This window comes from Agelaius tricolor, unplaced genomic scaffold (assembly GCF_023055355.1).
Source record: "Agelaius tricolor isolate 1412-34295 unplaced genomic scaffold, bAgeTri1.0.p SCAF_3, whole genome shotgun sequence".
NCBI classification, from domain to species: domain Eukaryota; kingdom Metazoa; phylum Chordata; class Aves; order Passeriformes; family Icteridae; genus Agelaius; species Agelaius tricolor.
In genome coordinates, this window is record NW_027269263.1 from 48,433,250 (window position 1) to 48,505,338 (window position 72,089).

Sequence of the window (72,089 nt, forward strand, 5' to 3'; positions counted from 1 at the left end):
TCAGGGGACAGCTGCTGAGAAAGGTTACAGGTGCCTTAGTGAGCTGCTCTGCTGAGAGATGAAGTGGCTGGTGCCAAGGAGGTGGCCTTCATCTCAGTGGAATCAGACTGGCAGAAGAGCAGGTGATGTGTGGTGAGAAGTGAAGTGAGATCCCATATCTTCAGATCATTCCCCTGCCTCCCATCACTCCACTCCATGTACCCTCAGCCCTGCAATCCCTTCTGCCAAAATCACAATGTTGATTTTTGCCACTCATTTATAATGGGATTACTTCCTCCATGTTTCATTCTTGGATCAGCTGAGTTCAACCTTTGCTTACACTGCTTGGAAGCTTTCCACCAGCTCAGCCTTTGCACATTTTGCATCCTACTTTTTATTTATAGTGTATTGTGGTATTTGAAGATCTTTACCAGCTTCTCTCAGCTGCGGCTGTTCTATTATTTCATTTTTCCTGCTGCCTCACAGCCAGCAGGAACACTTAATTTGTGTTATATCAAAGTGAAACAGGAGCCACCCAACAGCCATACTCTTATGATTTGAAGGAGCACAGAAATGTTTAGCACCAGGTTATTGGGTTGAATCCAGCCCATTCAGCAGCAACTGGAAATTGTTAATGCCTGCTGACAGGCTGGCAGCTGTGGGGCGTGATACTGGTGGCTCTTCTCCAGTTGCTCATGGACAGATGCCCACCTCATAAAACCCCAACCAAAAACTCACACTGTTGCTGGCAGCCTCAGCAGGGACACATCGAGTGGGCAGTGAGGCTGTTCTTACAACGAGCAGTATCCACAAAGAAAAGCCCAAGAGCACTGGAGTGAACAATTTGCAGGCCACCCTTCTGTGAGACTTGTGGGGATGGGAACCTTCTCTACCAGCAACTCTAAGTCTTGTTTTGAAAGAAATACATTGAATATTTTGATGATAGAAGCCAGGGGGGTGTTGCTGGGCATTGGAGACAAACTGGTAGGTTTTAACGAGGTGTGAAGAGTGGCTTGACTATTGTTCTCTGCACCTCTTTTTGTTTTGTTTCCCATATCTCTGCAGAGCCATTTTTGTAATTCCTCAGGCTCCTTGGCTTTATTCTATTCTGCACCACCACTTCCACCAAGTACAGTAATGATTCAATGTCCCATTCAAAAGTTAAGAATTATTTCCCTGCATTATTTAATACTGCACCCAGCAAGAGATAACTCATTCTGTGAGGAAATGCCTATTTGACTAGGGAAGTGAATGCTAGAGTGGTAAAGATGCTGGGTGGGATTTCTGACTGTAAGAATGCTGTGGAGTGGATCCTGCATCACAAAGATGCAATATTACAGGAGACAAAACCACTGCTACTTGTGAAGTGGTAAAGCCTTGTAGTCCTCAGCTTGGGCTGAAACACCACTGCTACCATGAGTGTCTCTGCAGTAATTTGACCTAAATAGTTTAATTACTGTTTATCTTCTTTTTCTTGTTTTTCTGACACATAAAGATGGCTGCCTAATTTCCATAAAAAAACCGAAGAAAAAGAGCAGGTGGAAGAATTCAATACAGACTAAAACATATTTTAGGACCAAATTTCAAAATTTCAAAACTTTATTTTCATTTCTTTTCTTAACTTTAACCAAACAATATTGATTTAAAGTTGTTATGCAAAATAAGAGCAATGGATATACTAGCATGTTACTGAAGAATGATAATGTTAAAATGTATAATTTGAAAAGTTCTGTCATCTTCTTTCTTCATCATAGCAAACTGCTTTAGAATATATTTTCTCACAATTTTAAAATAATTTCATAAATTAATTTTTTAAACAATTTTTTAAACAAAATAATTAATTAAAATTGTTGTTCTGCAGTTGACCTTTTAAAAAAAGTAGATAGCTGAATATTTTGATTATTTTCTGATTTGGATGATTTATCATTATATAGACTTAAATAGTAAAAAATGCACGAAGAAAACAATGTATGACATCTAAAATGACAAAAACCTTTCAATATAGAAATGACTGCCATGAAACTGAAATTGATTCCCAAGAAAAAATTGTTTCTATGCCAGGCAAGAAGAAAAATAGTTTTTAAATTGCAATATTGAAAGTAAATTGCAGTATTGAAAGTACAGCAGTGGGTCCACAGCTCAAACAACTCTAACATGTGGCACTGCCTGCCATCCCTTTGGTGTGGGAAACCCTCAACCAACCCAAAGTGCAGTGTGAGCACAATCAGAGCAGGGAGTTTAATGACAGACAGTGGTTTGTTGTTTAATTGTACAGCTCCAAGGGTTCTGCCTGGATCCCTGTGAGAGCAGTCAGAGGGTCCAACATGCACTCAGCTCAGTGATCTCCAAGCATGGCAATCTTGGTATCTGTTCTCCAGCACACGATCTCTTCTTGACCTCGTTTCACACTCTGTGTGAATGCATCACCTGGGGGTACTCTAGATTCTGGCAAAGCAGAACACAGTTTTGCTCTCCCCACCCCATTTCTTTTTAACCTCTGTTGGACAAATCCCCGCTACATTGAAAAGCAAAATTAAGGCAAACCATATTTCTTTATTTTGGAAAAAAAAGGAACTATTTCAAAGAGTATGTTCAGTAAACTACAGAAGATGGTGCAAGACTTCTGACAAGTAATGTGTTTTGTACTACTCAACTGCAATCAGCTGTGTCAGGAGACACCTTTCATCAACTACCCTATAATTATGCTAAGGCTTTCACCTAATGACAAATCCCAATTGGCTGGGCCAGAGCCCTGCCTTTCTAGAGAAGGATAATAATTTTGTCCACTCACTGGTTCATTCATTTCAGCAAGTCCTGACCTGTGGATTCACTGAGGTGAGTATTTACTGATTATTTTTATGCTCTTTAAATTTTTACTATTTTAAAATTCAAATCTCACAGAGGGAAGGTAAAATTTGATAGGACTTTCTAGAAAGATTTTCAGGAGTTGTAAGGTGGAACAACCACTTACCTGTGTTACACACACTGAACTGTATCTATCAGCTGAACTGACACTGTCAGCTGTTTTTCTCTCAGTGTATTTTAACTTCCTTTTTTCCATGCCAGTGATTCATTGAACTATTACAACCACAAAAAATATTATTAACTGCACATATATAGCTGTCAGAGGTATTGAGTAAAATCTATGTCTCCAGACAAACAAAATTGCTAAAACAACCTTATTTTAGTTAAGTCTTGTTTCAAGCCTCTTTGGCTAAGTCCTTAGTCTAGGCAATTTTTCTCAGCAGGTGGGAATAGGTTTCCTTTACAGGTGTGAGTGTGCTAATAGGGATTTCTGTTTCTTTAGGAATCTAAAGTTTATTGGTAGAGACTTATGCCTGGGAAAATTCAATATGAAGTTACTTATTCTTAGTGAATGCTTCTAATCAGGGGTGAAAGAAAAGACACCTGCATGTTTTCAGCCTTTCAACTCAGGTAAATGATATGGTGCAGTGTAATAGTTATTTTTTACATGAAGCCACAGGCAGGCAAGACAATCCACAAAATATCTGTGGCAAGAGGTTTGAGTCAGAGTTGCATGTAAGCAATGGAGCACGTGCTGGGTAATCTCACACGGGAGAGGGCTGGCACGGGTATCCACTAGAGCCTCCCAGAGGGAAAGCCTGAGAGAGAGCGAGGGTGTGGGCAGTGAGAGCCAGGCCTGACTGCCACACGCTGTCCCAAGTCCCATGGCAAGTGGTCCAAATTTACTCTCTCAACATGTTAAGGTCTCTTAAAACCAGTAGACCCCGTTGTGTTTCTCAGCTTTGCTGTTTAGTCAGTTTGTGAGGGTTTGCAGGGTGTCTCAGAGGACGATGAGATGGTGGGGTCGGCTGTCCTGGCTGTATGACGATAGAGACAGCACCGACTTTGCCACCCTAAGCAGTGGCAGGCCCAAACAAAAAGAACTCATTTCCTCAGCTCAGAGCCACTGAAAATCCTTTTCCTTAGGCTTTCTCCAAGGGTTATGCTAATGTTCTTGCTCAGGCAGGCCCAACTGTGCTTCTTTCTTCTTTTCAGTTGAACTGTTAATTCTCTGCATACCCATTTCCCAAAACAATGCTCGATAAATGCTAAAGCCTCCTTAATAAATCACCGGTTTTCTGCATAGCTTTGTACTCACTTTTGTTTTGAGACTTTGACATCTGTTTACCCATCTCTCCCACTTATCTCCAGGGATGGGTGGCAATTAGACAGGCTTCTCGGTATTAGTAGGTTTATCAAAATAACAAAAGGCTATGGGAGGGCTGTGAAGGAACAGCAGGTGAAAGAGAACACAGTACGAAAGAGAAATCACTCTTGAGGCAAGGTTAATTTCTTTACTGCAGTTTCATATTTTTGTCAGATTGTATTTATTTATATACAATCGTGGGAGAAAGGAATATGGAATGAGTTACAGTCCCAGGAGAGGAAGATTAAAAAGAGAGAGCATTCAGGTATTACAGAAGAGAACTTGAAATGTCATACTGTGAAGACATATGCTAATGTACAAACTGGTATGAGGTTAATAATACATATTTATTTCCACGAATAATTTGCTTTGAGGACCCCTTCCCCTGCTACTCAAACCTCCTGTTGCTCTAGCAACACACTCTATGGAGTGTGGCTACTGAATATCCAGCAACAATTTCATCCATGCAGGTTTCATTTACCCCAGGGGTGTTTCTGCTCCCTTACGTTTAAAAGGGAACGCCATTATCACCTTTCTCGAAGATTTTATTTTTTTTCTATAAAGGATAGCACAATTTTGTTTGTCAACTGTTTGTGACTCAAACAGTTTCAGATACAGAATTGACTGTTGTGTTAATTTTAATACAGCAATACTTCCCAGGATTATGCAAAAGCCTGTCCTGGTCTCTTCTTCAGAGCAATCTCACCTTTTCCAAAGGCACAGTTACTTTGTACAGTGTAGATTTTTTTTTTTTTTTCTTTAATAAATCCTATATAAGGGTAATAGTTTGTGGAAGGGGAAATATACTTTTAACACAGATGTGAAATGATACCTGCTTTGTAAAGAAATGTACTGCAGTTATCTCTGTGCTGCATGTTGGTTTAGAAGGCAAGGAATATATATTTTTATGTTCAGTTCAGACTTCTGATTTTCAAAATAGTACTCATAAGGGAGATGATGATCATTAAGTGCTTACTAATAGTGGATTATAATCCTCCATATTATGGGCCACCTTTGATACTGCCTGTACACATGTAGGTGTATAACATTGCCTTGTTTGGAAGAGCTCCCTGAGAAGATCTAGGGAAGTGCTTAGGAAAACTGTTCTTGTACTGCAGCATGCACAGTGATCTACACTAGAGCCCTTTGTAAATATTGCTGTCCATAAGAATTTATAATTATGCTGGAACACATGATGCTGCAGAAAATATTACACTGGGCATCTTAAGTAATATCCCTAGTGGATTTTGGACCAGGTGACCTTTAAAGGTCCCTCCTAACTCAAACCCTTCTATGACTATGAAAATTTGACCTCCTACTTTGAGAAGTAGTCAGAACAAAGAATAGGCTGAATATACAAGCCCAAAGAAAATTGGGTTTGGGGCTTTTGTTTGTGATTATTTTTTTTAAGGCTTCTAATTAAAATTATTGAAAAGGTTTCAGTGTAATATCGTGAAAATATATTTGACTAAAAAGAACCCAAAGAAAACTACTAGATGCTTTTAAAAGCTGGGCTGTGATTTACCCAGTATTCTAAGCTGGGATAGCAGTGGTGTAGTTTGAGTGATCCAAATATGCCTCCAGGTTGTTCTTGCCTTCAATTAGCTATATATTAATAATCTATATTAATAGTAAATATACAATTATATTTTTAAATTCTATATTGATGGCTAATGTATTTTTCTTGCTATAGAGAATATGGTTGGGCTTATTTTGCCACAAAATAGTAGAGATTCAGCAGACAGTGAATGTTTTGCAGGGTAATCTTAATGAGATAGTCATGTGTGACTGTAAAGTATTCTGACTCTTTATTTTGTCCTTGATTCCTCTGCAATGGAAACTGTCATTATAAAATCTGGGTTCTGCCAAATCTATTTATACAGAGTACAGCAAAGGAAATTTTTCCAAGTACTCTTGGAAATGTGTTTAGATAGTTTATTTAGCTAACTTGCTAAAAAACAAATCAGAATATCAATTAACAGGCTGTTATGGTATTAAGAATTTTTATAAAATTAAGAATTAGAACTTGCAAGAGAAAAAAGAGAATGAAAAGTATAGAGATTTTACTAAATACATGAAAGAAATCCTGGAACACTGGAGCAGTCATCATAAGAGTAAGAAAATAATTGGGTAAGTTTAGTAAAAATTTATATTTTAACTAATTTCAATAAAACAAGTTAAAACCATATAGTTAACTCATTTAAAACATTAAAAACTTGTTTGACTACTTTTCCATAGGTATTTTTAGGGAGAGTTGTCCACAATGTGGATGCTCAGGTCCTGACATTTATATCACGAGAATAATTTGATTTTTTTTTTCCACAGGCAACAGTCAGGAATGCTGGCAGAAATTTTCAGGTTTTTTTCAGGTCCTCATGCACTCATTGCCCTGTACTCAGTTATGGGAGTAACCAATGATGAAAGAGATGACTTGGCAGCTCTTGATGATAAGGACAGCCACAGCACTGGGGTGTAGTTTGACAAGCATCTCTTAAATCAGACATGCTGACTAAACTAGCCAGTTTTGCTGGTTCATGTACCTAATTAGAAAAACCCCTTCCTCTCCTCTCTATCAGCTGAGGCATTTTCAACCTCAGCAATTCATTACATAGACTCATTAACAGTTGCCTCAGCCCAGCTGAGAAGGATCTACTGAATTGAGGGTGGAGTTTAAAACCACTGTCAAGATCAGTGCTTACCAAATTGACTTTACAGAGATGTTAAGCTTAATGTGCTTGTAACAATGAGGCCACATCCTCTATGCAAATATCACCTTTCACAGGTTGAACCTGCCATCAGCTGTGTACCACAGATGGTTCACACTTCCAGAGGTGGACCTGCTTTCTGCGGAGCTTTCTATTCCTCGCAAATGTTCATCTTTACAACACCCATGTGTGTTTGTGTTAACTGAATGTCGTTGGCTCTTCTTTAAGAAATACCAAAAATGTCACAAATGGGGAATGCAATACAACTACAAGGTTATACTTCTTTTTCTTCTGTGGCTGTTTCCTGACTCTGATACCTGTTTGTAATGAACAAACAGCCTCTAGCCAGAACATGCATCCCTAAAAAGAGGAGGGTTTAATTTGAAGTTGCAACAGTGACACTGTCCCCTTCATGCAGAAGAAAGGCCCCTCCAGAACAGAATGGAAGGGAATGGGGCCATTTCCCACAGTAGCACCACTGGGGCACCCAAGGACAGCAGGACAGATACCAGACACATTGACTGTTTTCCACCGATCTATAAAAAATACATGTGCTGACCTCAGAGAGCTGTTTCAGCATTGTGGGCTGATTTGATCCTATCTAGAGAGACTCTGTATGGCTGCATCAGTATTGTTGGTAATGTTAAAAAATGTTTTGGATTCTCCTTCAGGTTTCTTCCAAGTTTAAATACCTTAACATTTAATATATACTTAGTCTGCTCCTCAGAAGTTTATTCTATCTCTCCTTAGGACTTAATCAGTGCTGACATCTTCACAGAAGCTAGAATTGAGTCCTTATGCATCTGTACAACTTTATATTTTTGTAACCTTCAGATAAAGGAAAATACAATGCAACTTTTCCCAAGAACTTAAGTTACACTGTCTAATACCTTATTTTGTCTGTAACATCAAGAGTTATTTCTACACTGAAGTAGCTAGTGTTTATATGAAAACAAAAGACTAAGGAATAAATCCTTAAATATTATGGTCCTATCTGCATTCTTGACCATATACCTTACATCACAGCCTCAGGCATTTAAAGACTTAACTGCAAAGAGATTCTTCTGTCCCATAAAAGCCTGCAGTTCTACATGCAACTTTTATATCCATATTTTCTTTGGCATAGGGAAAAGACCAGCCAATTTTCACATCTGTATTTTTTTTTGTTATTATGCCATTAATTAATAAGCAATATCATACTGCTGGTGATGAAAGGAACAGTTAATAAACACACGAGAAGTATGTAATCTGTACTCTAAAACAACAACACTGGCACTACAAGTGTTCTTACATGCTGTTGTTCAACAAGATAGCACAGTTCAGTGACACCCACCTTCTGCCTCAGAAATCATGAAGAGCACGCCTGCTTTCGTGTGTTCAAACTAAAACAGTGGAAGTGCAAGATTTTACAGACTCCTGTTTGAAATTCTGTAAGTGTAATTAACACTATTAACATAACAGATAACATGAGATACTCTTTTTGTTTATTGGCTTAAGTTTAATGTTAGCAGATCTGACTTGACTAAGCAATGTCTAATTATATCAAGGCTGAATGTGGACTCTCATGTCTTATTTTCATAAAAAGCCTCAAAGCTGAATTCCTCTAATGTTTAGTGGCAAGCTTTGAACATAAGCCAAATGGTATGACCACTGCTTTTTGATGCACTCCACCATCCATTTTGGTGGATTGTGTGAAGTCCAAGGGTATGTATAATACTTCTTTCCCTTTTGTTTTCAGACTCTCTTTGGTCTAGTGGAGCCTTTTCAGAGTCCACTTTTTCAGGGACATGTGGCATGGCCCAAATCCATGATTGTGTAGTTTCCAAAACACAAGAGCACACTTGCACTTTCAACCATGTGTGTTTCTGCAGTCCAGTTTATGCCGTGAAAAATTATGCAATAATTAAGCCAAGAAAATTAATATGATTTCCTGTAATGCTTAACCTTTACAAATGCCAGATTTGGGAAAATCTAAAGTCAAAGCTTTTTCCCTAGACAAAAGGCACTTAGCTCCATCAACACGTACTTCCAGTCAGGTATCCCATGAACAATTAGTGTTAATAGATTGTAAAGTAAATGACTTTTTGACAAGGAGAAGGGCAGCTTTCTGACTCAGCTCACTTAGACCACCATCAAGGAGACTGAAGAGAGTAACATTTATCAGAGCTGTCATTGTTAGGCTGGGATGAAGGCAATCCTTTTAACTGGAAACTATCACATAAAATAATCTGTTAACTCATACTCAGTAGAGTACATCACAGTAAGATTTGGGGGAAAATCATTTCCCAACAAACTGTTACATTTAACTTTGCAAAATTAGGCAATAATAAATGAGTTCTAGCAAAACCAGTAAATGTAACATTCCAAACAATGTTTTCCTCTTTTACTTTACATCAAGTCAGCCTATTACTGAAATCCACTCATAAAAACAACCTTACAGGAACAAATAATAAAATTTGTGTTCTGTAGTTTTCTGACTTCAATGGGGGCAAGAAATATCTTATAATCAAAGCCAGAGGAACAGAAAAAGCCAAACTACTCCTACAGCTTCTTTCTGAGGTCTTCCCACTTATGATCAAACCAATCACATAAAAGATCACCATCCTGGCAAATGCTGGTGTGCATCAGCTGGTTATGTGTGAAAATTTATTTAATTTGAATAAGCTGTATTTGCATAAGTGGAAAAAGTATTTCTGCAGAATTTTAGTACAGAATTCTTTAAGTTTGTCCTGGAAGTCTCCATCTGCATTCTCTCAGGAAGTGTCACTTAGGATAATGCAGGAGCCAGGAAGAGAGATGCTCTGGTGTACCTCATAGTTACAAACAGGAAATGTGAAGGCTGGGTCTTGGCTGTAGTGATTATGAGATGGTGGAGTTCAGGATCTTGAAAAGAGGTAACAAAGGAAATAGCAAGATCATAACAACTGCCTTCAGGAAAGCACATTTTGGCATCTAGAGATCTAGAGGCATCAGCTTGGAAGAATTCCTTGGGAGACAGCCCTGGAGAGAAGGGTCCAGGAGCTGACTGATTTTGAAGAATCACCTTTTCCACGCTCAAATCTCCACGTTCAGGAAATCAAGAAATGGCAGGATGAGCTCTTGGCAAAGCTCAGACATAGAAAGAAAGCACACATGAGGTACTAGCAGGGACAAGTGAACAAGAAACACTATTTGAGCTTTTGGGATCTGGTTAAGAAACCCAGAGCCCACCTGGAGCTGAATCTGGCAAGATGTGTGAAGGGCTTCTAGAGGTATAGAAGCAGCAGAAGACAAGAAAAATGTGGGCATAGTGCTGGCTGGAGATCCAGTAGCAAAGGACAAGCAAGGTCAGGAACATTTATGCAGACTGGACGCACACAAGTTTATGGCACATAATGGCATGTGCCTGCAAGGAGTGGTATGTGCTGAAGAAGCTGCTGATGTCATTATAAAGTCACTCTTGATAATCTTTGAATAGTCACAGTGACTGGGGGAGGTTCCAAGGTCTAGAAGAAAGCAAATGTAACTCCTTTCTTAAAAAGGTTAAAAAAAGAACATCCAAAGAATTACAAGCTGCTCTGACCAGCCTCACCCCAAACCCTGGGAGGCTGAGAGAGCAAATAATCCTGGAAAACATTTACATTAGGAATGAGAATGTGATTGCAAGTAGTCAGCATGGATTAACAAAGAGAAAATTAGGCCTGCCCAACCTGGGAGCCTTCTCTAAAGAGATGACTGGCTTGGTGGACAAGGGGAGACATGGGATACTGTTGATTTTAGCAAGACTTTCAACAGAGTCTCCTGTAACGTTCTCACTGATTAAGTACAAGATAGATAACTGGATAGTGAAACTGAAAACTGGCTGAACTGTCAGGCTCACAGGGTTGAGATCAGTCCAGGATGTACAGCTGGAGGCCTATCAAAGTCCAGCTGGAAGCCTGTTTCTAGAAATGTACACTAAGGCTTCATACTAGGTCCAATACTATATAACATCCTGATTAATTCCTGGGGAAGAGTGTTCATGTGGCAAGTTTACAGATAATCCAGACTTGGGAGGGGTTGATATGCCACAGGATCATGCTGCCATTTAGAGGGACCTCCACAGACTGGAGAAAGAGGCTGACAGGAACCTCATGAAGTCCAATGTATGAAAACACTGAGCCTTACACCTGAAGAGGAATAACCCCATGTACCAGTACAGGCTTGTGAGCTGAATGGCTGGAATGAAGTTGTAGAGTAGGCTCTACAAAGTTGACTGGATTGAGTAATGAATCTTTGCAGCAATGAAGACCAACAGCCTTTTGAGTGGCATTAACAAGAGTATACACCACCACCATGTCAAGCACTGTGTTTATTCCTTCTCTTTAGCACTGATGATGCCACATCTGGAGTGTTGTGTCCACAGCTGAGCTTCCCAGTACAACAAAGCAATGGGCATACTGGAGCAAATCTAGCAAATTGCTCCAAAGATGAATAAGGGATTATAGCATTTGTCATATGAGGAGACATGAGAGAGCCAAAATTGTTTAGCTTGGAGGAGAAATGACTTTTTCCTGCTGTCACCTCTGGGCAGCTGTGGGAAATGCATGCAGACAGCTTTTCTACAAGTTTCATCAAGCAGATGTCATGCAAATGAGGTTCTGCTCTTGAAGCAATTTAAGTGAACAGAGCTACCTTCCTTCCTGGTAATTGGATCTATGATCCAAGTTTGGTTTATAAAACTGATTCTTGGCAGGGTTTCTTTACTTTTCACATCAGCAGCTGTGGAATGATGAAATATCTGCATGAATGTTTAGATTTCAATCCATCTGCTGATTCTATACAAAAATTTGTAGATTCCACTCCTGGCTGAATTCAATAAATACAAACTAAAATATTATTTGCTTTTTTTCTTGAATCTGTCCTTAGAGATTTTACATTGCCAGCCACTCCATGGCCCACTTCATGGTGACTGCTATATTTTTGTGTACACTCTTGTATAATCCTTACATACTCTATTGCCTCATCACAAGATCTCTACTACAGAAAGTGTCAAATTGAGGTTTGAACCATTTCAAAATCAGAAGGAATGTAGATTTAGGAGTTACTGCACAGAGAATGCTTCAGCTAGTGGGATTCTATGTAAAAGCTGATGCCTGCACTGAGGCTGTCACCACTAAATGTGACTGCTCATTCTGGGTGTATGGACAGCCTCAGCTTTCCTATTGACCTACACCCCTGGGCAGACTTTGACTCAGGGCCACTTAATCTGTACATCTCAAATGGCCTGAAATAACATACAGCCAGTCATATACCATAGTGATTCACAGGTTTTTGAACCTGTTTAAAAGAGGCCTGGACAGAAGATAGAGTGCCTAGAATATTTCAGATACCTCACTGGGTTAAATGAGTATCCATCGATTGGTTTTTCGCAAGTGTAAAACAGCCCAGGTTTGTTTTATATTATCTTGTATCTTCCCTTAAGGACTCTGTAAATTTAACAAATGAAGGATCAGAACTTTATTTTGATGTAGGTGAGAAATAATATATTGCTGTTGATTAAAAGAAGTCACTGTGAAACTGCTCATTTTTACAGACATTTAACTGACAGTCTGGAGTATTTCTGAGCACACTTACTCTGATCTATGAGCCACTGAATACTGTTCCACTGCCTGTTTTAAATCTAGGGTTTTTTTTTAAATCTATTTTTTAGGCATAAAAATGACAGTGGAATAGTACAGTTTATTTCTCTATGGTTGTACATTGTTCTTTTTCTTCAAAGGGTAATTGTATTCAAGCATTACAATATATTCAATATTAGAAATGGTACTTGTTTCAAGGTTAGAAATTAAATAGTTATAATTTCTTACTTCACATTTGCTTCTTTTTCTGCATTAGGTCTGAGAAGTTGTTGGAAAGTTTCCTGGAGCCTGAAATGACAGAGAGCCTTGTAAAAAGGACACCCCTATTTCACATCCAAGGAATATTGCTTAATAGGTATTAATCTGAAGAAGTATATTTTACAATAAAGTTTTTGACAGACTACCAACCTTCTGAACACCCAGAGAGCATTTAATTTTTGTCTGATCAGAAGCACCTAATGTCACTGCACATACTACAATGGAAACTGTGAGACAAAGTTTTGGCATCTGTGTTACCTGTACATACCCTGTAGCAACTGGTGTGGTGTTTGCCACTCTTCTAGTTTCTTGCTGCTCATCTCTGAACATAAGAGCTCGTCCACTTGTTTCTAATTCACCTTTCCTTTCTATCTGGAATGCTCCTACAGAACTTTGTACTGAAAGGATTGGAGTGCAGCTGGACATGAATTTTTTTCCTTTAATTGGAAGTACACTAAAGACATCCATTGGGCAAAACATCACTCTCTTCTATCCAGACAGGCTTGGATACTACCCTTACAAAAATGAAGTCACAGGAGAGGCATTCAATGGAGGACTCCCTCAACTCTCACTGCTGGAAAATCATTTAAAAAAAGCCAAAGAGGACATCCAGTTCTACATTCCTTCAGATGAACAGCTTGGATTGGCTGTCATTGACTGGGAAAACTGGAGACCTGTGTGGATAAGGAACTGGGGATCAAAAGATATTTATAGACAGGAATCCATTGAGTTAGTTCAGCAGAGAGACCTCAGTCTATCCGAAGCCGAAGCCAGAGCTATAGCTAAAATGGAATTTGAGTTTGCAGCAAAATCATTTATGTTGGAAACTTTGGAGCTGGGCATAGAAACGAAACCAAATCGTCTGTGGGGATATTACCTTTATCCAGACTGTTATAACTATGATTACAAACAAAACCCCCACAATTATACAGGAGCCTGTTTAGATATTGAAATAGAACGAAATAATGAGCTTAACTGGTTGTGGGAGAAAAGCACAGCACTTTATCCATCTATCTATCTAGAGACAGCCTTAAAATCTTCCAGAAATGCTCAACTCTTTGTTCGCAACAGAGTTCAGGAAGCCATTAGAAATTCCTATGTCTCTAACTCTAGTCATCCCCTTCCAGTTTTTGTATATACACGTCCAGTATTCACAGATGTCTATGAGGAATATCTCTCTGAGGTGAGTGAAGCTAGACCTTAAAGAGTTCAAATTTATATGGCAAAAAATCACCAGGTGACACTTATTTAGCAAATATACTAACTTGCATCAGAAAGAAGTGTGCAATTTTGTCTAAAAAATTAAATTAATCCATCAAAAAAATTTAACCAAACGAAACACTAAGAGGTCTATTTTCAAACTGTACTCATTATATTTATCAAATAGGGTTTTATTCTCTGAGTTGTTCTCACATGTAACAAAATATCACAAAACTAGAAAACATATTTAGCACACCTGGTCAGAGGAAAGAAATATGAGTAAAGTTTTGCAGAGAATTAGTAATACTGGGCTCACCTACTGCCTGCTTTTTAAGTTATAAGAAAAAAATACAAAACAATGGAGTCTTTCTTTCCTTAAAACATGTTTAAAGCTGGTGAAAAAAATCTGTCCTTAGTTGTACTCAAGTACAAAAATGGTATTTCAGCATGTCATGGGTTAGTTAAGGTTAGGCTGTGATTAAAATCCAATCATCTTATTGCAGTTCTGGCTATATTTCCCATCACATTTTTATAGACACCCACCCTATAGGAGATGCCACCACTCTGGAGAATCTCTTGTTGTTGTTCCAGCCCATGAAGAAGGGGAAGTTAGAGTCCTGGTGATGGCATTCTACCTGGTGTCCTCCCACATTCTGGACAGAGCATTAGCAAGGGTTGCCCCCAGTTCTGTGGATACTTTCAGGGAGCAAGGGGTGCTTCAGGGGCCCTGCTGGGATCCCAATTAATAATTGAAACCCTATAATCTTTACATTAATTTTGTGTGTGCATGTGTTGTGCCCTACGGTAACTTTCTTTTTTATTGTTTTGTCTTTATCATAGTCCTCTCCATTCCCATATACGCCTTAACATTTTCTAGGGCTGGTCTAAGAGCTGACCCTAAAAGGATAAATGAAGAGAAACAAATTTTCCAAATCAATCTCTATAAAAGACCAGAGACATTCTCTGGAAAAGGGAGATTCCTACTGTTGAAAGCTCCTTCTCTTGCATCTTTTCTGTTGTAGCAGTTTGTGGTAACAGAAATTAAATTTAAAAAAAAAAAAAAGCAAGCTATGCTTTCCAGTATTTCTATCCCACAGCATTACTGAAACCAGTTGCTACCAACTCTGAGCAGCCAGGAGGCAATGCAGCAAAATAAGCTGTAACATGGCTGGAGGAGTGTATGTCATATGCCTAAGCACTGGCTCAGTTTTACAGCCTTGTTTTTTTAACCAGATGACATTTATAAATTGGATATTGTTGGCATCATTTCTGGTGTCACCTGTGCAATCCAATTCCAGGATAAAATTGTGCAATTGCGAGTAGGACATTTGTATTGTGTATCATTGCTTGCTGTCTTAAAGTAGTTATTGTGGATATGTCATTTACTATATGCATTTTTTCATTTGCCCTTATGTTATAAGTTACTTACATTTATATGATTCTTTGCATATTTTCCTTCAGGATGACCTGGTAAATACCATTGGAGAATCTGCTGCACTGGGTGCTTCTGGAATTGTGATTTGGGGTGATATGAATTTAACACAAAATAAGGTATGCTACACCAATTATTATATGAAATTTTTAAGGAGAAATAAAGTAAAAAGGATGTAAAACATTTTGATCACTTACATCTACTTTTAAAATGATGACTCCATATTGCCAGCAGTTTCTTGTAGTCAAAACCCAAGCATATCTGAGGCTTATTAAGGTCATCATTGGCTACACAGAACAAGAGTTCAATCTTTCAATGTCTCAGTTCTGTTGACTCTGGGTAACTGGACAAATTACTATGATAACCACAGGCAAGTTAGCACTTGTTTAATTAGTATACAAAAGAATTACTATCTCTTCACTTCATTTTAGTCATGAAGTAAAAAGAAAATTACGTGGGCTTGCCTGCAACAATTTTTAGAAGACTCTTCTGCTTTTTGGAGTGGTGAACTTGGCAACAATAGAAGTCAGTCTGTAAAAGTACAGCCCTAGCCTGTTCTGTGTGTTGCAAATACTACTTTGATTAATTTCATTGTATGAAACATCTGAGTCAAAGAAAAAAGCTCTAGTTTGTTTTAGGAAGGGGAAATACATAGTTTGAGAACTGTTACAAGGATGTTCTCATAATTCTTTCCAGGTAGTTCATTCATAACCAGGTAAGTTAGATTTAACAAACTATTGTATGGAAAGAGTCTTCTGAGGGCAATAGTGCAATGAACCAAAATTCTCCATCTCTGACAGACCACCTGTCACAGAAAGCATGGCAAAATACACCTCCACAGCTCTGTAAGGTTGTTATTCCCCAAAGCATGATACCTTGACTTTTTTGTATGTGCCTGCCTTTGAGAAAGGATATCAGTTACACCTGGAACTTTTCTGCCCATTATCTCAATATCAGAATATAGATGAGCAGCAACTTTTATTGTCTTAATTTTGAGATTCCTGTGAGGAAAAAAAGAACTCTCCACAGACCAGTCAGACTATGTATTTTTAACACTAATTGCACCTGATTTTTTACAGCTTTCACAGTCACTAGCATTTCAGCAATTAAATATTCCTCTAAGCCTCACTTCTGCATCAACCAAAATTTCTTGGAAGTATTTATATATATACCTAGAAGAAAACTAAAAAACCTACATACATCTTAGATTCACCAAAGTGATCTCCATGGGTATAAATATTAGGCACATCCACATGCAGTATTGGGCAAAGGCCCATAATGTCAGAAACAAAGAGAGAGCTCCCAAACCTTCTGGTTATTAAACTGTGCCATGAATGCACAGAACATAGGCCAATTTCATGATCAATTAGAACAATCAATTGTCCTAGCATACCTTCAAATTGACCATTCAACCACAATTCTTTTCATTTAAAAATGCCATGAAAGGTCCCTACCCTGTAGCCAAGCTATTCAGGTCAGGGGAAAGCTGGAAAGGTTCAGAGACTACTTGATAGAAAAAGTATTTTTTTAGACTGAAGTAGTGTGAGTTTTTTTCCCAGACTCATTCAAACTATTTAGGACTTAAAAAAGAACTTCAAGTCTTCATGAAATATCATTAAATACATCTGATTCAAAAAGCTACATGAAATATAGAGATAAAATGAAAGCTTAAAGACAATTGTTTTCTGATCTAACTGCTTTTTGTAACATCTCCATCAACTATACAACATGAATTTGCTAAGATCCTTGAATTTTATAACAGCTTCTCAGATAAATTTGCTTCCAACAACAACTTATAGCTATTATCATATCCTCAGGGGAAACATTTATAGATATGTACTGTGGTACTGTTATGAGAATGATAGCATTTTAATGGTTTCCATACTAAACTGTGGAGGTATAATGCTCTTTTCACAGAACACCTGTAGAACTCTGGACAACTACCTCAGGAGGACTTTGACCCCATACCTCATCAACGTCACAATGGCAGCCAGAATATGTAGCCAAGTGCTTTGCCAAGACTCTGGTGCTTGTGCACGGAAAAAATGGAATTCCAGTGACTATCTTCACTTGAACCCTGAGAATATTGCAATTCAAATGACAAAGGATGGAAAATACACTTTACAAGGGCAACCATCATATCAGGATCTGCAAACATTCATAGAAAAATTTGATTGCCATTGTTATGCAGGGCACAGCTGTGAACCTAGAGCTGACATAAATGACATCCATTACCTCCATGCTTGCATTTCAGAAGATATTTGCATTCAGATATCCTCAAATTCACTTTCTAACATAGAAGACTCTGAAGAAAAGATCCTGTCTAACAGAACTGCATTTTCATTAACCTCTGAGAGTAAGGTGACATTATCTACACATCCTGAAGTAGAAGATTTCCAATCTACCTTTGGAAATAATATACTTAATATAACAACTGGAGAATATAATAACACTGTTACAGCTGCCAGTAGCTATGATTTAGAAGAAAATGATACTCGTACTTTCATTAGTTCTTCATCCTATAAGATAAGGATGTTTAGTCTGTTTCACTTAATTCTCCTTTTGAGAAACTTAATACAAATGATCCATGAAAGTGAGAATATCCTTTTCCTTGACTATATTTGAAATTCTCAAGGGTTTTTTTACAAAACAAACAAACTAAATAATTCCTGAAAGGCTTATGGTCTTATCAGGTAACCTTTTCTAATCCATAGGTACCACTTCAGCTTGAATGTATTTCCTCAGTTTAGTTCTATAAACTACTATCTGTGCCAAAGAGATATTGGTCTATATATACTGACTATGCTATATGAGAGGATAATCCAGAATAAGAAACATTTTTTTACAGTTTACATTTTTAACTGTTATATTTGGAAAAAAGTAATGGTTGACAATGCGCTTTTGTCTACTTCAAGTTAAGACAGATAAATATATAATATGTAAAATAAGTCATCAGACTTGATGTTCTATGCAAAAATTAATTTCATTCCATATGAATGGAATTATCTCTTAAAATATTTGGCTTAACTTTAGATCTGTGGAGCTTTTCAGCATAAAATTTATCTTATTAATGTAATGTTCCTCCACTTTCCACAAAACCTTTAGGGATGCTGTAGCTTTTATTTTAATTAAATATATTTGTAACTCTTCAAAAGGTTCTAATTTCAGTGTCAATGTTGACTTTGAATATTACAGCTTCATTATTTAAAAATTGAGCTGTAGCAGTTTATCCTTTCTTCTCACAAACCCTCTCCCTTATTTCAGATATCCCTTTCTTGGTTTCCAGTTGTTTTGTCTTGCCAGTACTCACAACTCATCTGCTCTGCCTGTGCATTCCCTGCAGCACAGGTCACCAGTCCTAGTTTCTCCATCCAGCCATCCCTAGGAAGTGCATAGGGCTGTATGTGCCATGTTAATAAAAGTCTGTGCATGGGACTGTGTGCCTTGTTATTCCTGAGGAGTCTCTTTGGTGAAAACCATTTTGCTCCTTAGGAAAACCCAGCAGTGGAGGCAGAAAGATAAGTGTCACTGGAGACCTGAGACAATCTCAGGACCACCTTTCTGATTCAGTTTGCTGACAGAACTGAAAGTATTTGCTTAATACTATTCCATTGCCAAAAGCAGTGAGAAAGTAGCAGAGATACCTGAGAAGAAAACTACTCTCAGTATCACATCAGGAGTCTAGTTATGATAAACATATAGTCAGTTGAAGCATTTAGAAGCAATTAGCTGCAGTTTAGTTGATAAAATAACCTTTTCAAATTATTATGTCAGATGCTTAATAGACAGTTAGCCTTCCGATGGGTGAAGAGTGGCTGCTGGCATGGATACATTAAAAATCTCCCTAGAGCCAGGCATGATCTGCATAAATAATTCACCACCTCTTACAGATATAGCCTGCCTCACTAATGAAAATAACCAGGACTTCAATATAGTGGCCATTTACTTATAAAAAGTTCATTCCTTAATCTAGCAGAAAACATATATTATTATATCAATTTTCTTTGAATTTTCAGGTTGTTGGTCATAACAGAGATGCAGAAAAAATAGATGAAGCCTTTAGACTTAACATGGAGAAATAATGTTTTATGGCTTTTGAAGATCATGTTATCAAGAGGAAGTAACAATTTTCTCATCCCAGTTACAGTGATAAGTCCACGAATCAAAGGTGTTTCTGCCATTACAGTTCCAAGTGGAATCATGAATAAAAAGATATATGTGCAGCAGACTGTTCAGCACAAAAGAGTCCATCTGGTTTTGATCACCTGTGCAAAAGCATGCTTTTTTCCACTGCAGCTTTGATATTGGTTATTTCATCTTGGGCAAAGAAAAGGCTTGGTATCATAACTCCTGTGCCTGAACTCCCTTCACACTGCATTTGTGGTAACTATCAAACAGTTTCTAAAAACTGGAAACATCACTGGTAATGCCTTAACAAAACCTGTAAGACTTATATGAAATTCTATTTTTTTCACAACACTTTGACATGGCTAAACTGAAAGATACTGGATCTGAGCACTTTATGGTAAGACAGCTTGCAGGTTGTTCAAAAAGTCTGCAGGTCTTGCCATGAACAATTTTGACTATCAGCCAGCTAATATCAAGCAGAAAATTTGTGATGATTCAAGCAGGAAATCACCAAAAAAGGAGGAATGAGAAGAAAAAAATCACAGAAGAGTTGAAACAGAGCACCCAGGACCTCCCAATGGATGCAGAGGAAATGAACTGCAGAAATGAAAGAGTGAAGCAGTAGGGAATGTGGACAGACCAGTCTCTTCCCATTCAGCATTTTTATCTACCTGTTACTTAATATTGAAAACCTTTCCCCAAGGCTCACTGTAAAGATAAAGGAACACACTAACTGATATATTAGACCTATTCATCCAATCCCATACCTTTTTGTTTCTTGAGAACAGCCAGGACCAGGAAAGTAAAGGGAAGATGAGAGGAAAGCAGTCTATTGCAATGAACTGTGCCTTCCTAAGCTGTATGTGTAGCTACCTGCCTTGTGCTCTGATGCACAGTGCTTTGCCAGCCACCTTTCAAATGTTCATTCAGAATTATTTATGTTACCTACATGTATCTGCAATTCACGCTTTAAATCCTACAGACTTCAGGATTTAGGTCTGCTATGTGTTAAATTACAGTATTTTCCAAATATATTATTTTTCTCTTTTTCTCTTATTATATTTGTCTTACCTATTTTCTATGGTAAAGAGTCACCATGGAGTCAGTGAGTCTCCACGGAGTAAAAGGAAAAAAGGAAAGGGGTGCTATGGCTTGCATTGCCAGTGACTGTCATATGTTCAAAGCCAAATTTATTTTCTCCTAAATTGGACCCTTTTCCAATGAGATTTTCTTCTATTCACTGTATTGCCTGTAATCATAAGTTAGCCTTTTAGTTTTAATTTCTTGCATTCTTGTAATTTTGAAAAGATTAAACACTAGAGGAACAGTTCACTTTGATTGCCATTCATTATTTTTGTATTTCTCCTTTCTAGAGAAACCTCAGGCTGGCAATACTTAGGGACAGGGAAATGCAAAGTGGGTTTGATGAAAGGGTCTGTTTAAGTGAAAGCTGTTAAATACCCTCCTTCGATGTTTTGACATTATGCTAAAATTTTAATTGAAATTCTTCTTCTCTATCTGAAAAATGTGGATCTAGTTTCTTGTGTTGCTTATTCTGGGACATACAAAGATATTAGTACTTCAAAGGGGGATGGCAATTGGCACTTAAAGAATCTGAACAGAATAAAAACATAGTCTAATCATCACCTAACAGGGGTTTTTTGGGTAAAAATGACAATATGGAGAGATGTTTTGAGAGGCCAGCAAGATCACTTTGTAGACAGCTTAGGATGTGATAAGAATCCTGAAGAGTTCAGCAAAATTTGCTTTATTCCCTGCATCACACTGGGATACCCTGTTGTAAATATATATATCAGCAAAGAATTGTACAGAAGATTTCAGACCTGTGCAATAAGTTCTAGACAACTTCCAGACAGATTAGATTTCTACATGTACCTATCCATCACTTTTCAGTACAAACAACAAGACAGCAGAGACAGTTACATAATTGTAAAACACATTCAGTTATGGAGCACTGATGACCTTTTTAAGATGACAACTAAATTCCATCCTTTAAGCAGATGCACTTAAAACTTACTTGAAAGATTTTTTCACACTGTGCTTGTGCCAGTTTTTTTTTTGTTTTTGCACTGGCAGATAGCCAGCAAAATAGGGCCTGAGACTTCAAGTTGGAGTAATGAGTTTCATTTAAAAAAAAACCATTGATACAAAAAAATGTTTATTGTGTGTATTAAAAAAATAGTGCTTTGTTTAATGATTTCATCTTTCCTAAAGACTTTTTTTGTTGCTAGTTCTTGTAATTTTTTTACTTGTGCTACTGAAAGCCATTGTATAGATAGCTGGAAACAGATTCAAAAAGCTTACTAGACTAACTTTATCCCTTACCACTTCTAAATGATTCCCAAAGTGTGGCTATCCCAGACCTTCCTGTCTGTTTTTCCAGAAGTGCTCCATTGGATACTAATTCTGCTTCACAATATTTTTCATGATGATGATCATCATGTAAACATGCTGTATTCAAGATGAATTCTAAGCTTTTGTGTATGCCAGTCAAGGATTAGGCTCTTTAGAGAATAGTTCTTTCATGCAGTTGTTCCAATACTCTTGCAGCTCTTCACTGTCATCCTCTCTTCTTTGTTACTGACACTCAGGACTGCAAAGCTTCCCACATTTGTTGTCCCTTTGTTAAATATAAGAAAGTAAAGGGCAAGAATGTAAAGGCACCTATCAATATTAACATCCTTAAGGGAATAAATTTGGATTTAATTATGTTCACTACTGTGTTACCACCATCATGGTATATTGATTATGGTTCTCCTTAGTAGTAATTAGATGACTTTTTTAGTATATACTTATATAAGCCTTAGTTTGTAACTGATAAGGTATTTTACTGATTAGTAATTAGACACAGACAGCATGAAAATTAACGTGGATCATTATATATTCAATTGACATTTTGGCTCTGTGCACACAATTCCAGAGGGTGGTGTTCAGCACAATATTTATGTGGGCTCTAGACAATATGCAATCACCTGTCTCTGCCTTTGTTTTCATATCAGGAAATATATTTATTCAACAGAACTCTTCAGGATCCTGCAGAAGAAATATACCATATGTTAGCAGTCTCATGGACCACACTGCTCCCTCAGGCTACCAGCAGGTTGAGACAAGAGACAGCTTGCCTGTGTCAAGTGATGATTTCCTGAGGCAGGGACAAAACAACCACCCGTTTAAAGGGAGGCTAAGGGCACCCTGCAGCCCCACAACAATAATATGGTTAATGTCACAACAGAGTACAAAGTACCTTGTTGCTGGGGCAGGCAGTAATTAAGGGCACTGGGCTAATAAGAGACTTAGGCTGCCTGTAAATCCTATCTACTATTTCAGCACAAACTGCATATACCAAGTTTAGGCATCCAAATCACAGAGGTTTTGAGTTAAAACCTTAATCTGCCACTTTAGCAGTCCTAACAGAAATCCTTCTTCACCTTTTCCCTCACCAGAGCATGACAAGAATTTAGGGCACATACTAGAGCCTCAGGGGCTGCAGCCAGCAGAGGGCACAGATGACACATGCAGACACTGGTGGGTATCTCACTAAAAAGTTCAACACGGTTTTCTGTTCCCTTCAGCAATGCAGCAGCTTGACTCTGGCCTACAAAAAGAGAAGTTGACTAGTCATTCCCTAATGTAGTGCCTCACTAGTAGAAGTAACTGATTCTACAGGTTTTTTTTCCCCAAACATCTGGTATATCAGGACAAACCTGAATATACCAGTGAGACATTACTTCTTCTCATGCTCTCTTCTCTGGAGATTTCATTCAGCTGAAAGCTTCTTCTCCTTAAGACCTGCCCAGGGAGGAGGCTGAATCACCATCCCTGGAAGCATTCAAGAAATAACTAAATGTGGCACTTAGTGCTATGGTCTAGTTTACAAGGTGGTGATCACTCAAAGGTTGGACTTGATGATCTTGGGTGTCTTTTCCAATCATAATCATTCTATGATCTTCAGCTGTTTAGTGAATTTTCAGGCATTTTAGTGAATGAATGCTTAAAATACAGATTTGGGGTTCAATCTCTTTGGTAGTGCTCCGAACTACAAATCTGAGTCTCAAACACGTCGTTTCTCCCCAAATGTGAAAGATCTGGATATGCAGTGTTGGTTGAAGTCATTTTGCTGACCATGTGTTTATTGCATCCCCACCATTGTTACCTGAAATGTAGCATACACTTTTATAAATTTTTATAGCACAAATAAGTCTCTGCAACGAGTAAGCTGCTTTGCTATCCCTTCAGAGCACTTGGAAGACTCAACAAGCTGGGTGCTGCATGGTCCCATAACACTGCTAAAATGGTCCTGCAGTGTGTAAAACTCAGTAGAAAAGACAGAAAACTAAAATACTTTATCAATGGTTAAATGTTTCCCAGAAAGGTTAAGTGGCTTGTCTGTCTCCAGCAACACAGGATAACAAAATAGCTTTTAGCTATGAAAACAAATGTCCTCTGAGCTGCTAATTCTAGCAAGGCAGCAATATGCTTATGTACAATATTATATTACCAAAGAGTCTGTAAAATAAAGAATTACTTTTATAATCATGCAGTTTTGCAAAAGATATAACAGATAGAACAATATAATAGGACTTTAAACTTGGACAAACCCCTGAGACATTATAGAAAACTTCAATCATTGTACAACTGAATTAATGTTTTAGAATTTATCTGTGCATCTTCTGCCAGCCTGTTATGAGGATATGCCTGTAATATCTTTTTTCAGTGTTACTATATCTACAATTCATTGTTAAGTAAACTTCCAGCACTACTTTTAAGTAAACTTCGAACACTGAGTCAAGCAGTAAAAATTTAATATTTCTTGCAAAAATAGGGACTGCTGAATTTTATGTGAGTTGTCTTCCATGTTGTAATCAGAGCCACTTCATTCCCAGAAATCACTCTCACAAATGGACTGTCTTTATTTTACACATCACCAGATAAGGAGAGATGGGGGAAATTCTTATATTTATCAGTTTTAAGGCAACTAGAAACATTTCACCTATTCACCCAAAATTCAGTAACTGCTTTGGCCAAAACAAGTTTTTAAAATTGCAAGATACATAGCAGAAAAATGAAAGTTTAGTGATTTGCCTTTGAGTTATTTCCCAGTCCAACCAGAATAAATCACTTCACCAACTTTTCCACTCATTTCCCCAGTGAATTCCCCATTTAGTTGTAGCGTAAATGGTAAACTGGCCAAAACATTTGTGACTGCTGCTGAGGATGCACCTACGTGTGGAGCAGCCATCTGGCTGCTGCTCAGAGACAAGTAAACCAGCAGAGTTCTGCTACACTCTCCCTCTGTGCAGGATCTGACCTGGTTCCTTTTACTCTGTCACCAATTTTCAAGCAACTTCAAGAGCTATATCATGCTTTGAAACTGTCGAAGACATGATCAGTGTCACAGTTTTTAGAAGAGGGGCATTCAAAATTCTGACTCCACCCAAAATACCAATGCTAGGTAACAGCATTAGGAGAAATGGACTACCTGAAGCCAGAACAAAACCTGATGCTACTGGGGAAAAAAAAAAAAAAAAAAAAGTGCCCTCTTTTGTTTATTTGAGACTTGCCACTGAATAGAAAATCTGGACTAAAGTAATCAGACTTAAGAGAAGCAATGAAAAATTATTCCCCAATATTACCATTGGGTGGCAGGGCCAGCTCCAGTGCCCAATTTAATTTTGGAAATGTGCAATTAAATTTATAAGACTAATAACTCAGTGCTTTAAGAATTACACTACTAGTAATTTTGACTGTATCTCAAACCAAGGCATGAAAAATCATGAAGTTTTTCACCTCTACAGCTAGCCCACAACCAACTGCTCTGGGGAGCTTCATGATTTTGTGGTCCAACTGACATAACCAGTGAAGTTTTGTCACCAACTGCATCCTCTAGATTGCTGAATTATGTCTCTAAAAAACCAAGAAAACCAAATTTCAAAATGCTTTGATGATTGTGCCATGTTTCAATAGAAAAGGTATCCACAGTAAAGGTGTATGTGCCTTTATACCTGTCCTACATCAACCAACACCACCACAACTGTGACCTTTCCAGAGCACCAGATTTCAGTTTCAAGTTCTGAGACTGACAAATGGATCCAGAAGCGTTAGCTCTGTGTGTATGGGAAAAACAAGCCTTTCTCTAATGCTCTATGGCAAGACGATACTGAATGTTGCTTACTCGGTGCAGGCAGAAGATTCTCGGTGAAGTGGCATGTCTTATCATTGATTACAACGCAAAACCACCATCACAAGCATCTCTTGAGCCAAGGAGTCATACTACGGGTGATTTTCCAAAAATTATCACAGGAGAAACCAAATAAAACCATGGTAGGTCCTGGATCTAGAAGCGTGTCACTACACAATGAAGAATTCAAGCAGATTTTCCTGGGAACGGTGGAGGTCCTAGCCTAGGGGTGTGAGAACTGCCACCACCAAACGTGATGAACCTACAAAACCGATGCTGTCACGCAGCCCAAGCCCAGCAACTCTCGTAAGGCCTCGGCCCACCTTCGCTGGGTGGTGGATGCTGTGAAGCCCGCCCATGGCAGCAGGACTGTGCCGGGCCGTGCCACCCTTCCACAGCCCAGGGACCAGCTGTTCCCGCACAGCATCCGCGCGGAGTCCGGAGCCGCCCTGCCCTGCCCTGCCCTGCCCCTCCCGCTCCCGCCCCGCGGCTGCATCCCCTCGCTGGGCGCTCAGGGCCGCCCGGCCCCGGCCAGCGCCAGCTCCTCGCAGGGCGCGGCTGCCGCTCTCCGCCCCGGCCCGGCCCGGCCCGGCTCGGCCCAGCTCGGCCCGGCTCGGCTCAGCTCAGCCCGGTCCGGCCCGGCCCAGCCCCGCCCGGCCCCTCCCCTGTCTGCAGCGGGTGGCGGCGGGAGAAGGGCGGCGGCGGCGCCGTCACGTGAGGCCCTGCCTGGCGCTCGGCTCCCCGCCCAGCCCCGCCGCCGCTGCCGCCGCCAGCCCGGCCCGAGTCCCGCCGCCGCCTCGCCTCGCCTCGCCTCGCCTCGCCTCATCTCGCCTCGGCTCCTCCGGCGCTCCCATGCCCAGCAGCGAAGCGGTGCCGCTGGGGCTGGGCGCCTGCCGCAGGTCGGGGGCGCTGGGCGGGATGCTGTCGCTGGTGGCGCGGCTGCTGGAGTGGCTGCGCTCGCTGTTCTGGAAGGAGGAGATGGAGCTCACGCTGGTGGGGCTGCAGTACTCGGGCAAGACCACGCTGCTCACCGTGCTGGCGGTACGCGGCCCCCGGCCCGGGGCAGGGCGGTGCGGAGCGGAGCGGTGCCCACCGGCGGGGCAGGGCCGCGGGGTGCGGCGGGCGCGGCCGCCCGGCGGGGCTGGAGGGGCCGCCCGCCAGCCCGGGGCCGCCGCCCCGCGGCCTTTCCCCGGCAACAAGTGCGGGCTTTGCTGCTGCGGTGATGCCACCGCCTGCCATGAGGTCCCGCGGCGATGTGGTGGGATGCGGAGGGAGACAAGGAAGAAGGGGGGCCGGGCGGGAGAGATCATGAGGCAGCTTTTGCATCGTTGCAACCTCGAGAATTTCACAGCAGGAGGCTAAGATGTGTGTGAAAGTGTTTTCAGAGGGAGGAGGAAGATGTCTTCTGGGTCTGGCTGCAAAGCGTGCCCATCTTGGAGCAGATTCGTGGGCATGGGCTCTTGCCGTGGTTCAGGTTGCCTTTCCATGATCAGTGTATCCCGGAATAATACACCGTGCATCCCTCAAGGCCGCGAGTTGTCCGTTACTGAATTCTCTCCTCCCGGCAGCTGCAGCAATACTAATGCCTCCCACAATTCCTCCATAGCTCTTCCCCAGCATTCAAGTCCGATTCCAGCATTCCGTTCCCCGTCTGGTGATGGCCTTGCAGCCTCTCTAGTGCTGACACCTACCATGACATTTTCTCTTCTGTCACCATGCTGAAATACATTTCTTGTCTTTGTTTGCTGTGCCCTCCAAACTGAATTTGGGTCTATCCCAAAGATTTGCTTTCCATCAAAGGATGGAAATATATACATATTTATGTTATATTTGCTTACTACTAATCATGAAGCTTAGTGAAGCATTTCTGCAAGGTGATATCTCTTATTAGGTGTATCGCAGCTCCAGCTGCTAGAAGATGAAAATTTCTATATGTTCTTCAGTCCTTATTGTGAAAAGCTAAAAACTAAACTGGGAGGTGTATGGGTTAAAGTCAGAGATTGAGGCAATGAGAACCTGAGATATGATATTTGGTACTTGCATTTGTATATGATTATAGAATAAGGGAAAAATAAGAGAGTGTGCATTAATGTGAATGAAGAAGTGGAGAGAGAGTAGGAGAAAAAGGAATGGCAAGTGTCCAGTGAAAATATGTTTTGGGTGCAATCAGCAATCAATGGAATACACCTGTAGCTGGTATTTTAGTTGGTTTGTCAGGCATGCAGGTACTCTTGCTGAGATAGGCCTCGGTGCATTTTATGCCCATTGGAAGTGTTCATTTCCCAAGGGAGGGCCTTGCTGAGGAATGGGGAAAAGGCATGACAAATTACATTGCTTCTTGCATTGTTTTCATGAACAGAGCAGAGAAGAGCACAGCAGCTCAGAGGCCTCAGTAGCTTGTGGTGCCAGACGTTGTGTGTGTCCACTCCCTTGTACTGTACCACCAGTGGAATGGCACCGTAGGTGTTTGGGATGTTATCTTCAACACGAGTGCTCCTATTACTGCAGGTCTGATTTTCCCTGCAGATGTTATTTCTTAAGAGTATTCTACAAGGCATTCATGTTTTGTGACTTAGGGAGGGTCACACATTGCAGGTTTTACAGATTTTGGATCTTCCCATCTGGAGATGACATGCCATGATAATCACCAAAGAAAGGTAGTTGGAGATTAAAAAAAAAAAAAAAAAATTAGGACAAGGCTAACTAATATTATACATAATAACTGTATATTTAATAACAACAAAATATTCATATTAGAATATTAATAATATTTTTCTGTTGAATACCGTTGATATGGCAAACAGATTTAAAACTTTATGTATGTTTGTGAATACATATCCAGAGTGTGACAATGAAAATAGCTGTTGCAAAATAGCGGCTACTTAAAATGCATGCTGCAGAGGATCAAGAAAAAACATTGGAAATGACAATTTTTTCACTTTGCAAGAGCACTCAGAGATCCTGTCATGCTAAGACTGAATGAATGTATACCCTTTGAGACAGTCTCTGCTCTTCAGAGTTTGAGCCATATTTAGTCCTTAGCTACCAGTGGAAACCTTGGATAAAGTCACTGCCTTGTACTGTGGATATGCATTGATAAAATGGAGTAGAATCTGGTCCATGATTGTTTATATGGCAGGGGGTAATGACACTGTTCATTATCAGCTCAATATTCAAAAACTTTTGGAGGACATTACAAACTTCTTAGCGTCAGTTATTTTTCATTTGTGTCAGGAGGTAATCTGTTTTTATTGAAATATGACAATAAAGTTTTTTGCACTTCTTAAATATTCACAAAAATAGCCAATTTTAGGTCATGTAACCTTCCTTAGCAAGCACAGTAGTACAGATTTTTTACTTTATGGCAGTCAGGTCATTACAACACAGTAAACAGCTCTTGAACTAACTTGAGCAAACAATTGAACCTATTCCTGTCTTTTCTTCACTATGTGGAAAAATAAAAATCTGTAGACATATTACTTTCTTTGTATCTGATTCCCTTCAACCAGAATGGGGAATTTTTAGAGCAAAAGACTGAAGACCAATGAAGAGCATGTTAATTCTTTACATTCTATCCCCAATACTAGAGGAGTTATGGTGGTTTGGTTTTTTTATTTATTTTTTGTCTTCCAGTTTAGTATATTACAGATGATGTATAATTTGCTGACAAAAGTAGAATTTTGACTTTCTAAAGCCTCCTGAATTAACTCAGATTTTTCAGGCATTCCTGTCCTTGAGTAATGATGCTACATTTCCAGTGTTTATGTGTTCACATGTGTTTATACATCAGTCCTCCACAAATACAGGTACTACATATTTGTAAAAAATTATATAATTACAGAATCATTAAGATTGGAAAAGAACTGAAACAGCATCAAATCCAACATTTGACCAAACACCACCCTGTCAACTAAGCCATAGCACAAAGTGCCACATCCAGTCCATTCTTGAACGCTTCCGGGGATGGTGACTCCACCATTTTCCTGGACAGACCAGTACCTGATACACAAGAGGGTTTACTGGTTGGCTTTGTCTTACTACATCCAGCTAAAAACTTCTGTCAGTGCTGGGTATGTGCATCTGTATGAAACTGCATGGGCTTTTATTTTCACTTTATTTTTCCTACTGCTGTTGACAAGTTACTGATGCAGGGAGGAAAAAGCAAAAGATGATGAAGATGTATAGTACAGAATTTAGCAAGAAGATTCCCATAAGTAAGGTTGAACAAACAACTGATGGGAGTTGTTTCTTTCCTCAAGGATCTAATTCCAAAATCTTGTGAGACAATCATGTAATTGTCAAAAGTTACACAGGTTTTAAAGCCCCAGATTAAAAATTGTTAAGCTTTAATTGTAAATGCAAACTGGAGGCTGAGCGTATTCTCACTCCACAAACAGGAAAGAAAAGTTTCAGAACTTGTACAGATCCCAGGAATAGCTCTGGAGGGGTAGACTGAGAGATACATTGCTGTTCCAGTGCTCCTTCAAGCTCTGATACTCCATTTCTCAGATGACAGGGAACTGATAGAACATGGCTGCATCCTGCTTTGTCCATATACCCATATTTTCTTCAAAAAAAACCCCCCAAAACAACTAACAACCTAGGGCACAAGGGTTGATAGGTAAATATGGGCTGATGTGGGAGGGCAGTGGCAGGCCCAGAAGGTGCTGCTTTCCTTGCTGGATGATTGGAAAACCAGGATTGCTGTGTCTGTTTCAGAGAGCACCTGGGCCTCTGTATGGACATAAGTAACATTCTGCCTGTTGCTGTGTTGTGTCCAGGAGACACAATAGCTTGTTAATGCTGCATTTTGAAAAGGAAGAATGAGTGATGAGTTTCCTACTCAGATCTGAATTCTGTCTTAATCCTCAAAAGGTGTCTTCTGTAGTGTGTAGAAGTCTGTAAGATTTACATTAGTTTGATGAGAAGTGTCTCTGTTGTGAAAATATTTCTCAAACTGGGGGAGAAGGCAGCATTTTTGTGTTGGGGGTGTATGTTTGGGGTTTATGGCACACTGAGTTGGCACCTTGTACTTTTCTGTCTTAATGGCATTCTCTTAGCTCTGCAGCAGGATTCCTTTGCTGTCACCTACGCAGAAGGAACAAGTCTGCACATAGTACTCTCAGAATGGGTAGTTCTTCACTATTTTTAAATTTGGAGTTAAACTACTGGTAACAGTAGTAAGAAACTACAGGAAAAATCATGGTGTAGCCAGTTTTATAATATTTTATCATACTGGGGGTAGGACTAGGTGACCTTTGAAGGTTTCTTTCAACTCAAATCATCCTACAATTCTGTATTTTGGCTGTGCTGCCAAAGGATCAGATAAAGAATTATCTGAAGTCTCGTGGTTTCTGGGGTGATCTTTGTGCTGAAGAGAATAAAAGATCATTTAAAGGGACTGAGATGAACAGTCTTCCATGATGCGACAATGCAGTAATTGAAGTGCTGGCCAGTGCTCTTGCTGAAAATGAATGTGATAATTTACAGTATTGTAAAATAACATTTTTTAGATTGCAAATGAGAACCTTTCTTGTACATATCAACTGTTTTATAACAAATACAATTTTGATTTTATATTCCAGTCGGGGCAGTTCACAGAAGATATGATTCCTACAGTAGGCTTCAATATGAGAAAAATAACAAAAGGCAATGTTACCATAAAGGTAGGTGTGCATGTTTGAATTGATACAGAGTGAATAAATAATAGAGTAATTTCAACTGGAAATATGAAAGACAGGAAATTTATTTTAAGATTATAGGGTCTCTTATCTGTTTTTCTTGCTCCAGACTAACTTTTTTTAAAGCAATAGTAATATATATCTCTGTTATATTAATCTGTGTGATTTCATTGTATTCCATGCCAGTCAGAAGCTTTGTTGCACTTTTTTGACTTAGGAAGGTCATAAAATGTGGAGATACTGAGTTAGCTGAGTTGACTCCTGGGGATATATCTATCTTCTCTCTTCCCCTTCCCCCCTCCTCCCAACTGTAAGTAAAATCTGGAGCAACTTGACTCCTAACTTAGGTATCTCAGTGGAGAGTGTGGTTTAGCTCACATGCTAGCTATGCTGAAATAGAATATCTAGCTTAAATCAGTTATCAGAGAACCATCTCTGACAGCTCTAGAGACACATAGGCATCAAAATAGAGATAAATCACTCCGGTAGCATTAAGACACTGCTGTTGTTTGATTAGGAAGGGAGCCTGGTTGATTAATCTTGATGAAATTCACAACTTCTAGCTAAATTAGATCAAGGGAATCTGGATTTTTGTCTTTACCTTGACTTTTCCCTCCTTTTCCATAATATGTAAGTTCTTGTCTCCCTCAGTTCTAGAGTTACTCTTCCTCTGGTCTGGCATGATTCCTAAACCACTGATCAAATTCCAGAGGTGCCATGGTCAATAAAAAAGTTACTGCATTCAGCCATAGTTGATAAATAATCCACAGGAATAGGAGTTTCCTTTGTTTTTTTTCTTTTGCACAGAAGCAATGAGGCCATGATTAATAGAGAGAAAACATAAGGCGTAGTTGGAGGGGTGGTGTACCAATGCTGCTGCAGAATTGTCAGATGTAGAAGAAAACAGAAAAGTTGTTGATTGTTCATTAAACTAGGCAAAAATCTTTTACTAGTAAGCAGTTGTCAAGGTAAAGTATTTTTTGAGCCAGGATAGTTCAGAAGGAACTGACTAATAGTTTATACCAGGGTATAAATGAGCAAATGATGTTGCAAGATTAAGTTATGCAGAGAGGGTGTGGGTGAGTTTCTGTGGAACTGTGCCTTGTTTTACTCTTTGATCTCAACAGTAATTTTATATATAGTTGCTATTATAGGTATTTTAAGAATAAGGAGATAATGCTAACATAATTAATATGTTTATTAGTTTCAAAAAACATATTTAATTTGGAAGCCAGTCTCCATAGGACGATATCTTGACTCATTCTCACAGTCTCTCTGCTACAACAGCATTCAGTGCAAGGAGGGGGTGTAGGGCAATATGACTCTTAGGCATAGATGCTTATTTCCTGAAGAGTCTGTCAGGATAAACTACTTGTATGTCACTATTCCTGTATCTAGGTTAGAATCTTACAGGTTATTGCTAGATAAGGTTTCTAAAATTATTTTACTTAGAGAAAAATGACATAATCATCTGATAAGTTGGTGACTCAAGAATGATGGGGCAGTGCCTCTTGCTAGAACCCTTTTATGAACAATTTGCAGCCCTGTAGCAAGAATTCACAGTAAATTTTTCTTTAGCCTTTTTATCCCAACAAAACAGGTAACCCTTCTCACAGAAATATTATGATATTCAACTGTCAGCTATTAAAATTAATGGATGAATTATTATTTTACTAAACCCATGAAGCTCTTTAAACATGACAGAAATGTTGTTTATGCTAAGCAAAGACCTGACATTGTGTCTGACCTTTTTTGAAGGTTTCATGGGACACTGCAAAACAGAATCAATTAAACTTACTATAAAGTTCAGGCTGAGAAGTCAGCTGGGTCAAAAAGTCATCAGGTTAAAAATTGGCATTCTAGAAGTATTAAGATTGATCACTTTTGGAAAAGTAAGTTGCAAACCCAGCAATTAGCTGATACTAATCCTTTATCTGTTTTTTGCTCTACCTTGGGGTAGGCCACTAAGAAGGAAGTACTATGCTAGTGCAGTGTCACTGCCTGGTTTCTTTACTTCAGTTCTATCTGCAGATTCCACACAATTTCATAAGGCAGAAAGAACTGAAACCCATGGTTTGGCAGTCATTTCCAAAAGCTGGTAGATTTATTCTCATTTTTAGTCTCTAATCTTAATGTGTAAATGTATGGTCACTGGCGTGTGTGTATGTGTATTTATCTGAACCACACTAAAAGAAAAACACTGATTATTTACTTGAGACAAAACATTTTGTAGGAAGATGCCAGTTTCAGATGTTCTCGAATTGAAGCTAAACCTGTTTAGAAATGTAAGGCTGTCAGTTTTAACCATGAATTGTCAAATTTTGACTTATCAATATGTTTAATAACCTGTCACCTGTTACTTCCAAGAAGAGAAGCCAATAAAGGAAGGATTTTGCCACATGGTGTTTGAAATCTAAGCAGGGAGCTTTACATTTTGAGGTTGTGGTTGAGGTATTGAGGTACAGGATGATTTCTAGCATCAAAGTATTTAATATACTGCAATGTAGGGATCTGCTAGAACTATTCTATTGAAGTTCATTACAGGACTGATGGCTATATTTTTTTCCCTGAGAAAAATATCTGACTGAAGTGCTTTGAGATTTTAACTCCAAACAAGTTTTTCTGTTTGGTGAGTGATTTGATTTGATTTTGATGTTTTTTCTGGATCTGCTTGGTAGCAGTCCTTTTGCTTAGGTGAGATTTACTGTTCAACGAGCTAGACAGCAATTAAAAAATTTACTTTAGCAAGCCAAGATTTAAGAACCTCAGAAGACTTGAATTGTGAACTGCTGTTTAAAGTGATTGGGAATCTCCAGCCTAGCAGTCTTTGGTTTTTGCAGCAATGGTCTTAGAGCAGTCTCGGTTAAAAGGAAATAGAGCACCACAGACATGTGTATGCACAGATAATGCCACAGATTCAATTCCCTTGCTCTTGCATTGGCTTTTCTTAAAACAGCATGGCCAGGCAGATTCTGCGCTTCCCGGCCCTAGTGGTCCGGAGGGAGTGGAGAGCAGGTGCTCAGGGCGCTGGGGCTGGCAGGCTGGGCTGTGGTCACCCCGGCTGTCACCGCTAGGTGCCGGTGTCCCTCCACCGCAGCCTGCACAGCCTGCCTGCCGGAGAGCAAGGCTGCGCTTCCTGCTGCTTGCACTTGGCTCTGGAGAGGCAGAGAGGCAGGAGAAGGATACCGGCTCTGTGCATTCCTCTGCCAGCTTCCTTTGTTGCAGCACTCCTGCTCTGGACAGAGGTGTTTTCAGGTCTCTATGCATCCTCACAGAAGCAGAATCCTCCTGCTTTGTAATGCTTCCTCCTACTAGTTAGGATTTCTTACCTGTCACATTGTCATTTCAAATGCCATGCAGTAATACAAGCTTAGGTGTGTACTCTGAGTGTAGCTCCAGCAGTGTTTCAGCACATACTGGCTATTCTGTATGACTTGGATCACTCTGAAGAAGCTGTGCTGTGTCTGGCCTGATTTCAAGACAAAGTGATTATTTCTGTAAAAAAAGAATTTTTGCTGGATGTCCCAGTGTTTAATGGTAGTTGTCTGTAAGGAAGAGCTGTATTGGTGGTTCAAAAGGGCTGTGATCCACAGCAGGAGGCCCAGTTACTGGTGCTAAATCCTAGGGATTGTTTAGTGTGTTCATTAGTGACCTGGCTGGTGGGACAGGGTGCACCTTCCACAAGTTTGCTGGTAGTACAAAACTGGCAGGAGTGGCTGGTGCAGCAGAGGGTTCTGCTGCCATCCAGAAGGACCTTGACAGGCGAGAGAAATAGACTGGTAGGACCCTTAGGAGGTTATGGAAGCACAAGGACTTTGCTTTTGTGTTCTGTTGATCCTCCTGGAGTTGTGTTTTGTGTCTTATAAAATGGCAAATAGCCCCTGATCACTTAGAAAAAATCCCTCCCATTAAAATGCCTCTGTGCTTGTTGTCAAGAGTTGAAGACACTTTGTGAACATTTTCTCTTGCAATTCTATTTCCAGTTCTTCAGTGAAAATATTATGATTAAATTATGAACATTGAAACATGCATATAGTTTTTTTTCTTTTATTTGATGTGATTAAAATGCCTAAATGCTGTGTTTAAAAGTTGGACTTTATCACCAGGGAGGAGGGAGAACAGAGTTCTTTAAAGGGCCAAGACTGATTTCAAAGAACATACTGCTCCGAGAAATATTGCCTGCAGAAAATGTAACCACATTGCACATTTTTTTGACTCTTAAGGGCGACTATGAAGGCATTTCCAATATCTAGGATAACAATTAGTAAGTATTCTAAAGTAGTAAGATATTCTAACTTCCATATTAAGTTACATGGCTGGTAGGTACTACAGGTCAGGCTGTGTAGATTTGTATATACAGGGCAATTTATTAAAAAAAATAAGCTTATTAGGTTTTTTATTCTTCTGTTTATTAGGCAAAAAAAAAGATATTTTTGGTTGAAGATTCCAGTCTAGAATAGGTGATTGTTCAGGATTTGTCCCTCATGAGCTTAGCCAGGCACTGAGTAACCCAGCCTGAGCCAGTTGTCTGAACTTGCTGGGGAGCAGTGGGTGCTTCACCAGGTAGCTAAGGTGGGTGCAACAAAAAAAAATTTCCTGCTATTGGTGCCTTCTGAGCACTTCAGTAGTCAAAGAGAAATTTTGGTCACCTGGATTAAATGCCTAAATTTTAGGTGATTGAAGTTGTCCCATGCTTTCCAGTTGCTCCCGATTACACACTGAGTTGGCCGTGAGTGCAATGACTGCTGTGTATGTGTGAGCTCACTGGTCACATCTTAGGCTTCTCTGTGTACATTGTGGTAGTGGATGTTACTGGTGCTGCCTTATTCTTTCCAAATACTCCTCTCTGCTTAACAAATTCCTCACCTGTTTGTTTAGGTTAGGTTTTATGGCTTATACTTTTTGCATACTTCCAAGAGGAAAGATACATTTCCAAGTTCAAATATTTGCAGTGTTGGATTCATCTTGCAGGTTGAGATGTCTGCATGTAAACAGCTATATGTCTGCAGTGAGGCTTAAGCTCTTTTAATAATAGTCAGAGGAGCTGTCATCAGTGCTGTCAAGCCTAGAGCATAATTCTGTCATCCTAAACAAGATGTTATATCTGATCAGCTGAAAGGCTGTCTAGACTTTGCTGACTACTGTGAGATTGTAGGTACTGAACCCACACACTGACATCAAGATAGAAATTTGTCATTGTAATCTCTGTCCACAAGAAATCTCCTACCCAGCATATCTGAAAAAAGCCATGCAACATGACATCTAGAAAACGCTTTTCCTGCAACTTCCTCATGAACCATCAAGCCTTCCCACAATATGAGCTAATTTGAAGAAACACAGCTAGAGTGTTAATGAACCTTCCGGTAACGGAAAGCTCTCAAAAATCTTTGAACCTATTCATGTGCATTTTTGCTCAACTGCCATGATAGAGCTCTATGCAAAAGAAAAGGATCTGCTCCTTAAACACAGCTAATAGCTACAGTCTTAAGATGGAGCCTTTGATCCTTCTGAAAGAATTGGAAAGAGATAAATCCAAAGTTTCCTCTTTTAGAAGAATTCAGTGTATCTCAGGTAAGTACATGGTAAACAGTGGTTCCATCCTGGTGATCTAGTTTACAGATTAAAACATTGCACTAATTTATGACACTCTAGACCTGCAAGTACAATTAGAATTACTACACTACAGAAGTAGATGGGAATGAATAAAACAGATTAAGATGCAGTACCAACAAGATATGTGCCTTTGAGATTGAGCCTGAGCAACAAATCCTTGAGATTTTAATCTCCTGTGAGGCAATGGTACTGTGTATCAAAAGAAACTTTCTCTCAATTTGGTCATTCTGTAATCTTTGCTGATTCTTAAAATCACAATTTTATCAATCGGAGTAAAATTACCTTTAAATATTATGAAACTTTTATTCCTGAGGGGCCAGTAAAAGCCATGGGAGGAATTTGAAGACCAGCGTCTTTTAAAAAGCAACCAGACAAAGTAAAGTTCTTGTTATAGCTAGCTGTAGGTTCAGCTGTTAAGGTTTAGTCTCTTGCCTATCCCCATTCATACCCAGAACATACTTTTTACCTGTGTATTAAATTCTGGGATGCAAAAATAGTTGATACACAAAACATGCAAGGCTCCTGCAAGAAAACTTCTTTAACACTAAGACCTCTCCCCTTTCCTTCCTGGATATCTCTTGTATTCTCACAGTTCTCTCTGTTCAGCCGTGTACTACGAAAATGGTTTGGTGCAGCAATTTGTGTTTTGAATTAAGTAGTTAACTCTTTCTATGGCTATTCAATATAATAAAGAGTATTAGAAAGTTACTATTAAAACCATTTTGATTTCAAAGAGAAAGAAGGATTTTTTTTAATTTAATGCATTTTTTTCATATATCACATAATTATTACTATGTTGATGTAAATTTGGTTCTAAAGCTCTGTTAAAGACACCTAGTCTATATTGTGTCCTTCATGTTGTACTTTAATGAATAGTTGTAAGCCTGATTAGGGAAACTGACTGGAAATGACTTATCTTTCCATTGTTTCAAGGTGACTTTTTCTCCTAATGAGAGTAATCTTGTTCTGCAGTGCAATTTAATACTGCAAGATATGTCATCAAGCAAGGACAAACCCAGGATTTTTTATCTTGTATTATTTATTTTGTGATTAGTCCATGCTACATCATCTTGTAGATTTTCATGGCTATCAGAATTCCAAAAATCTAATCTGACTACTAGTCTGCCTTATCATCTTTCCCTTTTTTTTTTTTTCCTCTGCTCTACCAAGAAAATAATGTAGTTTCTTTTTCAAGACATGCAGATGTGCACCAGATGGCTTTGGATAGTTTCAAGGTCTTGATGAGTTATTGGAGTAATTAGTGTTGGTGTAAGTTTTGTCACCTAACCATAATGCTGAATACTCATTACATTCAAGCTTTTAAAGTATAAAGGTTTATTTTACTAAGACCTTTGGTACAGTGCTTCAAATGTCAGTACAGATATTAATTGATACCCACTTCATGATTAGAAGCTCTTTCATGTGTAAAATTTTTTGATCTTATTCAGGGGATCAAAAAGCACTCTACATTTAGGTGATACAATAATTTTATGTTGGAAGGACTGTTAAGATATCAATCAGGGAATTATTTTTATTGGTTAATTGGGAAATACTTCTTTCTAAAATAAGAATATAAGATATTGAAAATGATATAGAAATTTATACATAAAAATTATTTACAGGCTGTGAAATTAAAAAATAGTGGACATTAATTGAAAAAGGGCTTACCCCATGGCTCTGTGAAGCCTTGCTCTTTTGTGAAAAGCTTTGTTGCCACAGAAGGCATAATTTGGATTTATAGGGTAAATGTGAGGACAACTCTTTAAAAAATTTGTTCTTTATATATTACTTCCAAATTCAGTTGCTTCTGTAATATATATGCCTCCTAGATCTGGTATACAGTATATATTGTTTTGATAGCTAAATCTGCTTAAAATAAGAAATAATTACTTCTCTTTGTCCTTGGCAGAGGAACAAATCCATTACTTTTATTTTTCAGTGTTCATCACTGTCTTAATCTGTGTGTCACTTGTAACAGGACTGTCTTTGGATGTAGCTGTAACAGATATGTTACCATGTAGCCCTGACCTGTGTGATGTGTATATGGTATCTGGTACTTTGATCTGAGAAACAGTTTTGAAACAACATACTGTCATCCACCAAAAATACCAATTGTTTTGCAAGTAAAGCAAAATACGTAATTCCTGTACAGAAAAATAGTGTGTTAATGTTTTAACAAATTTAGGAATTCCATGGGGTTGCTGGGCACTAATAGCATGTGTAAGTATTTATAGGATTTGAGCTTTTGTAATAGGATAAGCAGAATTTGAGCTTTCTTTCTTTAAGAAACATTGCTTAATCACTTCAGGCCTACCTATACTACTGTTTCCTTTTTGGTTCTGATTAATTAATCCTAAATGTGTCTGTTAAAGCACATTTGTTGAACCAGTGGGAGAACTGTGGAGGTAGTGGAGCTCCTTGGAGTGGGGAGCATCATCCCTTATGTGGATTCAGTCTGCTCTCTGACCAACTCTTTGTTTATTTACTATCTGTCTTTATTCTTTTAAAAATCTGATACCTTCTTAACTCAGGTCTCCCTAGCCACATTAAATATTAACCTGCATAACTGTTTCATACAATGATGATAGTCTTTTTTGTTTTGAGACTGTGCATTTGCAATAATTCACTTCAGTATCTAAGTAAGACTTTTCTTTCAGTGAGGGGGAAAGGGTAACATTCTCCAAAAAACATTTGGAGCTTTTAGTGTCACAGGCCTGACATACTTACTCTGTGAATGTGCATGTCCTCTTCCATTAGCTAGAAGGCGCCAAGAAGACCTTTTAATAAAATTTTGGAATTGGAAATGCAACCTGCATGCTGCATGTAAGAGTTAATTTGTTCTGTTGGATTAGGGCTATGTAGTTAAAAAGTGTTTTGAGGCTGGAGTGTTTGTACCTTTTCAGGTGTGGGACATTGGAGGACAGCCAAGGTTTCGAAGCATGTGGGAGCGTTACTGCAGAGGAGTCAATGCAGTTGTGTAAGTTTTCTTTTGTATGTCCATAGAAAATGTTCTTTGTAATATATATCATTGTAAAATTAGGTATTACATTATATCACACATAAAGAAAATAGATTTTTTTTTTCTGTCCACCTCCATCACATAAGAAGACCCAGTATAATAAAAGTAGTGTGTTTTGCACGTGCAGCAACCCAGACACGTAAGTAATTGCATATTCCAGGCCATTTTCCCCCCACAGGCTGTATTTAACAGCCTAAATCTGTTATCTTCCTGTATGAATATCTTCCTGTATCAATAAATGCAGGACTTACACAACTTTGGACTTTTCTAATGCTCTTGTCAATATCAACACGTTTGTCACATTTCAGATGTTTTAATGCAAATTCATGCAGTTAATGGTCAATACCATAAATAACTATATTTTGTTGCAGTTACATGGTGGATGCAGCAGACTTAGAAAAAGTAGAAGCTTCAAAGAATGAGCTTCACAGTTTGATAGATAAGCCACAATTGCATGGAATTCCAGTAAGTATTTTCCTTATTATTCTTACCTGAATGTTGACAGTGGCCTAAATCCTCCTGTGTTGGTTTCTCTGGTCTCTTAAAAATACTAGGTTATACATTGATGCAGCCTTGATACATTGAGCACTCTTAGAAAAATTACTGTGATTTTTTTCTCATAGTACTCAACAACTTAGGAGTGCTGCTTTGTGTTTGTACATTTTCTTGTCTAAAGATGAGAATAGATTTCAAAAATTTGTGTTTTCACGTGTTGCATTATCAGACAGTAATTACTTCCAGTCAGTCCCTTGTTGGCTGGGTTTCAGCAGTGACCCAGGTATGTTTCTTGCAGTTATCTTATGGCATATGAGATCAATATTTCTGCAGGTTGGCAGACAGTAACATCAACTAGTGTCCTCTGCCTCCAGAGATTGTGAAGGAGCTTTTTTTTATTTGTCCTTACTTTTTCTTGACTTAGTATTTCAAACTAAATTGTGTGGAAAAAATGCAAATATGCATCTGTTCTCCAGTTGGAAGTGTCAAAGAATAGTGTATTCAGCTGAAATTCTAATGAGGAATACAAAGGTGGAGACTAATGTTGTTTACTTAAATGTAATCTACCAATTTAGGAATCCATCAGGTTGTCATTGGTCTATGTTGACATCACCAAACAAGAGTTCACACCTTGATTATTAAGAAAGAAAACAGTCCCACATACAAATGAGGAAGAAATAACTCACAACTTGATGGCTATTCCTTGGCTCCTTTTTTTGTAAGCAGTAATTTGGACACTTGGCCACTACAAGTAATCAAAGTTACCTGAGGGTGAGTGGACAGTGTAAGGACTTAAAGAATGCACATGAAGTGTGTCAAAACACTGTCAAAGCCACAGAAGAAACTTCCCATAAGATAAGCCACCACAGCAGGAGCATGAGATAAGCACAGATGCCACAGCAGGCAGGAGCTAATTCCAGCCTAATGGAGCTGAAGGTTTAGTTAGCATCTAAACATGCTGCCTGTCTGGATGTTGCCACCATGGCAAACCATGGGAAAGGAAGTGTTTTACACATGCCATCAGGTATGGGAATGGCATCTACACCCATGGATACCTGAGACTTGGTCTGTATAAAAATGGTACCTTCAGCATGCAGTCAGCCTCCCTCTCTCTCTCTCTCCTTTCCTCCCACTATTCTCAAATGAGAGTTTTTCAAGTGATTCACCATCTTTTTTATAAGGTTTGCTCTTTTTGTTGTGATTTTGTATGTTAATTATCTATTGAAAAAATCCTTCAGAAATCTACAGTTATGCTGCTCATGGGGAGTGACATTGCCTGTCCTTTGCACTCTCTTTGCTTGCTCTTTTGCTTCTCACTTTTCCTTACTGAAATGATTGGTCTCTTATATCTTCAGTAGTATTTAATTAAGTTCCTTGCCTCTTATATGTTATCACATTCCAAATCCCCAGCCTGACCCACAAAGTAATTTCCAAGATGCAGTGATGTATTTTTTACTTACTTTTATTTCATATGTAGTAATTAGTATTGAACTTCCTTCAATTTATTGTGCTCAGGATCTGGCACTGTAGATTTTAGAGCAACTTTATTAATCTGGACTCTAAATTACTGCAAGTAATGACTTTAATATGTTCCAGATTCATGGGATATAATGGGACAGTCTTAGAATTGTAGCACATCTGGAAAATAATAAAATGCAACCATAACTAGAAATACCTTCCATTGCTTACTTTATCTTAGAATGTGCTCAACCCATTTATCTGACCTTCATTTATACTTGAAGCCTTAAACAGGAACTCTGAAGTTCCAGCATCTATTCAGTAAATTTTCTGTATTTCATGGACTTAATTCCCAGTGTCTGCCTTCAGATTTCAACCATGGATGCTCAAATTGGACAGAGGGGTGGCTGGTGCCCAGGTGATACTTGGCTTGTAGGCTGAGCTGTTCAGTGCATCAGTGTTAAGAGACAAGAGAGGAAAAAAACATAGAAAGAATTTTTTCTGGGTCTTTAGGACCAGCCTCTGCTGCTGAGGCCCTACTTTTGATTAACATCAGTCTGTCCTCTGAATTAAATATCCTTTGGTGGCTTGAGTGCACCTGATGCATGCTGGCTTCCAAATTTCTTTGCATTTAATCTGATACCATCCTGTAATGCCACCCAGTATGGAGTGATTCACTTCCAGAGAGACTTTTGATACTAACACACCCAGAAATAATTCAATCCAGTTTTCAGAGGGTATACATCCAGCATCTGGTCCTGACTAGGTGCAGGATTTCCATGATGTTCCCACAGTCATTGATAATTTTGAATATATCCTCCATTTTAAATAGCTGCAAGATCCAGAATAATGCCAACAAAAAGTTACAGACCAAAATAAACTTTTGTTGCTCCTGGATTTAATAGGTATATGAATTATTTCTTTCAGGTGTTAGTTCTTGGAAATAAACGAGACCTCCCAGGTGCACTGGATGAGAAGCAGTTAATTGAGAAATTGTAAGTAGCTGGCTTTTGTAAAAAGCTGAGACACTTTGAAGTTTGATATGTAAGTCAAAATTATTGGTAGTCTGTGACAATAGCTGGCTATAAAAGACGCTATTTTGCATGCTCAGATATTCCACTTTGAGCTCTGCTGGCGCCTGATGTAGTGATCTAGGCTGATAACTGACCACAGTAGATTTGAATCTCTCTTGATTGTTGTTTGGTTGTGTGAAGTTATTTCAGATAATCCTGTGTTCCCATCACTGAGGAAAGAACTGCTAGGGATACTGAAAGGGTCATTTTGACTTCTTGCAGTACAATGCAGTGTCAGTTTAATGCCTGAATGGCATTAGAACAGAGCCATATCAATCTTGTTATGGTAAATTTAAGCAAGTCAGGTATTTTTGCCAAATATCCAAAGCATAACTTAGGGATTACTGAAAGTAACAAATTGATGCATAGTAAATGTAATTGTAAAGAAAATATACTATTTTGTAAAAATGACCAGTATAGTACTAATTCTGTAAAATTGGATTCCCACGTCACATAATTTTAATTAGTGTGAAAGTGAAGTTTTGCTGTAGTAAGGATGGTCCAAAGACTGGGCTACTAAACTGGGGCTCTTAGAATGGCTGAGGTTGGAAGGAACCTTGAAGTCATCTACCTCTGTTCAAGCAGAGACTTTTGCCCATTGGAGCTGCTTGCTCTGGACCATGTCCAGACAGCTTTTGAACATCTCCAAGGATGGAGACTTTGCAGCCTCTCTGGGCAGCCTTTGCTAGTGCTTGGTCACTCTCAGAGCTAAAAAGTGTTTCTGTGCATTCAGAGAGAGCTTCCTGTGTTTCAATTTGTGGCCATTGCCTCTTGTCACATCACTGGGCTCCATCTTCTTTACAGGCTCCCTTCAGATTTTTGTACACATTAATAAGAAGTTCCCTAAGCCTTTTTTTCTCTAGGCTAAACAGTCCCAGCTCTTCAGTCTTTCTCTTAGTATGTGAGTTGCTCATTAGTTTAGTTGTCCTTTGCTGGGCCCTATTCCATAGATTCATATCCCTCTTGTACTGATGGTCCACAGCTGGTCAGGTACAGCCTTCCTGGTGCTGAGTAAAAGGGAAGGTTCACCTCCCTTCAGCCTGCTGGCAGCACTCCTAGTGCACCCCAGAATACCATTAGCATTTTTACCACACTGCTTGATGGTGTTCAACCTGGGGACCCACCAAGGCTCCCAGGTCCTTTCCTGCAAAGCTGCTTTTCCAGACAGTTGGCATCTGACCTGTCCTGGTGCCTGGGGTTGTTTCTCCCCAGGTGCAGGACTTTGCAGTTTCCTTTGTTGCACTGCATGAGGTCCCCTACCAGCTCTTTTCTCCAGCTTGTGGAGGTCCCTCTGGGCGGCAACACGACCCTCTGGTGTATCAGCCACTCCTCCCAGTTATCTGTCATCAGCAAGTTTGTCCTTTGCCCCATCATTTGCAACAAATGAAGTTGTAGAACAGGATTGGACCAGTATTGGTTCTGGTGTACACCGGTAGTCACTGGGTTCCACCTTGCCTTCATGCCACTGATCACCCCAGTGTTCAGCCAGTCTTCAGTCTACCTCACCATCTGTGCATTCAACCCATACTTCCTCACCTTGTCTGTGGGGATATTATGGAAGGCACTGTCAAAGCCTTAATCAAGCCAAGGTGCACAATATCTGTTGCTCTCCTGTCATCTACCAAACTGTAGATTTCATTGTAGAAGGTTATTGAGTGGATCAAACGTTATTTCCCTTGTGTGAATTCCTGGTCACCTTCTTGTCTGTCACATGCCTGGGAACAGTTTGGATTATTTGCATTATCACCTTCCCAGAATCAAGGTGGGGCTGACTGTCATGTACTTCTCTGGGTCCCCCTTTTTCTGAAGAGTGGCATTTGCCTTCCTGTGCTCTTAGGCACCTTTCCCAGGTGACATGGTTGTTCAAAGTGGCCTCACAATGACATCAGCCAGTTCCTTTATCACTTGCAGGTGCTTCCCACCAGGGCTGATGGACTTCTCCATGTCAAGTCTGCTTATTTATTCCCTGGTTAGATCATTTTCCATCAGGGGTACAACTTGTTTGCTCTGACTCGTGATCTCTGGGGTTTCTGAAGGCTAATCTTGTTAGCAAAGACAGCGTTTTCATGTCCTCTGTAACCAGGTCCCCTGTCTCATTGAGCAGTGGGTGCACTTTTTCTCCTGTCTTCCACTTGTCACTCTCTAGTTTTCTTTGATATCCCTCATGAGATCCAACTTCAGCTGGGCTTTGGCTGACCTGCTGGTGTCTCTGCATTCTTGGACAATGTTGCTGTATTCCTCCCAGGTTACCTGTCTCCGCTCCGACCTTCTCTCTGCTTCCTTTTAATTACCACGTTTAGGAACTTATTGTTCATCCACTTGATGTCTTTTGGCTTTTTTCCCAGGCTAGTTAGGATAGGTTATTCTTAAATTTGGAGAGGAACTTTGGATATTAGCTGGCTTTCTTTAGCCCTTCCTTGCTACAGGGCCTAACTGCATGGGACTTTCCCAAGCAGATCCCTGAAGAGGCCAGGTCTGCTCTCCTGAAATCCAGGGAGGTCCCTCTTTAGTTCTCTTCTTTGCTACTCTTGTGTGGTCTTCAGACTTCTCAGTGCCTTCACTTCCCACCTGTTCAGGAAAATTTTTTGTGCATGTCTGTGTCACTTGTGTGAGGATAAATAAATGAAAAAATAAGAAAGTGTTCAGAAGCTCTGAGGGGAGTTGGAGAATTCCCAGAAAGAAGTTGATTAAGAATCAGTTTCTTCCTAAATGCAGAGGCATCCTTTCAGTAGGAGTCAGATGTGATATATTAAGTATCATATAGTAAACATCCTAAAGATAAATGGTGTGATCATTTGAGCACTAATACTTTATTATGATTTACTGGAGAAAAAAACTCTGAATTCTTAGTGAAAGATGAATGATAAGACACGGGTAATACTTGGTTGCATAACAAGATATAAAAATGAAAATAATAAAATGTTATTTTTGGCTTATGAATTTCTGTGGTTTTATTTCTCACTATTACACTGACCTAATGAGAAATTCAAATTTTTGTGAAATGACTTTATAAACTTTTAATCCTTATAGTTTAAGAAATGTGTAGTTTTCTATGTTCAGTGGCATATTTTAAGAATTTAACATCTGAGAATAGAATTGAATCCACTGATTAAAAAGCAGAAAACATATAATTTAATGGAAATATCTGTTCTCAGTGTTTATGGGGTTATAACAGCACTTACTGTTTTTGTTTCTGTAGAAACCTTTCAGCTATTCAAGACAGAGAAATCTGTTGCTATTCTATTTCCTGTAAAGAGAAGGATAACATAGGTAAGCTTCTTCTAGTGTCATCAGTGTATGATGGGTTTGTACTTTGGATCAGATCAGGTTTGAACATCTACCTCCATTATATTATTGGAGGTCTCAATAGATCTCAATTTACATTGAAAGATATTTGGCAAATATTGTAGGCCACTGTATTTGTTTCAACATAGAATTATGTTTAATTAAGAAAAACCTTGTAGAAATATTTAGGTCCATGAGAAGTTAATTTGACAGAGACCATGGAAAAGTGTATTTAAAGCCTGGAGTAATTAAATCCTTTACAAGAAACCTGTGTTACTTTTGAAGAAACAGTAGCTTTCTATGAAGGCCTTCCAATTATTAGGTGATCCTCAAAAAACTGTTGGGGATTTACTCCACACATGGTTTTATTTGGTAAGCAGGTTTTAGCAGGTTTGGTGAGCATGTCGCTGTTCCTCAAACTGAGGGATGGGTGCTTTTTCCAAGAGGAAATGCAATGAGTGTTTCCTGTCATCAGTGAAGATCTATCTCCCCGTCTTCCATCTGCCTTTGCTTTTTGCCTTTTCCTCTCTCCCCTATCTTCCATTTTCCTGTTCCTTTGCTCTGTCATTTTCTCCCATTCCCTTCCCTCCACAGGGCAGGAGGAAGGGATGAAGCACAGGCTGAGCTAGCAGCAGCAATTGTCTGGGGCTGTGCTACCTCTGTGCCACCCCTCTCTGCATGCTGCTGAAACAAGTGGTGCTGGGTGGGATGGGATCCAGCCTGGCTGGATATTTATAGCTGCTATGTGAGGAAACCAGACTTGATAGAAGAGCTGGGCAGCTCTGTAGGGCTCAGCTGAGTGAGGAACTGTGAGAGTGGGAATGGGAAGAAAGCCACTTTCTCTCAGCTGCAGGGGAAATTTCCATCCTCCACAGAGAGAACCAGGTAATGGAGATGGTGAGGAGACTGTACTGTGGCACCTGGACTTCACTGAGCTGGGGGAGAGTTCAGCTGTGTGCAGAGATGTGTTAGGCAGGAGGGCCTCTCCTGCAGCTGGTGTAGATGACTTGGGTGTGTTAGTTAGAAGGAGAGCAGACACATGTTGGCTGCAGCTTGGGGAGCAGCTGTTATCTCTGAGTGAGGAAGATTAGAGTTCAGGAGATAAGGACTGTAGAAGACAACACAGGATAATCTCAGTAGCTGAAGTACAGTGAATTTGATAGAGGTTTTTGAAATGCTGTGCTTGATCCTTATCAAATTGGCAGGGCTGCAATGGAGGTTCTTAAAAGTGGGATTGTGACTGGAAACTAGTAAAACCAGCTTAATTTCTGAAATACTAATGGAGAAAATAGATTTTGATCCTAGTCTGTTTATCTGGATGTCCTGGAGGAGAAAAGCACGCAACAAAAAGCATCCTAAAATTTGCATGAAAGAATGATCATTAATGCAGAACAGTATAGATCCCTTACTTGTGGAAGTTCTGGGAGTAGTGATGAAAAAATCCTGAGACTTGGTCAGGTATCTTCCAGTGTAATATTGTGCCTAGAAAGACTAGATAGGTTCTTGAATATTTGCAAAAAAACAAAATAAAGAATGGGAGCACACTGCGTGTACCATTTCAGATTGTGGGCATTGCTGGAGCACCATATGCCATATTTTGAGGAAGACCTTGAAAAAAGAGGTTGGGTGAGAAGCTAGGGACACCAAAGGGCTGGAAAGTACCATTTATAAAGAAAGACTGTTATGGTAGCTCATTAAAGTGATGAAACTACTAGTCTGTTAAGGAGAAGACTGGCAGCTGTCTTCTTCCTCTGTGTCCTTGGCTGATGCCAGCACAGTTGAATGAGATGATACTGGTTTTTCAGCATGAACTGCAGCCTAGTTAACTGGTCTCATCAGGAGGTGTAGGTGTAAGGCTGCTAGTTACTGTGTCCTGAGAGACTGTGGAAGATAATTATATAGTTATTAGCTTTGATATAAGTGCAGTGGGTTGCTTTTTTCTGCAGTCTCAGAGCCTAAGCTGGTTTGCAAGGATATTCATGGAGTGCTGTCTTGAACTTAAGACAAATATGGCAACAAATTTCAATTTGAGGGCTAGAGCTGCTGCTGCCTCCTGACATCCTTCCTGCCTTCCTGACAGATGTTACTGCCTTGAGGCAAAAAAATCTAATCTGCTCATGAATCAGTTTGTGAACTGCTGCAGTTTTCAGCTCAATGCCTTGGATTGCATCAGGAGGGGTGCCAATTTCAGCTATCAAATTTTAGTCCAATGTTGCATGTCTTTCAGAGACCTTGGACTCCTACAACCTATCTAAATAGCTTCTTAATATATTGTCAGATGTTTGCCCTTCTCATTCCTCCTGTTTGTGTATTTGCCTTTGTTCTCACTTAGCATTCCATTCTAGTCTGGATTTTACAGTTTGTTTTATGGTCATCTTAAATCTTTGCTTTTTCAACAGTTCCTTATTTATCTATGGCTTAGAGAACTTGATGTCAGTCATTGTATTTCAAGAATACAAAATGCACGTGATTTAAAAACATACAAAAATAACCAGAAAAGGACCACCTGGAGGTTGATGTTCTGAACTTCAATTATGTGTGAATGAGAACCTGTGGGTTTCTGGGTTTTGTTTGGTTGGAGTTTTTGTATTTGTATTAACCTGCTGGTGTTCTGTTATGCTTCTACAGTCTGCAAACAGGCTGTTGAGTTTTTAATTTTGTTTCATCTATCCTGACAGACATAACATTACAATGGCTTATTCAGCACTCCAAATCAAGAAACTGTTGAAGAAACTTTTGCTGAAGATAACTCTTCCCCAATCACTTTGATTCCTATCACCTATACACACTGAAAAGATAAGGAATGCAACTGTCTACTACCAGGACTCACTGTGGTCATATTTGTTAACAGAAGTAATCTGACTTGCTGACTTGTAACTTGTCTGTCTGGTTTCATATTTTTTTTTTTTTTTTGAATCCAGATATTTGTCTGCCTAGGTGAAATTCCTGAACGCCTTAATACAAGACTGGAAGAAATCAATAATTTTTTGAGCTGAAATGTTTTGAGTTTATGCATGCAAATTGTCAAATACATAGTACTTTTTTTCTAATTTGAAACTTAATAAATTGTGCAGTGGAAACAAATGACTGGTTTTTTTTTCACACAGAATTTCTTCCCTCTGAACACATGTAGTTAAGTACATTCAATCAATTAAATCAATTAATCAATTAGAACTATAATTAAGAGCGTCTTATTTGAACAAAATGCTGATATTCAGAACACTTTCACATACTCTGGAGAAAAGTTATTTACAAAGTTATGTATCTGTAGTTAATTAGTTTTTCCAGTCACTAATGTGAATTATTCATATGAATATTCTTTTGGAATTGAAAAATAAAATATTCTAGACAATCTTGTCCTTCTTTATTGGGAAAGGAAAGAGTCTGGAATTGTAGTGGGTATTTTTCTTTTTTAAACAGAGAGGGAAATAGCTGGTGAGATCATGTACATCTTCTCTGACGTTAATAACCCCCAAAATTCATGGGTTTCCTAAGCATTGTTACTGTAAATGAAATGGTGTTTATGGACTACTCTGTCCATTCCTCAATCTTTAGAATTTTTGAGTATACAACATAAAATAGCTGGGATCTGAAGTAGGATTAGTCCTTTGGAAACAGATTAAAGAAGCAATTAACTTTTTAAATTTTGATGCTTCACAAGCATCTTACAGATACCTTCTTCCAAGTACTTCACTTAAAATGCACTCTGATGGGAACTTTTCTGTGAATATGGAAATTCTATTTACATATGGAAATTTCATCTCAAGAAACAGTAGACACACTCAGTGGCCAAGTGTTTCAAGGACACTTGCAGATCTAAGAGGGAGAAGTTCAGGCATGGTTTTCTAAAGATGCTGTAAATCAATCGATTGCTGTAGTATTGAAAGGGCTATAAGTTATGTATGCAGTTCTTGCACTTAAGTACATGAACTATAGAAATAGCAACTTTTTTCTCACTTCTATTTGAGAATGCTTTTAGGCTAGTGGCTCTGATAAGCTGCTAAGAACTTACAGCACAGACTTGATAAAATCTTTCTTGAGTGTTACAGGAATGCTACTACAGACATGGTAAATGTTACGGCACTTGCTGATAATATCTGCAGTCTCACCTGTAGGACTGTGGCTACAGGGGCTCATTGTTCTGTGGTAACATGAAAATAATGTGGCCAAGTGCTGAGTGCTCAGTACATAAATAAGTGGTGGATGCTTCTGAAGGGATGGTGCATATGACCTTCCAAAACCTGACATGTAATCCATCTAGTGATAATTTGCATGATGAAAAAACAGCACTCGGTGGCAAAGGTGGTGAATTTCAAATGCTCTTGTTGCTCATGGACTTTTGAAGGAGTAGAGCCATTGTAAAATGCAATGGAATTGTACTCACTATGCTTACAACACATGAGAAGAGCTACTTCTGCACCAGTGGTCTCAATATCATCCCTTTATCATTAATTTTGGCAGTAGTGCCTCATCCTTCAGAACAATCATCCTGGCATGGAAAGTCATGCTTGTGGCATAAGAGCTCCCCCTCACTGAATCACTCTTTATTCTGAACTTCTCTCACCCCTTGCTGCAGAAGGCTTGTGGGAGTGGACACAATTTCTTTGCAAGTTTATTGCAGTTGGTATAAAAGCAGTGCTGGCTCCTATCCTTCCCTTGCTTTGCTCAGTGTAATATTTCCTTGGGAGGTGACCAGTGAAGTAACCTTCCTCTGTGTGGTGCCATCAAGTACCAGTGCAGCCTAAGAACAGCCCGTGGAGGGAGGAGGTCAGGTTCCAGATTAGCCAAATGAATCTTTGGAAAAAGAGGTGAAAATTAGCAATTTTTAAATTAAAATTATCCCATTATGCATCATATGCTGATTTTTTTCCTCATTTCTCCTACTGTGTGACCTTGTATCCATACCTTAGGCAAATCAGGACAGGCACTGGTCTCACTGTTCCCGTTTCCAACAGCCTGTCTGTTTTTCAACAATTTGTCTTCAAGTAATTTTTCAGAATGAGCTTAGCTGAATGTGTGTTTACTGTCATATCCAATAGCTTTGTGGGAAAGATGAATTGTCAATGACTGACAGCTTTGGCATCTTATTTCTGAGACTGTACTGCTGGGAAGGGTTACAGAGATCGAAACCACCAGAGAGATCATTGCACCAAAATTGTTTGGAGAGGTCACAAACATGCCAGCCAGGGAGCCTCTGTGCAGGCAGTGTCCCCTTGCTCAGGCAGCAATACATAATGTGGTGCATGGATCCACACTTGGTGTTTCAGAAGCAGAGACAAGGAGTGAGCACACTGCTTCCTGCTTCTCAGCACTCTGAGAAGGTGACTGACTGAGAGACAGAGCATCAGAAGCTGCTCTGGTTCTGCCTAGGAGGTGGTGAGTACCCTACTGTGCCCACTCAGCATGTGTGGTGCTGGTACTCTGATCTACATGCACAAAATCCTCCAGGCTCTGGGAAAAGAGCAGCGCTGGGGGATGTGGACAGCTGAGGAGCAGCGTTGGGGGATGTGGACTGACCTTCAGTTTAGGCACAGCTAGAAATCCCTCACCCTACAACGTCAAGAACCCTAAAGTATTACAAATGTAACAGTGATACAGACGAGTTCCACTTCCTTTTTTTCCTTCTCCAAGTGTAGGAACAGTTCTAACTGTCACCCAGGGTTATAAAGGACCACCAGGTGCCAACCATCTGTTTAACTTCCAGCATATTTTTTTTTTATTTATGAATTTTTTTTCCTGCTAGCGATGTAATTTCCCCCATATTTTTTCTCCACTTGCATTGTGTATTGTAGGAGGCAATCATGAACATAAAATTTTAGTTAAATGATATTAAAAAAACCCCAAAGTCAAGTTTTTAAAAAATGCACTATAAAACTTCTACATTTATTGCAGGGAGCAGTGACACATACATAATTTGTTCCTGAATAAGCTATTTTGTAAGATGCTGTTTTTTCAGTCACCTGAGCAGCATGTTAAATTGAATGCCTCTGTTCTTGCTTTAGGACAGGGTGTACGTGGCAGCTGTCACAAGACTTTTGAGCAGGTGATGGAAAAAATACAAGAATTGTGTATAGTGACCTCAAAATTTTCAAGTTTGTGAAACAGAACAGGCTGTAGTTTTGGCTCGTGTCTTATCTGCCTCTGGCTGTGCCCCAGCCTGGTCAGTGTCATGCACACTGTGATCCTGCAAGGGCCAGCACAGCAAACCCTGCCTAACCCAGACCACAATGTCTTCACTTGAAGCCTGTAAGGGAGTGGGGTTTGGGAGAAGGGCTGGCTTCTGGTTGTTTTCTGCACTTGGTTTCCAGGCCAGTTCATGCCTTGGAGTCAGTAAGTACCCATCTATAGAGTACACCTGTGCAGCATTTGTTCCTATGGATTTCTCTTACTCAAATGCCCTCAAAGAGCAGGACACATTTGCACATTTCCCTTCAAAGATCCCAGGGTACACTGACCAGAGCCTTAGTATGTCTTCATTATAGGCTTATGCTTGGGACCTAAGAAACAAACATACTCTTTTGTGGGGAGTGCTTGTGAATCCAGTCTAGAGCCAGAGGTCAACAGCACAGAGTGTTTGATAGGGGACAAGGTATTGAAATCAAGTAAGTGTGAGGTGTCCTTACATCCTCCTTACTTCTGGAGAAGGATGGTTTTAAGATCTGTGGGGCAATGAATAATATCAATCATCATGTGACATCAAATAGGATATTACCAAATTTTATCCCTGGCAAGAGATGGTGTTGCACTATGCAAATCAAATTATTCATGTCATCATGGACTACCCATCACTAGTAAATTAAAAGAACACAGTATTCCAGGTTCTCAGAAAATATGGTCATCTAAAAGCCTCAGGGCATGGAACAGGGTAAGCTACTTTTGGTTTCCTCCACTGCAGAAGAAATGGGAGGTCTGTGAGGAGTCATACTCTGTTCCCTCAGCAGATACAGGGACTCCACAACAGACTGCAGACTGGATGCTTTAAGCAGAAGACTTTCCAGATTACTTGTAACACACTGGCAATGGTGTCACTCTCCAAAGCAGCAAGCTCTGCCTTTCTCAGTTGGCCCCCTGCCACGACAGGCATTTTCTCCTGCAATTCAGACAAGTGACCTGGCAGTTGTCCATCCTGGCTTTAAACCTTTTCAGGAGCTGCTGTTTATTTCCATTCTCCCTACACTTTGCTTCCTGGGAAAATGGGCATAATTCAAAGAGTCTTCTCAGTGCTAAAATCATCTTGAAAGAAAACATCATATCCCATTTCTTGAGGACACTGTCTTCATTGCAGCATCACATCCCCAAGGACCCCAAGAAGAAAAGGGAATCTGGAACTGGGCTAACAAGAAAAGCTGAGGAGGAAATGCAATCCAAGTTGTATGGGCAATGTGAGAAAGCATGAATTTGTGGTGTGCTACCATCAGGGATAGTCCCTTCACCAGGCCCCAGTTCTGCAAAGAACTGCAGCAGAGCCAAGCAGCAGACAGTGGCAGCCCTTCAGTGCTGCATGCTTGGACAGTGTCCAAGCCCCTCACTTATCCCAACCTTTTCTCTACCTGTGTGGTTATATTTTTCTGGCCCTGGAATACTGCCTCTCTTGCCTTTTCAGGTGTGGCTGCTGAGCAGGTCTTCACCAACTCCTGGGGAAGGGCAGAAAGCTGATGCTGCCATAGTCCTGTGGCAGCTGAGGGGGTTGGCCAGCCCCCTCCTCAAGGCTCAATGCTTCTTGAGCCTTGCAGGCCTGATGGCTTGGAAATGAAAAAGGACAGGAAATGTACAGCTCATGGCAGCCATCTGTGAGTCTCTGCTTTCCACTTGGAAAGGAGGGAGCAGGATAAGGAAGACTACTGCCCTGCTGTACAGTTTCTCCTTGATCAGTTGGGTGCCAGACTCTTTGTGACATGATTAGGTAATCCTCCTTGCAGGCACCTGGAATGCACTCATTCTGATGAAGGATGGGATCATTTATTGTGTCTGAGAAATTTTGAAGAAGCACAGCTTTTAATAGAGTGGGCAGGCAGTCCTGTGACCTCCCATGGAACAGACTTTGTCCAGCTGCTGCTAGGATGCACTGGTGGCCATGGTCCCTCTGGAGGTGACTGTCAGCCAGCGCAAGCATTTGGATTTGCACTGAAATAAAATATTGAGAAAGGTTAGCCATCTCTGTATAGATTTTCCCAATATCTCTCCAAGGCCATGATAGTGTGGACAAGGTGTGCAGCCTTTTAATATTTTGGTTTGAGAGAGCTGCTGCACTGGATGGGTCTATTTTTCATGAGCTTTTCATGTTTCCAGCACATCCTGTGATGGAGTCAAAGCTCCACTGAGTTGAAGAAATAGGCAAGTGATTTCTCTGTAATCTTTGAACACCTAATCCGTGCTAATAGAGGCAATTTGTTCCTCGGAATCAAAGGTAGTCATTTAGAAAATGCTTTTGTTTTTTGTCTGAGTTGGACCAGATTGCACCTAGTGGGTATAATTTTGCAAAATGGTCCCCAAGGAGCGTAGCTTGTCTACCTTTGAGTTTCAAAAACTGAAGGACCATGATGCATCTATGTAGGCAGTATACTTTGTCAGGGTAAGTTATTTGCAGATAAGTGCACTTGAAGTGAGTAGATTTGTTAAGCAGCATTGTCTGACTCTTTGCTTATTGTTATCTATAGATTTCAGGGAAAGTATTTTCACTCTAGTGGAAAGCAAGTCAATATATTTCCCTAATCCATCCCTCAATGTAGAACCAGGCATGTGCACTGCTGGTATTTAAAGTTATTTGCCAATTAAAGGACAAGAAATCCAAATTTGCAGCATGTCACTTGATTTGGAGGTAACATGGTACAGCTATATTGGACCAAGAACTGTGTTGCAAAGATCCAAGAATAAAAGATCTCCCATGTTTTCAAACAGCCTGTTCCTTGTAATGTTGATAACATTACCTAAGCAAGGTTATCCTCCCTATATGCTATGGTGAAGTTGTCCTCTACTCTGAAAAAGAGACTGGAGTAGATCCTAAAGTAGTCAAGACCATTTATGCAGCATCTTGTACCTTTCTTCATCTTTTTTTTTATTCCCAAAGTTTTTAGCAGTAGGACTTGAATAGAGTATTTTAAAACACCCAAATAGCTGTACTTTTTTATTTTTGGCAGGTGTTATGAAGTCTGGTGGTGAGATACACTTTGTCAGCTTCCCCTTTCTGCTCACATAGGGACACAGAAACTCTATGGATGAGTAGATCTCACAGAGTAAACTGTTGCTTCTGTATCCAGAAATGCAACTTTCTGGCTAAGAAAGAGGTGATCTGATGCCTCTATAATTCATAACCCAGCATAGAAATGTGTGTGTATATATATATATATATGTATGTGTTAGTGCATGAAGTGGTTGAATGTACATCAGACATAGACAAGGAGAATTTCTTGACATCTCTTGGACAATATGTAAGTGTATTTTTCAAAAAATAGCTAAAATTAGGAAAACAGTCACACCTTTTCAGTCCATAGAAAGAAGTAAACTGTATTTTGAAGGCTTAGGCTTTAGCTTTATTTTTAAACCTTTAATCTAAATCCACACCCTAGGTCTTGATCCATTTGCAACCCCAAACACACATGCAGCAACTTTGATGGGATATAAAAGTGTACATCCATGTACTTTACATGTAGTTGTGCATGCAGCTGTACATGCAGCTGGCTACCTGCCTACTTGATTAAGGTCAAAATGAGCCAGATATTTGGAAGGAGAGGTCATCAGTCACCAGGAAGAAAGAGCCCTACACAGCCTCTCTTCTGTAGAAATTAATGTGGATTATCTGTAAGCATTTTTGGTGTATTTACAATGCATGGAAGTCTTTAAGTGCTCCAGAAAGAATCTATCAAGATATTCCATGTTAATTTTGATATTTATTATACACTGTGCCACTCAATTCAGCTTTCAGATCAGATGAATTAAGAGCCTGTGATACCACTCCACATCTGACAGCCTTCAGCACGTGCCACCTTGGATCATTCCTCAGCATCCCAGAGTTCAGCCCCCAAACTATCACTCTGCCCATTTTCTTGTGTGCAGCAGCTGGAAAATGCCCTGAGCACTCTTGGTTGGACTGTTGATCTGACAACTGCCACATTAAGACAACTTTTATGTTTCTATAACCTCAGCTTCCATGCTGAGTGAAAGAAACAATTTTTATCATGCACCTATTTATCAGATGATTTATCCCCTTGTGCTATACAGAAAACTCCACTGGTTTTCTTGAGGACCTCCTGAGGAGTGGAGAAATGGGTTGGTCAAAAAGTAAGTTTCATTTGCCTTGAAAAATTGCATCATCTTTGAAAAAGATGAATTACTGTCACTGTAAAGCAAGTCTCCCATGAAATGAAATGGAAGAGAATATATGCTCTTCATATAAAATTCTCTGGAGGGCTGTCTTCTATTTCCAGGACTTGAGAGTTTGATTTTGTTAGTTTTGCTTGTGAGGAAGCCAGATATTCTAGGCAGTGAGCCTTTTAACTTTTTTGTCACCTCAGACCCTGTTTATTTGGCTTTGCACAGTCTTCTCTGCACTCTGAGATTTTTTCCATGTTTATGACCTGACCTGTACTGAACTTCTGAAATGTTATTAGCTGTGAGTTTCAACCTTTTGGGTTAGCAGCTCTTTTGTAAATGCACTGAGTGAAAAAAAAAAAGTGCATAGAACATAAAATACCTGTTTGAAAATACTATTTTAGTTAATATAGTGATGGCTTAATAAGCCAGAAGTGCTTTATGTTTTGCCCATGACCATCAGCAAATACACATGATTTACTCTACATGCTATTCCTATTGCTGCTAATCTCCTTGGTCTGTTTGCTGCATGCTCTAGAAAGTAAAGGTATTTTATCAGTGAAAAGTTAAGTTAGCATATCACACAGCATGGCTCAGGTTGAAAGGGACCACAGTGGATCATCTGGTTCAACCTCCCTGCTCAAGCAGGGTCATCCCAGAGCACATTGGATGAGATTGTGTTCAGAAACTTTTTAGTGTCTCCAGTGAGGGAGACTCCACAGCCTCTCTGGGCAGCCTCTTCTGGTGTTTGGTCACCCACACAGTAAAGTTCTTCCTCATATTCAAGTGGAACTTTCTATGCATCAGTTTCTGCCCATTGCCTCTTGTTCTGTTGCTCAGCACTACTGAGAAGAGCCTGGCTCCATTCTCTTGGCACTGTTCCTTCAGATATTTATAGTCATTTGATGAGACCACCTCTCAGCTGGCTCTTCTAGAGGCTGAACAGGCCCGGCTCCCTCAGCCTTTCCTCTTAATAGACATGCCCCAGTTCCTTAATTATCTTTGTTGCTCTCTGCTGGACCCACTCCAGGGGCTCCATTTCCCTTGTCCTGAGAAGCCCAGGCTTGAACACTGTGGCCTCTCCAGGGCTGAGTAAAGAGCCAGGATCACCTCCCTTGGTGTCTGTCAATGCTCTTTCTAAGGCACCCTGGGATTCCATTGGCCACCCTGGCTCCAAGGACACATTGAGTGGCATTGACAGCTTGTTGTCCAACAGAACCTCCAGATTCCTCTCTGCAGAGTTGCTTTCCAGCAGGCTGTTCCCCAGCCAGTACTGGTAACCTGGGTTTATTCTTTCCCAGGTCAGGGCCCATTCAGGCTTGGAGGCAGAAGAGGAATTGGAAGGCATTTTGATCAGTGGAAGAATGAAATAATCTAATGTGCTGTTAACCTTCTTTAACTCCTCAAATTCTCTTCATTCTCATTTCTCCATTAACTAGGAAGTCCTAAAGCTGTTTTTCATGCATTTAACAAAACACTATTACATGCTTCATTTGCATCAATTACACAAAAATCAGAGCTGAATGGCCTGTAAGTGGGGGTAGAATGATACCTTTAGTGCTTCAAGAAAGCAAGATTTAATAAAGACTGCTCAGAAAAATCTATCATGCTAGCACCAACCATTCTCTCTGAAAATACTGTGCTTTGGAAATGTAGGAACGAAGAAAGAGAATGGAATACCCTTATGACTTATATTTTAAAGATATTGCTAAAGAGATTAGCAATTATTCCCATACAAATTTGCAATTTCATTGCTTGGAGTATTTCTTTGAAATCACATTATAGTAAGGTCACTGAAGCCCTTTTTTCCTTTATGTTTATATTATCATCTGGAAATATTTTATGAGTGGGTTGATGGACTTCTATAAACAAAAACCAACAAATTAAAAGAATTGAGAAACAAGGCAAGTTTTATTGAAGGGAGTGATTAATATTCACAAGAACTTTGTTTTTCTACTAATTTTCTGACTGGTGTTTATTAATTGATTTTCATTGTAAAGAAAGTCAAGCTGCCACACTGCCTTACCAACACAAAGTTCAAAATTGTAGCTCAGTCTATGTTGAACTAAGCATAAAAGAAGAAAACACAAAATAATGCTGCAGTAGTCAAACTGTTGGGAAACTGAGTGCTAATTAAATCTGGCATAACTGTCAAAATAACTGTGCAATATATTTGAGAAATGAGACTCCAAAGTCACATGTAAGAAATCTGAGCATCAGAATTTCTCAATTTACTTGAGCTGTAAACTAATAAATCAATGTCTTTAAAATGAGATGAAATATGAGGGACCAGCAAGAGATATTTTCACATTGCACAGAAAAAAAGGTATTAATAATCTTTGTGGATATTTTTAATGACCTTTAATTGCTGCACTTTAAGTCTTAAACAGAGAATTTTAATGGGCACTGTAAAAATTTTGCCATTAGTTTTCAGTGCAATAAAATTTAATGCCTGATGCTGAGCTGGTATAAATCAGTGAAGTCAGCCACTGATACATGGAGGCTCAAGTCCCTTATTTTACACCAAGTGCAGCCAATCTGCACTATGAAACAATCCAAAACATGCTGTGTGAAACCTGGAGTGGGAATGGCATCTTTTGGGGAGGAGAGTTAGAGGTCATCATTGCTGACTGAGGCTTGCTGGTCCAGGGGCAAATGAAAACTGACAGATTACTCCTCAGAAAAAAAAAAAAAAATCTCACAAAAATAACAACCATGCAAATTAATGTGATACACAAAGGGGGTGAAGATTTATGTGGCTGTTTCCTGCATCCCTTTCATCTGGCTTCCTTTTTTTGTGCTGCTCCCTAATGATGCTCATTTGTCTGCTTCACTTACTGCTGCCTCCCACTCCTCCCATGCCACTCCATTACTGCTGGAGTACATGGGGCTGCACCTTGCTGGCCTCTCCGCCCCTGAGGTGGTTTTGATGGCAGTGGAGCTGTTGCAGCTGAGGAAGCTCCTTAGCCCATTTCTTCATGCCACCTCTGTGCCATCTCCTCAGAGCACAGGTGCTGGGATGGGCTGCAGCCCTGCACTGCAGCTGCAGCAGCTCACAGCCTTGGTGCTGTGTTAGTTAGCAGTCTGTGAGGTGCTGAGCTAGGAGTGAGCTGGTTTATTGCCTCCTTGGTTAACCTCTGCCTGCCAGGCTTCACTGACAGAAGCAGTGAGGCAGAGCTGGGCTGCTGAGGTGGCAGCCCAAGCCCATGCTGGTCAGCAGGAGGATTCCTGCTACTTCCAATGAAAACAGTACAATGGCTTTAGATTGCACACAAGACTCAGTTCTGCTGGGACTTTTACAAAGAGTAAGGAGATCCATTCAAGCAAAACATGAGTAAAGCTCTCATTTTTGTCCTGCCATATTGCACCTAAACTCAGCTGAGAAATAATGCAGTTACCTTTCTTTACTTCCCTCTTCCTTCTTACAGTCCCTCACCTACTGTCTCTGCTCTGGTGCATCTGAAATTAAATATTGGCTTCTTAGAACAAATTCCCTGGCTTTCCATTTAAAGTGCAAGATATTAGAATTTTTGGAATGTCCTGATATGATGTGTAATGGAAAATCTGTTTTCTGCACTTAGAGAGTAATTAATCCTAGGTCTTTTTCCTTCCTTCTGGGAATGGAACTATCAGCTACCTCCTGAGAGGGAGGCAGTTGGCAAGAGGCAACCTTCTTGATGAAGTGAGATGCAGGGTGGATTTCCCTGAAGATACTGATATTGAGCAGGGTCTGTATATGACCAGAATGAAGGGAAAGGAAGGGAAATGGAGGAGAACTGAGGAAAACCACTTTGTTGCCTCCTTGTCCCCCAAAGCCAGGAACAGCTCACCCTGAAGGTTGTTGTAAAGTAGTTGGTTCACTGTTCTATCTCCTCTCAATCGAAAGTAGCAGAATATTTGTACAAGATATGTAACACACACACACGTGTACACATGCATATATTGTATGATAGCTGATGCACTTTTTATTTAAATATATGATATAATGTGTTAATGAGCTTTGGTCTGAAGTTTAAGCTTTTCACAGCAAAATGTGAAGGGCTGTTTGGGTAAAAACCCATCAGCATAAGATAACTTGCTAAATTCCTTACTCAAGTATGGGAAACCTATTACAGATAAATGCTCATTTACTTTCATTTCTGCACATTTGTAGGTTTGTATTTTGCAAATATGTGTCTTCTGTCTTGTGTTTAGCAAATAAACCTTTTTTTCTTTTCATATTAAGAGACATGAGATCATATTATGAAATAAATCTATTTTTAAAGATTTCATCTTATGATATAAAGCTATTTTTAAAGTCACTTTCAAATGTCAAGGCATCCCTTTCCTGCTTACATTGTCATCTTTTGAAACAGGACATTGGGAAACCTAACAGCTTCTTGACTCCCTAGAGCATTGTTCTTGATTGGGAAGGGTTTAAGTGTGATGGACTGGTTTTTATATTAGCTGCACAGGTTGCTAATCTTGATTCAATCTCTTTTGCAACAAGTGATGATGCTTTTAACATACATATGACTTGGAGTTGATATAGCCAAGAACTCCTTTCTGACTCTGGGAGAAATTTCTTTTCTTTGTCACCTGGAGACATTTGTGTCTTTCTGTGTTTATTAAACTGGCCTAGATATTGCTGAAATAGGTAGCTTTGTGGTGACAAGGGGATATGTATGTACCAAAAATATGTTTTTACCACTCGTTTAATTTAGCTGAAGTTACATGTAGAGACAGTGAATTAAAGAAAACTCAGTGTATATTCTTTTGCAGTTACAGAGAAATGAAGCACAATTGCTTGTTTTTCTTTTCTAATCTCTTTTACAAGCTGAAAATTTAAGATATTATTGTATATTATTATATATTATAATGTGAAACTTAATTTGAGGAAATTCACCTCAGAAATGCACTATGCCAAAACCAGTAAGAAATGCAATGTGCTCCCCATTCTCCTTTCAGGAGAGGAAACATAAACTAAGGTATTTGGAGATATAGACATATTAGTGTCAGAATACAGTAGTCACTCAAGGCAAACTTCATCCTGCTTTTGATAATGGAGCAAGCACTTAGGATGGATACTACAGCTATCTATTTGCAGGCTAGGAGGGTTAAGTGGCAGAAAGATATATTGGTTACCCAGAATCATTCACATGTTCTGCTTGCCACCAGCTGATGTACCTTCATCATTCTCCCCTGAGAGTAACAGTGATATTTTCCATTGTCTTTGTGCATGTGACAGACCTTGAGCTGAATTCAAGGGATTGCAACAAGATAAATCTATTTAAAGCAACATAAATCACTGGTAAGATTTGGGGTTGCTTTCTTTATTTCTTTTTTCCTTTCCTGTAGGCTTTCCTGGAGCACGCTTGGCTGCGTGTTAGAGCGAATGCTGTGTTTGTTATTGGTCAGAGCAGTAAGTTTGCTGAAATGCTGCCTCTTCCCTGAAAAGAACAGCAACCATCACTCCATAGTTTGGGAGCTACTGAGAAATAGTTGAACTCTCTTTACTCCAAGGAAAGTCTGTTCCTATCTTAACTGAACTGGATGAATGCAGGGAAAGAAGGGATTTTCTTAGTTCTTCACTGTTCCTTGAAAACACTAGATTTTTTAAAAAATACATAATCTTAGAATAGTGGCTTTTAGCTAATACCTCTATAAAATGAAGTTATGCCTTGCAACATGAACTAGTGTCATGCAGTACCCAAAGAAAGGGAACAGCTTTCAATAGAGTGACTTTATTTGCAGTGTGACGGAGACACACAAGTTTGGTGTAACATGTCACTGATTGTGAGACAGACTTCACAGAATAAGTACCAGGCAGACCCTGCTGGCACTTCAGGTGCAACAGGATAAAAGACCCCACAGATTTGGGAAGGATTAGTACTGTCTCTGCTCATGCCATTTCAGACAAAGCTGTAATTTTGAATATCTCTACCAAATGTTGAGTAAATGCAAATATAAGTGATGGGTATCTTTATTGCAATTTTGCCAACTACAATCACTGATGTATTCAAGCTACAACCTTTCTCTGCTTATTGTATCATGATAAAACTATGTAAGGAGTTGGACAAAGATTCTTTTTTCTTTAAATTCCTTTTTTTTTTAAAATTCAGCTTTCTACCCCGGAGAGCAGCAAATTCTCTGAATAGACTACATTCAGGATCTTGGAGGACATAGGAGCAATACTCCTGGAGATGTCTCCATCATCCCAGAGAGGTACTATATGTGCACAGGCTGGTTTGATGGCATGCACAGTAAAATCCAGCCAGAGTCTTTGAACATATGGCACAGCAACAACTGTCTGCCTGCACAGATGGGGTGATTTATCTGTTCATGTGCAGCAGCAGCTTCTGAGACACAGCACAGTCACTGTGGCCATGGAACACATACGATGCTAGCTGGGCTGAACAGCCGTTCCAATACTGATTAATGCATCCTGTGACCAGTCCAAGCAGGCTTTTGTCCTTATACTGCAAGATGACATCAGCACTCTGTTATCTGCCTGTATGAGGCTGAGCAAAATAGGCACCCTGAGCCAGGTTCACAGGTGTTAACAAGATAGAGGGAAATACTAACTTGTATTGTCTTGAAAGTTACCTGGTTATGAGAGCCTGGTCTCAGTGTCTCAGCAAGCTTTTTCCTCAGGATCGTCCTGAAGATATTCAGTCTCCATTAAGAGACTGAAGAATCACAAAATAGCAGAACATGCTGAGTTGAAAGGGCCCAACAAGGATCACCCAGTCCAACTCCTGCTCTGCACAGCACCATCCCAAATAGTCACACCCAGTGACTGAGAGCATTGCCCAAATGCTTCTTGAGCTCTGTCAGGCTGGTGCTGTGACCACTGCCCTGGGGAACCTGTTCAGTGCCCAAACACCCTCTGGGTGAAGAATCTTTTTCTTATATCCAACCTAAACCTCCTTGACAGGATTTCAGGCCATTCCCTCAGGTCCTGCCACTGATCACTGCAGAGAAGAGATCAGTGCCTGCTCATTCTCTTCCCCTCATGAAGATGTTGTAGACTGTGATGAGATTCCAGCTGTCTTCAGAGTAATTTCTTGTGTTGCTTCAGTCAACCATTTTCCAACTGCCTCTACTTGATGATTTCCCCTACAGACCAAGAGCTTTTCTATCTCCTTATGCTTTTATGAGGGTGAGAGTCAAAAATATATTTTTAGGAATAATAATGGGAACCATATCATAATCATACCATTATAATGTGATCAAATAACACTTGAAAATATTCTTTGTAATCCACAATCTGAAAACTTAGAATCTTCCTACCTTTTTACCTTTAACTGAAATGATTATCTTTTAACTAACTCTTTAATTTTTCAGCGATTTCTGTAAGTTCAGCAAAGCCTCATAAGGTTAAGTTCCACAAACTAATGGTGTGTTGTGTGAGGGCCCTTAAAAACCTGTAGGTCTCTCTCCTGTCATGGGAGGCTTTATCTCAAAAGCTACTGTATGGTTCAAAGGCCTGTACAGCAGATTTATCTCTAGTGGGAGAAATGAACAACTTTAGTTTTACTGTAAAGCTCCAGGCATTATAGACAGCCAGGTAATATCCTGACTCTGCTTAAATCACTGGCAAAATGTCTGCTGACTTCAATAAAGCTGGGATTTCATCCACGACATCTTTAATAATCTGTGTCAAAATGAGATCAGTTCTTTGCTGCGAGTGGGAAGACATGAAATTGTTCTAAAATGGAAAATGGACATGTTGCCAGTAACTAAGAGACATCAGGGAATTTGAGAAGCTTCCATCTGGGAAACATCTTCAGTTAGTCTTCCATGTATATAAAAATATGTTTCCTGTCTTTCACAGCTAATTAGCTAGGAAGAAAAAACAATTCTCCTGTTGGGTATATCCAGTACTCAGACTATGATATAAAATCAGCCAGTCTGTCATTGTCCAAAATACTGCTGGAATTTTGACTTTTATTAAAGTATCATCATGCCCCTTTTTTCTTTAATCTGTACATCAGTCTGTAGCTGTTGAGCTAAGCTGCTCTTTACAATTAATTAATATAATTTAATATTTTATAGAACAATTAAGATAAGAAGATAGGACTTGAACCTTCCAGGTTTCAAAAAAAATGTGAGCTCCAATACAGAAAACACCATATATACCACTATTAATTTTGGCTGAGATTAACTGACAATGTCAGTAACAACAGACATGATATTATATTTTAAAATTCTGTAAGTAACTTTTCTGCCTTCTTTGAGGAGTCAGCAACACTAAGTTAATGTTATAAAAAGGGAGAAATCTGATTTCAAAAATGTATACACCAAAGTTCACAGGTTTTCCATTAATTATGTAAACTAATACCATTACAGAACTACAAGGATAAATGAAATTCTCTGATCTTATTATAATAATAAAGTAGTTATTAAAGTTATAAATGCACTTTTATATCATTAGATAAGTCAGACAGGTTCTCTGGTAAATTTTTGCTGTTCTGTAGACTTCTAAACGTCCATCTATCAATTGATCAATCCATAGATATAGATACAATTCCCCCAAATTAAAATACACTGATTTTCCTGTGAAAAGCAACCAGATTACTTTTCACCTGATGCTGAAGATTTGCCCAGAAAATTTTATTTTGTATCTTTGCTTTTTAAGCAGTGGCTGGTTATCCATCTGTGCTCCTCTGTGATAATCACAGCTGGATTTTTTTTCTCTCTTTAACAGCAGTAATCTGAAGAAAGTAGCTGTTGACTTAATCAAAGTGGCTTTATTTTCAATTCCATATTCAGTGGAGCTTCTAAAAGGCCAAGGCAAATGCTCTGTTGCATTCAGGAAATATTTCCAGAGAAACATTATAGCTATAAGTTAAACAGAGAGCATCTTCTGCTGAAACTTGACATTTTTCTGTGGCAGCGTGATAAAAAGAAAACAAAGCCAATATAGCCTCTGAAAGAGCTGAATTGCTTTCTACTCTATGGTAAAGTGAAGAACACAATGCTGTGGAAGTCTGGGGAATAGTATTGGTTTCCTGTTTTGTGCCCATTTATTGGGATAATCACATCAGTAGTAGAACCACAATTTTCAGAATAGGAAAAGTGTGTCTCCACTCATTTTATAATAGCTGCTGATATAGTAAAATTTAGAGCCCTGCAAGAGGGGGCCTTTACCTCACTTACTATTGATTGTAAAGCTAAGTTTCTCAATTGTCCTCAGATTTGTTTGCCCTTATTGATCTTGCTGAACTTATTTATACACAGAGTCCCAGATACTGCAAATATACACCTAATGAATTCATGTTGCATGTTGAGGAATATTATCAAACTATCAGGCAGAAACGAGGAAATGTGAAAGAGTTCTTGATGGTTCTGCTTGCCAGTCAGTCCTACCCACCCATAGGATTGTTTATGCATCTAATGACTGTATGAAAAAAGTAGAAATAACCCAAAGATATCACATGGCTTTTCCATCTTCTAATAAGAGCATAACCCTCCAGGTAAAAATCAGATTTTCTCAAGTTACCATTCTCCCAGTACAAATCTTATGTTTCCCGGCTTTACAGTGGCTTGGACTGAGCAGGGAAATGGAGGAGTGATCCCACATGAATCCTTTCTCCTCTGACCCATGGCCACCCTCCCTGGACCAGGGAGCTGGAGAGCAGCACCCATTCCAGGCTGTGGAGAGCCCTTTCTTGGCAGGGGTCTCTGGAGAGCAGGCTGCTGTTCAGGGAGCCAGGAGTGGCACTGCTGTGCCTCAGATGGCACGGGCAGGGCTGGGAGCCTCTGCTGAGTGCTGGCTATTGATCAGCTCAGGCTGGCTGCCTGCTCAGCTGTGCAGGGACAAGTGGCCCTTTGAGTCTCTGCATACACTGAGAAGTTGAGAGATGCAGACTCCTGATTTAGGCTCTCTAAATTGCTCTCTGGAGGTGTTCAGAGCTGTCTTGTCCTGTCTGTTGTGCATTTAAAGCAGCTGGGCATGTTTCCTGCACAGCTTGCACTACATATAAAAGGACAGTTGCCTGACTTTAAGATGAGCTTAGTTTGGTAGGGTGGAATCCAGCTAAGGCTCACTGTGTGGGTGTTCTCCATCTCTGACATGGAAATGACAGCTCCCTGCATGGAAGTTGTGTAGTTTTGTAAACATTAAGAAACTGATGTGCCTCTGATTATGTTAATGCCATCATTGGACTGAACCCCTTCAAACCCCTCTGCTTGTCTGTGCTGCACCCTTCTGTTGATACCCAAAGAAAGTTTTGTTCCACTACATCTTTTTTGTGCCTTTAATGAAAGACAACAGAAATATATGATTGCAAATCTGTGGCTTCTGGTGGAATGTAAAATTTGTGGAAAAGAACCACTCTGTTCAGACTGTATTTGCTGCAATCTTTTCTGTGAGAAACATCACAGATGCCACTTAGCAATTGCTAATAGGAACCAGAAGCTTAATTGGCAGCTCACCAGATGAACAAAGGATATAAAAAATACCATTTCCCCAAGGATATGCCTAGATATCTAGGAATAAGCATGCATTCTGCAGCTGAGTTTTTGTAAATACTGGATTTGTAGCCGAGTTCAGCATTTTTGTGTGGTCAGTAGCTCTGCAATGCAGGGCCTAAGCAGTGATGCATATCAAAGTTACAGCACATAATCTTGCATTTTACTCTAGCACTAAGTTGCACTGTACCAGACTTCAAGGATGGAGACAACATAACCACACATAACCACTCTCGTGTGCTCCTGTGTTCTCAGTGTTCCCAGTTTTGCTTTTTTTGGTTCTTTTTGTTTAAGAATATGTTATGAGACAGAGAAGCTGAAATTATTTAAGAAACAAGGTAATATTACAAGTAATTAGCACTCCAGGTGGATAACAAAAGACTAATAAAGGACTAGGAGTCAAGCATTTTAATTGTTAAGAACTGCTCTTCATTAAAACACACGCCAGTGTTAGGGGTTATGTTTCATCTCTCCTGACACTGACAACAACATGGGATCTCCCATGCCTTCTCTGTGTATTTGGCTTTGGCTTTTATTAGTCTGTGCATGTTTCCAAAAACATATGGCAATCTTTTCAAGGTCTGGATATATGGTGTATTTGAGTTTACAAAAATTAATTTTTGTTATTCCTTTTTTTTGTTAAGAAACAAATTCCAAAAAGCTGGGCAGCTGAATAAAGTATCTCTCTTTAGGAGAGAGCAACTGTTTTTAAGAAGAGGTGAGCACTGATATTGAGTAAACTCGCTGTTTTGGGAAGATAGAAACTGCTGAAAAGTAGTCAGATTCCAAAAAAGGCCTTGTTTTTCTCTTAATACAGGAGTGCAACACTGAGTCTAGACAACTTCCTCTCAGATTTAGTATAACATGAAACAGTTGGTGTGCCTAGATGCCTCCTGGAAAATATATACATATTGCTTGTGTCACCTTGTGCTAATTCAGTACACCTACCAAAAGCTGCAGTTACTTTATTACCAAAGTAAGCCCTGAAACCCTTATGTTACAAGTGGTTTCTTAGTATCTCTGACAAAACCCTGCCAGATTGCAGTTGGATCCATGTTTATGCTTTTCTTCCCTTCTCCCATACTCATGCATCTGTGGTGTGCTATCATTGCAGGGCAGTAGGGTTCAGAGACCCCAGTTAGCAAGGCTTGTTTTGATAATGTGCACTTTTGATCACACTAGGCACCAAGGTGAGTATCTACAGCCATTGATAGGTGGACTGACTTTGTCTCAGATGTGCAAACTGAGGAAAAATCTCACTGAAGTATTTGTGCTTCAGAATTAATGACCCTCAGTGCTTGCCTCTATATTTTGGAGATAATTTAAAGCAGTCAGTAAAAGGAAATTACTGCATGAAAGAATATTTAAAAAAATATTGAAAACAAGTTGCTTTTGGCACAGCTTGAAACAACCCCATCATACATGGCAGGTGGCTGTGTGAGCATAGGGTGGCACTCAGTGATGGTACTGGCACACAGCCTGTCCTTTTGTTCAAATTTATTATTCAAAATTATCCTATGCTTTAACAGGTGCCCACGATGTTAAAATGCAAGCAGGCCCACAACAGATGCCTGCATTGGTTTTTTTGTTGGCATAGATCTGCATCTTCTTTTATTTGCCATGAAGATATTTCTAGTGGGCAAAGAAGGAAGAATAGGCTTCCTACCTCTGCTGTTGGATGCTTATAGATGGACAGTCTCTTGTTTTTGAGATGGGGTGAGTATCATAAATTTGCTACTGGAAACAGTGAGGGTGGCTCTATGATCAGAGATCAATCCTGCATTGTAACTCTGAGAAATAAGGGTCCATGAGGATCATTTTCAGAGAACAGAGGTGGGCTCAGGCTTCCTTTATCTGCTCTAGCTGACAGAGCACCATCTCTTCCAGATGCTGTTTGCTGACAGATTGTATTTGCAACAAAATGTGTCATCTCAGTATTCTATTTATGAATACATTTAATTAAAATCCATTCATGCAGATGTAAAAACATTTACCATTTAAGGATACTCTGAAAAGGACATAGCAAGGACTTCTATTCCTGTAACTTTTTTGCCGTGTACGTTGGGCTTTTCAGTGTTTATCTGAATTTTCCAATATATTCTTAGATTACCTGTTTGACTAAAGTGGCTTTCAAATATAGATGCTCCAAAGCAAAATGCTTACAGAGAAACCATTCACTAATCAGAGTCCTTCACTTCCCATCTCTCAGCTATCTGCAGTTTTTGAAATGCAGCCTCATGACTCTGACGAGGGCTCCATGCTCAGTTGCCAAGATTGAAAACGGTGCACCTGCTACAAATATACTAGCCACAAAAGATTTAAAGTTTTTAAATAACCACAGCATCTCATAATAAAAACACCTCAAGGGTCATATCTACATTAGATCTAATCACACAAGACAAAAGAATACTCCCATAGTGTTAAGCTACAAAACTAAGCACTCCAAAGTGGCTATTGTCAAGAGCACCCATACACCCCTGCTTGCTCAGGGATATCATGGTTCAGTCTTTGAATTACAGGATGATATCCTATTTTTAGAGGATCTGTATGCATGCTGCACTGGGAGTCTGCACATTATCTGCAGATGGACAGCAGATTTGTGATGTATAGGAAAAATCCCCTCATATCCATCAGAATTTAAGCAAATTAGGAAGAAGTCTAAAACTGCAAAATGTTTTAAGGACTCAGAATTTATGCACTGGCTTACTACTCCAACTAGCTTCCCTCTTTGGTGGAGGGTGGTTTCTAGGGATGACTCCAAAGAGAACATTTTTCTAATTAATAGTAATACAGCTAAAGAGGTCTGATCTCTTAGCAAACAGATTAACAGAAAAACAACCAGTTTATATAATCCTGACTCATTTGAAAATGCCCAGATGTGCCAAGCAAGTCATTAGATTGTTGTGTATATAACCACCTGTCTCTCAATACCTACTAGTGAGTGTGTATAGGCACATGCTGGGGAAAAAGGTGCAGCCATTTAAACTGCAAGGGAGAGATGGCACCTGATGCCATCTGACTTTCCTGATGCCACAGTTGCAAATTCAACAACAAAAAAAGAAGTCAAAAGAAGGTCAAAGAAGTTCTTGGAACCAAAATAAAAAAACCTTTGGGATTCTGGAAGCAAAAGGAATAATGGCATTAAAGGAATGTAAAATTGCCCAGAATAATAGCTATTTGCTACCACTGCTGTTGAGTAAACACAACAGATTCTTCTGCCTGCGGCAGTGCTGCCATCAGCACAAGAGAATCATTCATACCACAGCACTGAAGAAAACAAACAGAGATCTGTAGTTAATTTGCAGTGGAATCCTGAGACAGCAGCCTCAAGAAGATGAGGACAAAAGACCTTGACAATACCCTCCACAAGCTGTACCTATAATATGAGTGAAAACATTGTGTGTGTGATCAGAAAGCCTGATCAGCCTGCAGGTCTGCAAGAAAGAAACCAAGGACTTGGCACAAACTGCCAACCAGAAGCAGAGGAGGTGGAGTATGTGTGTGCTGGGTGGGTTTACAGCACACCCAGGGTTAAGTGGGTAATGCACTCCTAGAACCGAGGAAAAGTTGAGAGACAGGAGGAAAAGTTGAAAGAGACAGTGACACAGAGGATGGAGGCAGAATAATCTGAAGAATCATCAGAGAAAATCAGAAGGGGAACTAGAGATGTCCTACTAAATTCACCCACGAGCCCAAGGCACACAAAACTTTCATCCCATCATCACCCAGAAAAAGCAATGAAGTCCTCATTGTAGTGGGGGTGAGGTTGCTGAAATGCCCAGGAAGTCCCAACTCCACTCAGCCAAGTATGATCATTCTGCATTGCTGCAGTGGAGGCTAGCTGGTATTTTAAAATGTCAAACAGCCACTGCAGTCCCTCTCTTCATTAAGACCTTTCACTTTGTGAATTATCAATTCACCAGTAGCCCTGAGGTCAGACAAAAATAACTGCTCATCAGACAAATGCTCATCATTCCTAATGCAGGCAAGCCCACGTGTACAGCCCCTCTGTGAGTTACAGCAGCTGAGTCCTTCTGTCAGAGGGCTTTGCAAATGGTCAGAGGCCAAACCATTCATCTCAGGTGAGCTCTCTACCAAGCCATAAAAACAGGCTGAAAGGGCAGAGCAGGAAACACAGCTTCTGTCTCATCTTTATCTGGTCAAATAAACCTAAACTCACCAAAGCTGGCACTTCTGACAAATGCTTGGATTCATGAAACTGGGAGATATCAGTGACATAACTGATGTCAATAGTGCTGGGGCTGTCTTATGGACCAGCTAGTTGCTAATCAGCAGTGGGTATTTTGCATCTTTTCTGAGGTTAGTTGCTGCATCTACAGTTACTTTGGCATATAAGGATATGCTGTGTAATAGAAACAGCTACAAAATTCTGAGAGAAGCTGGGCTTTGAGATGGAAGATAATGAAAACTCAATGAGTGACTCCCATCTTTCAAGAAAAGTCCTTTTAATACTGGAAGTGAATAAAGGTTTTCTTTTTTTTTTTACCTGAGTTATGCTAGATGGAGACAAATTGTACCTTTTAGGTCAGGTTTTGATCACTTTTTTCCAGCTATGAGCACATAATGGAAGTCAATAAATTAACTATTTCACTCTAAACAAAATCTGGGAATCACAATGAAAATTCAATTGCAGGAAAATTCTTTTGGCAGTAAATAAAATTTTATAACACATGTAAATAACAGTTTAAGTGGCTCAATGTAGCAGTGACAAAAGCTGTTTTCCATGCAGAGTAATTGTTCAAATTGCTCCCTTATCCAAAAAAAAAAGCAGTTAAAATGAATCAATTTATGTAAGCATTGACAAGAATTGTTTTCAACTGTAGGCATTCTGTTAAAGCTGTTTAAAATTAAGTAGATGGTTGCCAAATTGATGCAATTACTTAGACATAATAAAAGGGGTTTAAAAACTATAAATGCATCTGCTAACAGTATTAAATTGAGGCAATTAGCCAACAAGAGTTTTAACCTTCATCTAGCCACCAAGAATCTATTTGAACATGAGAAGTACT

At 39.6% G+C, this 72,089-nt stretch overlaps 2 protein-coding genes across 2 annotated transcripts; both read left to right on the forward strand.

Moving 5' to 3' along the window:
- Positions 1-12,737: 12,737 nt before the first annotated feature.
- Positions 12,738-17,970, forward strand: SPAM1 (sperm adhesion molecule 1). The gene is made up of 3 exons (XM_071424324.1): positions 12,738-13,896; positions 15,375-15,464; positions 17,263-17,970. The coding sequence occupies exons 1-3, from the start codon at positions 12,934-12,936 to the stop codon at positions 17,968-17,970; spliced, it is 1,761 nt and encodes a 586-aa protein (XP_071280425.1). The 5' UTR covers positions 12,738-12,933.
- An 8,044-nt stretch (positions 17,971-26,014) lies between these two features.
- On the forward strand, positions 26,015-49,648 carry LOC139588425 (uncharacterized). Its single transcript, XM_071423771.1, has 7 exons — positions 26,015-26,713; positions 31,258-31,338; positions 39,870-39,943; positions 40,357-40,450; positions 42,866-42,933; positions 46,211-46,281; positions 48,975-49,648. The coding sequence occupies exons 1-7, from the start codon at positions 26,030-26,032 to the stop codon at positions 49,022-49,024; spliced, it is 1,122 nt and encodes a 373-aa protein (XP_071279872.1). The 5' UTR covers positions 26,015-26,029; the 3' UTR covers positions 49,025-49,648.
- Positions 49,649-72,089: the final 22,441 nt, after the last annotated feature.

Bases quoted from the DNA above. Each gene is read 5' to 3' on its own strand.
- LOC139588425 (XM_071423771.1), top strand. From the start codon at position 26,030: ATGGCAGCAGGACTGTGCCGGGCCGTGCCACCCTTCCACAGCCCAGGG. The intron at 26,714-31,257 runs GTACGCGGCCCC...TTTATATTCCAG, and splicing joins CGCTGCTCACCGTGCTGGCG to TCGGGGCAGTTCACAGAAGA. The intron at 40,451-42,865 runs GTAAGTATTTTC...TATTTCTTTCAG, and splicing joins CACAATTGCATGGAATTCCA to GTGTTAGTTCTTGGAAATAA.
- SPAM1 (XM_071424324.1), top strand. From the start codon at position 12,934: ATGGAAACTGTGAGACAAAGTTTTGGCATCTGTGTTACCTGTACATAC. The intron at 13,897-15,374 runs GTGAGTGAAGCT...ATTTTCCTTCAG, and splicing joins ATGAGGAATATCTCTCTGAG to GATGACCTGGTAAATACCAT. The intron at 15,465-17,262 runs GTATGCTACACC...CTCTTTTCACAG, and splicing joins TGAATTTAACACAAAATAAG to AACACCTGTAGAACTCTGGA.